This window comes from Musca vetustissima, unplaced genomic scaffold (assembly GCF_032173495.1).
Source record: "Musca vetustissima isolate MV318-11 ecotype Yass unplaced genomic scaffold, APGP_CSIRO_Mvet_v1 utg19330, whole genome shotgun sequence".
Classification (NCBI taxonomy): domain Eukaryota; kingdom Metazoa; phylum Arthropoda; class Insecta; order Diptera; family Muscidae; genus Musca; species Musca vetustissima.
Genome location: NW_026882625.1, coordinates 125,762 through 186,709, shown reverse-complemented (window position 1 = coordinate 186,709; position 60,948 = coordinate 125,762). Strand labels below are relative to the sequence as shown.

Sequence of the window (60,948 nt, the reverse complement as noted above, 5' to 3'; positions counted from 1 at the left end):
GTCCATATTTCTGTAATTCAGCCAGGCTGAATTGAAAATTTCCTATAGAAATTCTCATTCGGCCAGGCTGAATTGAAAATTTCCTATGGAAATCCTCATTCAGCCAGGCTGAATTGAAAATTTCTATTAGAAATCCTCATTCAGCCAGGCTGAATTGAAAATTTCCTATAGAAATTCCCATTCAGTCAGGCTGAATTGAAAATTTCCTATAGAAATTCCCATTCAGCCAGGCTGAATTGAAAATTTCCTATAGAAATTCGCATTCAGCCAGGCTGAATTGAAAATTTCCTATAGAAATTCTCATTCAGCCAGGCTGAATTGAAAATTTCCTATAGAAATTCTCATTCAGCCAGGCTGAATTGAAAATTTCCTATAGAAATTCTCATTCAGCCAGGCTGAATTGAAAATTTCCTATAGAAATCCCCTATTCAGCCAGGCTGAATTGAATAATTCCTAAAGGAAACCATATTCAGCCAGGCTGAATTGAAAATTTCCTATAGAAATTCCCATTCAGCCAGGCTGAATTGAAAATTTCCTATAGAAATTCCCATTCAGCCAGGCTGAATTGAAAATTTCCTATAGAAATTCCCATTCAGCCAGGCTGAATTGAAAATTTCCTTATAGAAATTCTCATTCAGCCAGGCTGAATTGAAAATTTCCTATATAGAAATTCTCATTCAGCCAGGCTGAATTGAAAATTTCCTATATAGAAATTCTCATTCAGCCAGGCTGAATTGAAAATTTCCTATATAGAAATTCTCATTCAGCCAGGCTGAATTGAAAATTTCCTATGGAAATCCTCATTCAGCTAGGCTGAATTGAAAATTTCCTATAGAAATCCTCATTCAGCTAGGCTGAATTGAAAATTTCCTATAGAAATTCTCATTCAGCTAGGCTGAATTGAAAATTTCCTATAGAAATTCTCATTCAGCCAGGCTGAATTGAAAATTTCATATGAAATTCGAAATCATTTCTCCATCAGAAATCTCAATTCAGCTGGCCGTCATTAAAGTTTTGTTGTCTGAAAATTATAAATTCCTTTGTGCACCTCCATAAATATAGTTAATCGTGTGAAGGTAATTCATTTAGAGATTCATTTACCTATGGAGGTTGAGGTGTTGGTTACAATGTCAGAACTATTTTTGATTAGATATCAGGAAATAGTTTTGAATTGTTTTTGGGAAAGAAGATAAGAATTAATCTTTCCGAACTCATACACACATTTTTTTTAATTTTCTCATCACCTTCTTTGTTGACTGATAAAGAAACCCACTTTCATTTATTTATTTTTTCTCTCTGCCTCCCTTTTACAGATTTTCCTGCAACAACATTCCATTTACAACAACAACCATAAGCGCCGGCTATAATAATATTCCGGAGGGTAATGATGACCAACACCCTCAAGAAATGCCAAAGAAGAGGGCCTTGAATAATTTCTCAAGAAAATTCAGTTGAGATTTTCCATGGAAAATTTTCGTTATAAAGAAAATCTTAAGAACCTCATCCAAATGCCGATCATCTTTTTAGCAAAAAAATAAATTCCAAATTTAGAAAATAATTTCAAAACCATTTTTAAACACATTTTTTGTGTGTGTAATTTTTTTCCACGAAGTTGGCAACAACAACAAAATTTTGTAATATGTCATTGCCTCCGACGCCTAGCTTTACATGTCAGCCCCGACGTCATCGTAGTCGCTGTAAACTATTCGCTGGTGTAACGTCTATGCCAATAGCTTTAACATGTAGCCTACTATTACTAATAATAACTGGCGTATTTATGCGGAACGCCCAAGCGGGTGTTATCAAAAAAAGAGAAATTCCCTCAATACGCAATGTGGACGACATGTCAGCGACAACTACGCCAACAACAACAACAAATGTCTTGGCGTCATCGATAAGGGCTCTCTCAAATGACCCTGACATTGAGGTAAGGGAATTGAACCAACCACCACAGTCAATGGCTGCGACAGAGCTACCACGAACCAAATTAGTTATGCAGGGTATGGGGAGCCTTGATGGCTCCCATGAGGAATCAATGCACAATGATTTATCACTGGACCCAAGCGTTGCTAAAAAGGCCAATCCGGAAATAATTGAACAAGAAAATGCCAACGGAACCCCACGTTGGGCGCCATTATCAACCGAGAATCCCATTCTCAAATTAGCCAATAATTTAAGTGGTAATTTTCAACAAAATCTAGAGAGCTTTAGCTCTAAGGTTAGTCAAGTCCTAAATGATATTCATTCCAAGGAGGTAACACAAGAGAAATCGCAAGAGATCGCTTCAGGATCCTCAGAATCTACTGGAAGCTCGAATTCGGATGCTGGAAATATTATGGTCTTAACAGCTCCATCAAAGGAGAAAACCAGTGATATTTTACCTACTGAGGAGAAGAAAGAACATCGGGAACCCAATCAGGTTGGGGAAAATGTAAACATGGAAGCCGGAACTGGAAATCCCACAAATTTTTCAACTTCTTCGCAAGATGTAGAAGTTATGAATAATGGAGCAGATGGCCGCCCCGTATTAAGTGTTAGCTCTACGCATGAAAATCTGGCCAAACCTCAAGAAGATCACCAAAAAGGTTCCCAAGAAGTTGCCGAAAATTCCGCGGATTCTTCACGAAAGGTATTCACAACTGAAATTGAAAAGGAAACTCTTTTAAATCCCCTTAAAGGCAATGAAAATTCCCACGAATCTCAGAATGCCTTGCAGAACTCCCAAGAGAGTGAAAACGGAGTTCGTTCTACAGAAAATCCCCAAAAATCCCAGACCCCGAAAATAAACAATGGAGATCCCTCAAAAGGCAATGCGATTTCCCAGGAAGGCCAGAGCACTGCATTTCACGAATCCCAAAGTAGAGGACATTCCCTGAATGGCAATAAAAATTCCCATGAATCCCACAATGACATTTCACAAGAATCCCAGAGTGCGGGGAAAATAAATATCCAAGAAAATCCGCAAATTAAAACTGGAAATTTTCAAGAGGAAGCCCAAAATGAAAGTCTACAAGGTTCTCAGGGTGCTGCCAACTTAAATAAACAAAATTTCCAAGAATCCCAGAGCCCTACAATGACAGAAAAGGAAAACCCACAAGATTCCCAAAAATCCCAGAATATCGAGGAAGATTCTCATGAATCCGGAAGTCATAATGAAAATAATCTAAAACCCCTAGAAGCTTCAATGGCCGAAAATACCTTAGCAAAAATTGAAAATACCCAAGAATTCCAAAAAAGCAACGATAATACCCAACAAAACCAACTCCAAAGTATTGCCGAAAATTCCCAAGAATCTCAAAGCTCTTCCCCAACTGGAAATGTTCAGGAATCCCAACGGCAACAACTACCCACCATTCAGGGCAACTCCCACGTATCCCAAAATACCATAAAATCCCCAAGTGGTAGCGAAAATCTCCAAGAATCCCAGAACACCGAAGAAATACAAAAAGAAAATACCCAAAAATCCACTAATGACCAGGAAAATTCGCAGGAATCCCAAAATACTTTAAATTCTGAAAATCCGCAAGAATCCCAGATTTCTTTAAAATCCCCCAAGGCTTTGGACAATTCCCAAGAAGTCCAAAGCACCAGCGAAATCGTGAAAGATGATTCCCAAAGCATCAATAATGTCCAGGAAAGCAACCCAGAATCTCAGTCCATTATTAAATCCCTCAATTTGAACGATAATCCACAAGAATCAAAGAAATCCCCAAATGCCGCAGAAAATTCTCAAGAATCCCAAAATACCTTCAAATCGGCAAATGATTCAGAAAGTCCTCAAGAAACTTTCCAAAAATCTCAGATTTTCTTAACATCCCCAAATGCCTCAGAAAATCCCCAGGAATCTGAAAACCCCCGTGAAATGGATTTGAAACTGGCTTCCAATGAAGCCATAAATGATCTGAGCTCATCGAAGGAAAACGGCGCAAACATGGAAAAATCCGCACAGGAAAAGTCTTTGCAAGAAATTGCTGAAAACAACGGGAAATCTGGGGACATTCAGGATTCAACTAAAATGGAGGTTGCTATAAAATCATCTAGAAAACTTGAGGAGGATGTAAATTCCAGCAATAATGGTTTAAATGAGATTTCTTCCAAGGAGTCTTTGGCGAAACCTGAGAGAGTCACGGAAAAGGAAATGCAGACAAATGGGGAAAAATTATCCGAAAATTCTCCCAAGAATGTAGAGTTACAAAATATGGACTCAAAACCTTCTTCCAATGAAAATAATGTACAAATTCAGCAAAATATTGATGATTTAAAGCAAACCGCTGATTTCAATACGCAGTCAGCTGATTCCACTAAGCAATCAGCTGATTTAGCCAGGACCCCAACCACCGCCACCAACCTTAAAGATAATAGCCTGGAAACAAATCACATAAATGAAAAACCAACTGTGTTCTCTAAGCCTATAGGAGATTTGGGAAATAAATTTGTGAACTCCTCTGGCATTCAAGATGCCTTGGATGGTGATTCCTGGAAGGAGGTTACCAATGATTTACCCGATAAGACCACAGAAAAAATACCCGAGGAGGAGGTTGTGGGGACTCAAAAGCCTTTGGATAAAGTGGAATATGGTCGTGCCATGTTCCAGGGCAAGGAAGGTGAAGGTGAGGAGGCCACCACATTACCCGGCCACATTGCCAATAATATTGATTTTGGTGAAGTTCTGCAACAGAATTCCACCTCGAACTCTCTGCGCCCCAAGCAACCGAAATTTATTAATGATAATTCCTCGAATGCCCAACAAATGAATTTACCAAATAATCCGGAGGTTTGGTCGCTGGCTGGTATGAAAAATCCTAACGCTAACAATGTGGGGGATGGGGATAAAAAACCAAATCGGGAGCAGGTTACCACCATGAAATCTGAGAGAATGGAAATGCGGGATAATTTGGATTCCCAATTAAATGGCCTCAGTGAAAAGTCCCTGTTAGATTGGTCTCACATTATGACCGATAAGGAATTAATACAGGCCACCACTGAGGAGTATGGTGAAGAAGTGGCCGCCACAAATTCGGATCTTCTGCTTGGTAATACCCAAACAAACGCAATCAGTGCAAATTCAACAATCTTATCAATGGGCAATGATGATGATAAGGCCGCCACAAAAAGAGAGGAGGAAAAGATAAAAGAAACTGGCGAAGAAGAAGGCATAACAGAGCAGAGAGAAAATAATTTGGAAGCAGTTGGGGGAGTAACAGAGAAATCAGTTACCGAGACATTTGTTGCAAGCCACAAAAGTGAGGATGGCATGACACATGGAGAACAACCCTCGGCAGCACCTGCTGACACAACAAACTTGACTTCAATTGAAAATCCCCAAACAAAAACAACTACACGAACAGCTGTTGCGACTGATGAGACTATTTTAACATTAGAGAGACCCGACCGTGAGCAGAGCTTTATCAATAACATAACGGAGAGCGGCCAAACGTCGGCAGTAACTACGGAAACAGCTGTTGGCATAACGGAGAGCCCGACGCAGCAAAAAACAACTGTAGAACCGAATGTTAACAGTTTTGTTGAAACCAGTGCGGAGAACACAACAACGAAGACGACGGCAACGGGAACTTCGGATGTTTTTGAATTAAATACGGAAAAATCAAATTACGACGAAGTGAAAGAAAATCGTGCGGATTTTACGGAGGTTGAGGTTACAACATATAAACCGAAATTTGTAATTGCAACAACAACAACAAGTACGTCGATTGTCACCCTGCCTTCTCAGGCGATTGAGGGCAGTAATGAAACCGTTGAAACTACAACAACAAATAAAATTCCTCCTCTAGCGGAAGTTATTGACCAAAATGGCAACAACTTGGAATCGATAGATATTGAAACTACAACAACACCACCGAGCAGTACACAAACAACTACATTAGCAGCCGCTACTCAAGAGCCAACCGTCGAAGAGAAGCCGCAGGAGGAGGGGCAGTTCTCCTCAAGTACAATTAAAACGCATTTGAATGAACAGCTAGCAAATAATTCTACAACAACAACAAATAATTTTACAACAACAGCCACAGATATTCCATTTGAGTTAACGACTATAGCAGCTAAAGAAAATACAACTACGTCATCCTCTGGAGCGGAGGAGGGGGTGAAAGAGGAGATAATCGGAACGCTTGGCGAAACAACAACCCCTAAAACTCAACAAGCAGCCAAAGAAGAGGAAGAAGAAGATACTCAAGAGGGGAAACAACAAACAACCTCAGAACAAGGGGACATTATAATTGGGTTAGCAACAACAACAACAACGACAGCAAAACCTGAAACAAAGGCCACAGAGGCCACCGAAGAAGAAGAACTTGAACAGGCAACAGAAATAACAACTACAACAGCAACCCCTGCCTCGGAAACACCTGTTGCCAACACAAGTGAAATATTTAATGGCAACTTAGGTTCAGTTACCACCACCACCACGACCTCTAGACCTGAACTAAATAGCGACACAAATAAAGACACCACAAAGGCAGAAGCTGAGGGTGAGGGTGCGGATGACGAAAAAGTCGCCGAGGTGACCACCACTGAAAAGGGTGTAGAAACCTATTTCAAGTTCCCCATAAGAGGGGGAAGTCAAACAGCAACACCTACAATCACAACAACACCAACAATAAACAAAGAAGAACGAGAACCAGAAATCGAGGGATCCGGTGACGAGGAAGGTTATGAGCAAGAAGGCATAAAAGTTACAGACATGAGTTTACCGGAGACCAGTACAAGCGAAAGAACTACGGCAGTGACGGAAGAGACATTTATAAGTTTATTGGATGATTCAACAACAACAACCAGTACCTCCACCACCACAACAACCGAATTACCTCCCATAATAATAACAACAACAACTACGGAGAGGGTAAAAGAAACCACCATCAAGGGTCTAGAAGATATATATAAAATAATTAACAACAGTACAACAACAACAGAAGCTACCACAACAACAACAAGTGAAAATATTCCACAAACGACCTTTAGTACTTATATAGAAAATACCACATCCATTCCGACCACCAGCAGCACCACCATGATACCCCTCAACACAACCACCCCCATAACCATACACACAGCCGATATCGGAGGCGGTGCTACAGGTAAATCTCTACCCCCCTTGGATACCATTATGATCGGTGGAGGTGGCGGCGACAATAATATGTTCACGAAAAATACCGACCCAACTGGTGCTGGAGAGACAGATGTCAATGTCATTATAGCCATTACTGTCTCCGTGATTGGTGTCATTGCCCTAATCCTCCTGGTAGCCTTCCTCTATTTAATGCGTAAACGACAGAAACAAACTTCCTATAGTCAGAGATGCCGTCCTGTCAGTCTCGATGAATATGCCATTGATAATGGTTCGATAGGTGGCGGTAGTATACGTAAAGGTAGTGCATTCCGCTCCTCGAAACGTACATATGGTAATTTGGCATTCGATGATCCATCGATACGTCATAATGCTCTGGGTGTTCATGATTTGGCAAAATTCGCAACGGAAAAGTTGAGGATTTTCGAAGAGTTTCGTGATGTACCACAGATAACGGCAAGGGATGATGAAGTACCGCCAGGCTGTGAAGATAAAAATAGGTGAGTTATTACGATTCCCTTTTTTCAAATTAGTCATTATATTATCTTAAGTAGAAGGTGAGACAGAAGGACTAACAATTCCGCAGATATTATATATATAAATGAGGGAAATTAAAACTATGAATATTTCAGAAAATGTCTAAGAAAATCCCAAGATTCTCAAAATATAAGAATAGAAAAAACAGAAGATTGCTTTAAAATCTCTAAATTCAAAAATTCGAAATTCTTGCAAATCCCCACAATAATATTGACAAATCCCAAGAATCCCTGAAATTCACAAAAAAAAAAAAAACACCCAATGACATAAATTACTTAAAATCCGCAAACAATTCCCCATGTTCTCAAGATAATTCCCAAAAATGGCAGATTGCATTAAAATCTCTAAATACCTAAATTTTAATAGGAGCCCCTTTCAAATTCCCACAATAATATTGACAAATCCCAAGAATTCTATAAATTCCCCGAAAATACCCAAGATTTCTAAAATGGCTTAAAATCCGCAAATAATTCTAAAATTCTTATAGGAACCCCTGTCTACTTTCAAATTCTCACAATTATATTCACAAATCCCAGAAATTCCCAAATGTGTCCGAAAATTCCTACTTAGCTGGCTCGAGACAAAGCATTTACTCCAGCCGAACTTAAAAAAGGCCCTTCTTTCATTTTGAAAGGCCACGCTTTGATATATCACCCTTCATTTGATCTTTCCATCGAATTCGTGGTCTTCTCCTTTTCAGGCAATCATCAGTAGACTTGCTTTTATATGCCTATTAAATTGGGGCATCCTCATCCATTGTCACAACAATGCTTAGCCACCATAGTCGCTGCGGCTCGATACGTCTGGTGGTTTAATCGACGCCGATGTTTACCGTCGACGCACATCGGCTCTTTGATCTTACGGAGGATTTTTCTCTCAAACACTCTAATTCCCAAAATGACTTAAAATCCGCAAATAATTCTGCAGGTTCTCATTCAAGGACTTTTTAATATCTCTAAATCTCGAAAATGGCAAACAATGTCCAGGAATCATGTCTACTTTCAAATCCCAATTATATAAATCATAATTCCCGAAAAATACAACAAATTCTGATATGTCCCCAAAAATGCCAAAATGTAACAATAACCGCATATAATTCTACGTAGTCCAAAAGAAATTCCCAATAAATTTCAGATCACTTAAAAACCCCAAAGTCCAAAATTTCTAATAATATCTATTTCAAAATCCCCGTACTGTCAAATGCCGTCAATACTATTGCTAGTTTCCAAGAACTCCAGATGTCCCTGAAAAAAACACAAGAACACCATATTGATTCTGAATCTCTAAATATCCCATAGGAAAACCCCTATGTATCCCAGAATACTTTGAAAGTCACAATTATTTTTGAAGATCTCAAGCAATTGATTCCGAAAAATCAAATTTTATACAATCAATTTTATTCTATATCGCTTTTAATATTCATTTCCAATAAATCCTGAAAAAATTCCAAGAATTGCAAAATTATGTACGATTTGCAAAATATTTCGAATGTTTTCAAGAAAATTCCTCAAAAAATCCCAATTGTTTTAAAATCCCTAAATAAACATCCATGAAACGTCCCAAGAATCCCAAAGTACCTTAAAAGCCACCTTGATTTTGAAAATCTCCAACAAAATTCCTCTAAGTCATCTGGAAAACTTAAAGAGTGGGCAGTTATGAATCCTTGAAATCCTGATCAAATTAAATTTCTTCTAAGGAAGTTGTGGCCGAATCTGTGAGAGTCAGGGAAAATCAGTCAAATGGGGGAAAAATATCCGAAGTTGTCAAATAGAAAACTCGAAAAGGAAACAAATATGAATCGCTGAAATCTTGACCTAAATTCAATTTCTCCCAATGAAGTTGTGGCCAAATCTGAGAGAAAATAAATTTGGTGAACGCCTCCACAGTTATACTGGATATCATGGATGGTGATTTATGTTTAAATTTTGCAAATCACTAAATGTGTCAGCAAACAGCTGATTCCACAAAGCAATCAGCTGATCTAGCGAAGACAGCAACCAATCTCCTTAAAATTAATAGCCTGTAAACAATTCATATTAATAGAAAACAATTCGGGTTCTTTAATTCCTTAACGGATTTTGGAAGTACATTTTGTAAACTCCACAGTCATAAGGATGACATAGACTGCATCCAGAATTATTAAGACTGCAAATAATGTCCGGAAAACCCCGATTATAACGTCTATCTACTGTAAGTAAAACCCATCGGAATTCTTTCTACTCCAACAATATTATTATTAATTCCCTAGAATCCTAGAAATTCCCAAAAATCAATGACTTAAAATCCGCAAATTCTGAATAGTCTCAAAGAAAATTCCCATCCTTTTAGGATTTGCAGAATACCCTGAAAGCCACAATTGGTTCCGAAAACATTCCAAAGAATTTGTCTATATAATAGACAATGGTTTCAAAATACCGAAAGGTCTCGAAAAATCGCAAAAAAATCTAGAATCACCAGCAATCTCTGATAGATCCCATAATAATCAAAATTTCCAGTGACCGTATAATAGATAAGATATTCTAGGGATCTTGTAAGTCTTCTGAAAGAACTCTAGACTCTTTACAAATGTCTGTTAAAAATAGATTTAAAATCCCGAAAAACCTCCCGCAGAATAAAAAAAAACCGTTGACAATATAACAGATAAAGGGTAGAAGGCCATATCCATCCAGAGGTATCTTGCCTGTAGAATGGATCCCCGAAAGACTTTAACGTCATCTATAAAAGTTATCTATGAAGGTCGTCTATTTACGAAAAAACTATAGAAATGGCTATCCAAGAGGTATTCTGCAGATTTAATACCATTTCAGAGGACTTCGGTGGATCGAACGCCCTTTAAAAGTTCTTCTGTGTATAGGAAGCCATTTAAGAGACATTCTATAGATATCTGTATGGGACCTCAATAGATAAAACACTTTGAAGAGGTATTTGATAATTACATGTTTTCTATAAATAAATTCTACAGACAATTCAAGAAGTCCTCTAAATGGGAAATAAAAGAACCTCCTACAGATCTTCTATAAATAAGGGACCCATCCAGATATCATTCATATTCAGAGGACTCCACAAGAAGTATTTTATAAACAAACGACTGTTCAAAAGATATTATTCAGTAGAGTAACCCACGAGAGGTCCTCGATATGTCGAATTCCCGCCGAAAAAAATTCTGTAAATATATGATTATGCGAGTGATCTTCTATGGATATAAAATCGGCACGTCTTTTATAAATTGTGGACTTTGAAGATGTCTTCTGTAAGGTGTTGAACCTTTGAGAGGCCTTCAAGAGAATGAAGGACTTATATAGATAGATAACTTTATAAATTAAATACTCTTCGATAGATTGAAAGTCCATTTAGGGCTTTCTAGACCCCTATATATGTATATTTCATAAAAAATATAATTCTTCCAAAGTCTTAGCAGACAATACAAGAGGACTTCTTTTTACAGAAGGTACTTCAAAAGACCACTTGAAGGGTCTTCCATTTATAGATGATCTTATACTAAGAGATGGTCTTTAAAGTGTTATTTTGGAAAAAGGAGCACTTTAATAAATTGAAAACACCTGGATATGTCTTACATAGATAGAAGACCCTTCAAAATTCTACAATGGGGCTTTAATTTCGGAAATAGCCTATGAATGTTTCAATCTATGGGCCTCTCTAACACCTTCTTGAAGTTTTTTATTTGTTGAGGGTATACCTATAACTGTAGGTTACACTTCTATGTGTCTTCTAACTAAAAATGTCTCTTCCAAAGTTTTTTTTCTATGAGAGGCCCTAGTCAACTACCAATAGAAACTCTTTTTCGTATGTTTTTCTGGGTTTCTAGATATGTTATCCCTCTAAATGTATTTTTATCTCTAAATGTTTTTTTATTTATCAATCCCAGGATTTTCTATTTTTCTAAGACCTCTCTGATAGATTTTTATCATTTAAATATCTCTCTGAAGATCATCCATTTTCCGAACTCTTCAAGATACTGTAGATCTAACAATTATCTAACAAATATCATTCTAATGATGTTTCACCATATGACCCCTGTGGAGCACCTTTCCGAAGTCTTATATCTATTGAAGGTACATCCATAAATGTTGGTCCTCATTACCTCCATGGAGTCACTCTTTTATAAATATCTTCCACTGGTTTTCTACATATAATGCATAAATATAAGACCCAACTTTTTCTATATAGAAATTCCTTACAGAGGTTATTAATTTATGGACATGTACTTCTAGACCCTTTGTTCAATAGTGCTTTTGAAACCCCACATTACTATCTTCTATGTTTCGAAGACGCTCTGCTTGAATTTTTAAAATACTCCTCTAGATGTTCTCTATCATTCAAAGGTCCTTTTGGAGTTATTCTAGCTTTCAATGATGCCTCTGGGAACCTTCGTTATTTAAAAGATCCCTCTGGGGGTGTTATAATTTTCGAAAACCTATAATATATAGAACCATAATACACACTTCGAAATATTCACGAAGAATCCAGAAGGTATAAATTTTCTTGTTTATTGAAACCACAATTAAATTATGAATATTAGTCCACTTTTTAGAGTAGCCCCCAAATATTCTGTATTTTGGGCATGTTTTTCAACTGGATTACTTGTAATTTGGTATCTTAGGTTCTGTCGGATAACATTTTTTTTTTCAAAATTTGTGCTTTTTTTAGGAACCCCATCCCTGATATGTAAGAATTCTTCCCAAATTTCGGTATTGTGAGTAAATTTTTCAACCAACTAGCCTCTAATTTGGTATATTAGATCCTTACTCGGTACAAAAAAAAAACTGTTAATATTGATTATGCTGTTTATGTTAGCCCCCATATTACGCTACCCACAAATATTCGGTATATTAGTCTATAGTTTAGTGTATACCTTCAGATTTTCGGTATTTTAGCCAAATTTTCCAACCTAAGTTGGTATTCCAATTGTTGTTAGGTATTTCGATTTCTCCTATCAGCAGTTTATCATGCCATAGTCCCCATTTAAAAGGCCCAATAGAGTTTACGTATTTTAAATATCCACCCCATTGTGTAGGGTAAATTTATCTGAATTCTGCTTAATGTAACTGAATTATAATTTTTGAAAAAATCTAAAAAAAAAAATAGATTTTATTCAGAAAAGTCGGAATTAATTCGTAACAGAATATTTATATTTTTCATAATCAATTTCGTCTGATAATCGTTAATCTTTTGACGAACTCTTTTCCCCAATCTTTTCATATTTCTTTTTTATTAATTGTAACAGATTTTTTATTTTTAATTTAAAAACTAACATATTTATTTCCTCATTTCAGATATGCCAATGTCCTACCACTTCCTGAAACGCGTGTCATCTTGCAGCGTCTGAACGATGATGAAAAAACGGAATATATCAATGCAAATTATGTCAGCGTAAGTATTTCTAATCTTATATTTGTCTTCCGATCCTATCAACAATTATACGAATTATACAGTTCAAACATACAAACCAACAGAGAAACAAACAAAAAACAGAGAAAGAAAATACGAAACTATTTACACAAATTTTATTATGTATTATGTACATAAGGCCAAATCGCGGATGCATGACCTCTTCAAAATATTATTACACTTCCCGAACCCGCCTTCTGTGTCATTAACTTCTTCCTCATCTACATCCCCATATCCATTATCATCAGCAGCAGCAACAGCAACAGCTCGGCTGTGATTGAAATCTAAACCACCTACGCAACACAGTGGCATCATGCACACCAGTGTCTGTGGCAGCGGCTCAGTTATGCTCACTGAATCTCTTCAAGTAATTCCCCCGTAATAATCACACAACTGGCATCATGTAATCAGCAAGCCAGCCAGCCAGCGGGTCCGTCATTCAGCCCCACCACACGCATACCATTATATCTACACTTGGCAGTTAAGTGTACTTAGATGCGACGCCAGTAAATTTAAAAACACCCCAATCGTCATCGTCGTCATCATCATCATCAGCAGCGGCAGCAGTGCCATGATGCGAATTCAAATTTTTTGTTTTGTATGTCTGTTGTTGCTGTGTACATTTGTTTCACTTTAAATTTACAGTAAATGGTAGATAAATGCAATCAACAATTTTGAATTTAAAAGAAATGAAAAATAATTTTAGATCCACCGGGTCGGAATTTTAATACTTTTCACCATCAGGTGGAGATTATAAAAATCCCTAAAATCGTTTGGGACTTTTTATACGTGAACTTAAATATAATGCTAAAATACAGCCGAGAGAAATCGAAATAGCAAATTACATACTTTCAGTTTGGAAAATTTAGGCTAGGACCTTGAACATACCGAAAATTTCCCGTATGTTGAGGCCATATTTAAAATTGTAAAAATGGACATATTTGTATTAAAAATATTCTGTGAATAATTTATTAACTCACCTAAATCCCAGAATCCTAATTACAACCACTTCATTATGCCAAAATGTAGTCACTACGGAAAGAAACTTAGCACATAGCCATAAAAATAATTAGTTTGAAAAATGTGTCTGAAATCCTCAAAATACCAGATAACATCGGATATATCCCGAAATTTACACCAATATTGATACATTTTTATAGGAAGTTTTTCTAACCAATAAGAATTTAAAATACTTATAAAACTACAGACAACTCAGATGAAAAACGAGCCTAAGCTCACTCCTCAAAATAATGAAAATCGGAACCGATATTGAAAATTTTTGCTGGGATTTTCGACTTAATGAGAACGCATTATATACATTACAGCTAATTGGGTTGGAAAACAGGCAAAAATACCAAAACAGGAATTTGAATGGAAATGGAGATATCGGAGAGGCATTTTTTGTTTCGTATAGAAAAAAATTTGAACGCATTGTTGAGGCATTTTTTGTAAAAAATCGGATGACTCCATGAAGCATATAGAAAACAAGTTCGGAGGTCCTGCAGAGGTATTTTTCGTATAGAAAAATATTCGGAGGCCTCGGAAAAACATTTTTTATATAAAAAAATTCGCAAGCCTTAGAGAGTCATTTTTTCGTATAGAAAAATATTCAGAGGTCTCAGCAAGGCATTCTTTCTTATAGAAAAAAATTCGGAGGCTTAGTAACAAAATCGGAGGAACCGGTGAAGCAGTGTTCGCGTATAGAACAAAAATCGGTTGTTTCGCAAAGATATTTTTTCGTATAGAAAAAACATTTGAAGGCCTCGGAGAGACATTTTTTCATATAGAACAAAATCGGGGTCCTCAGAGAGGTAAAAGCATTTTTTTCGTATAGAAATAAATTCGGAGGCCTCAGTTAGGCATTTTTCGTATAGAAACAATTATGGGGACCTCAGAGAGGCCTCAGCGAGGCATTTTTTTGTATAGAAAAAAATCGAAGGCTTCGAAGTTACATTGTTTCGTAAAATTCGGCATTTCTTCGTATAGAAAAAACATTTTGAGATCTCAGAGAAGCCTCAGTGAGGCAGTTTTTATAGAAAAAAAAAACCCGGAGTCTTCGAAGAGACATTTTTTCGAACAGAAATTAATTTGGAGGCCTCGGATAAAAGAATCGGTGGACTCAGTGAGGCATTTTTTTCGTAAAGAAAAAAATGGGAGACCTCGTAGTGTCATTTTTTCGTATAGAAAATAGTTTAGAGACCTCGTAGAGGCGTCATTGAGGCATTTTTTCGTATAAAAAAAAAATCCGGAGGCTTCGGAGAGACATTTTTTGGTATAGAAAAAAAATAGGAGGCATCAGATAGGTATTTTTGTATAGAAAAAAATTCGTTGGACTCAGTGAGGCATTTTTTGTAAAGAAAAAATTCGGAAGCCTAATAGAGGCATTTTTTGTATAGAGAACAGTTTACAGACCTCAGAGAGGCCTGTAAACTGAGAAATTTTTTTTGTACAGAAAAAAATTTGGAGGCCTATCCGTTAAAAAATAAATCTGTGCACTCTGTGAGGCATTTTTTGTAAGGAAAAAATCGTAGACCTAGAGAAGCCATTTTTTCGTAAGAAACAGTTTGGAAACCTCGGAGAGGCCTCAGGCTTCGGAGAGATTTTTTTTGTACAGAAAAAAATTTGGAGGCCTATCCGTATAAAAAATAAATCTGTGGACTCTGTGAGGCATTTTTGTAAAGAATAAAATCGGAGGCCTAGAGGAGGCATTTCTTTCGTATAGAAAAAATCCGGAGACCTCGTGAGGCATTTTTTCGTATAAAAAAATCGAAGGCTTCGGAGAGACACTTTTTTTGTACAGAAACAAATGGGAGGCCTCGGATATTTTTGTATAGAAAAACAGAAAATATAAAATTCGAAGGTCTCCGTGAAGAATGCCTCGTAGAGCCAATTTGTTCTAACAAAACAATTTAGGCTTATTGGATGAATGGTCCTTAAAAAATCATTTAAAAAATCCACGCTTATTGGACGGATGGTCCTTAAAAATTATTTCAAAAATCCTTAAAAATATTATTTAAAAAAACACGCCTATTGGATGGGTGGTCAATGAAGAATTGGTCCTATAAAAATACTTAAAAAAATACACACTTATTGATCGGATGGTCATTGAAAAATATTATTTAAAATATCCACATTTACAGTCCAGTCCAGTGGTCTTTAAAAATATATGCATTAAAAATCCATGCTTTCTGTTAGTTGGTCTTTGAAAATATAATTTAAAAAAATCCACACTTAAAGTTCGGATGGCACTTAAAAAATATAAAATAAAAAAATCTACGCTTAATGGTCGGAGGGTCCTAGAAAAAAAATAATTTAAAAAATCCACGCTTGTAGGTCGAATGGTCGATGAGAAATAAAATTTAAAAATTTCACTTTTATTCATCGGGAGATAAATGGTATTTAAAAAAATCCGCGATTATAGTTCCGCTGCTCATTAAATAATATTATCAAGAAATCTACGCTTAATGGTCGGATAATCCTTGAAAATTGAATTTAAAAAATCCATTCTTATTGGTCGGTTGATCCATGGAAAATATAATTTAAAATATACTTACATTTTTCTTAAATATTCAAGCTCCTAATTACGATATCCCTTGATTTTTTTTTTCTTAAAAATAGTCATTCAGTAATACAAGTCGCATAAAGCATCCCCTTACTGTACTTCATTTGCTTCGTTTTGTTTTTTATTTCAACCTGGCTTCAGCATTTTGTAATGAAAGAAAAACAGCAACAACAACAACTAAAAGATAAAGACCCAAAACAATAGACTAGACTAAAGTAGACTGACTGATGAGTCGATTTGTAGCCGTGCAAACATCAAGGGCAAAGGGAGTCTTGAATGTGGCGAAAGCTTCAATGATTTCGAATGCGTTACTATAGCAATGATGTTGCTGATGGTGATGCCAAGACCTCTGTAATGATAACTCAGAGTGGAGGAGGGAAGTTACGGTAATTGTCTCTGTTCAAAGAGAGGGAGGAGAGGAAGCGTGATCACAGTGCATTTTTAGTTTAACAAAAAATGTTACAACCTTTAGACCAGTGCGAATGTTGGGTCGGACGATCACTACTTGACTCTCCTTAGTTTTCCACATGAAAGACAAAAAACAACAAAAACAAACGCAAAACGAATTGTAATCGTTTTTGTTTGTTGTTGGTTTTCTTGTGTGCGTATGAGTGATGATGATGAGTACGTGAGCTTTTGTTTATTTAGAAAACAATAACAACAACAAGTAAAAAATCCCATTACACCCCTACTTTCAATAACTAAAACAAAACATTATTGAGACCCGTATCACTTTGATGGAGGTCGGGGGTGCGTGGCTTCACTGTGCATTTTACAAACAAATGAAAATAGCAAAACAAGAACAACAATAAAAAAAAATAAAAACAAAAGCACAACAATGTCACGACTAATTGAAGTGGAGTGGAGTGTAGACTAGATTCTCTGAGAGAGGACATAAAGTAGATAAGAATGTTGTTGTTTAGCTAATCTCTAATACCCTCACTTGATCGAAAAAAGACAATGACATAAGAGAGGCAGAGACGGAAAATAACTTTACGCCGTTTATTATGAATAATTAAAAAAAATATTTAAATGATTCATAAGAAAAGTAAGTGAAGTAATAATAAGGCAATATACAAAATATACTGCACAGTGGGATGAAATCGAAAAAAAAATAATAAAATAAATAAATAAAAAAATAATAGAAAAAAAATTAATTAGAAATATTTAAAACCCGGTAATTTCAGTAACTTGTTGGTTGGGTGGTCCTAGGAAAATAAAATTAAACAAAAAAAAATCCGGAGACCTCGTATAGGCATATTTTCGTAAAGAAAAAAATCTAAGGCTTCAGAGATACATTTTTTTGTACAGAAAAAAATTTGGAGACCTCGGAGAGACATTCGAGGGCTCAGTGACAATTTTTTTTCTTATTGAAAAAAAAATCGGGTTCTCAGAGAGTTATTTTTTCGTATAGAAATGAAGTCGAAGGCCACAATGAAGCATTTTTTCGTGTAGAAAAAAATCCGGAGGTCTCTGAAAGCACTTTTTTCGGAGGCCTCAGTGAGGTATTTTTTCATATAGAAAAAAATCGGAAGTCTCTCGAAGAAATAAAATTAATCAAAAATCCACATTTATTGGTCTGATGGTACTTGAAAAATATAGGTTAACAAATCTTTGAAAAATTATAAATCAAAAAAACCCGCTCTTAAAAAAAAATGAAAAATGCATTGGTTAAATGGTCCTAAAAATTTCAACTATAGACACTTATGGATTTCTTAAACTTTCGAAAATTCGAATTTAGACAATAAACACTTACTGATTATTTAAAATATTCACTCCTTAAGGTATGCTGGTTCGTGATAAATACTCGGTTGGCCCTTGAAAAATATAATTTCTAAAATCCACGCTTATAGCTCTACTGGGCCTTGAAAAACACAATTTAAAAATCGTTTCTAAATCGTCTAAACCGATTTTCAGGAAACATAACACACATCATTCTATACCTAATTCATTACGCTGTGCCAAATTTCGTGCAAATCGAAAGAGATATTGGGATATATATAGGGACTTTGGTGCACCATTTACATTAAATCGGACGAAAATATATATGGAAGCTATATATAAATCTGAACCGATTTTCAAGAAACTTTAGACACATCATTCTAGACCTAATTCATTACACTGTGCCAAATTTCGTGCAAATCGAGATATATATAGGGTCTTTAGTGTACCATTTACATTAAATCGGACGAAGATATATATGGGACCTATATATAAATCTGAACCGATTTTTGAGGAAACTTTACACACATCATTCTATACCTAATTTATTACGGTGTGCCAAATTTCGTGCAAATCGAGATATACGCAGGGACTTTGGTGGACCATTTACAATTAATCGGACGAAAATATATATGGGAGCTATATCTAAATCTGAACCGATTTTTAGGAAACTTAACACACATCATTCTAGACCTAATTCATTACACTGTGCCAAATTTCGTGCAAATCGAAAGATATATATATAGGGACTTTGGTGCACCATTTACATTAAATCGGACGAAAATATATATGGAAGCTATATATAAATCTGAACTGATTTTTCCCACTTTCAATAGGGTTCGTCCTTGGACCAAATAAGTGACATGGGCAAAATTTCATCCAATTCGGATCATAAATGCGACCTGTACTTTGTTCACAAAAATACATGGACGGAAAGACGTACGGACGGTCAGACGGACATGCGTAAATCGACTCAGAAAGTGATTCTATGCATATTCTCAAAAGGAACTATGTGTATATCACGTTTCCGTATTGGTCGGTTGGTCCTTGAAAAATATTATCAAAAAATCAAGCTTATCCTTTAAAATATTATTTTAAAAATTCAAGATCGACTCAAGATCGAACATTAAAAATTAAGTTTTCGGTCCACTTTAACCCAATATTATTATCTGATCATCACCGAAAATTATAGGCGTTGTCCTTGACCAAAGCGATCTGCGCTATATTTCCGCCCTCTAGTGTGGTAATGGGTTACTAAATAATATCTGAATACGTAAGAACCTGTAAATATTTAAGTGTAACTCCAACATCTGAGTACATACGACAATATAATTGGTATCAATTTAAAGGTCAACCACTCCTCTTGGATATATTATAAACTTCTTGGCTCTATGTCCTTCAGGGGTAAATCTATATACGCTATAGAATACCAATTTTGTCATTTTTCACACAAAAGCCATTTGACCCGCTAAATATGGACCGATCTTCATCAAAACAGGCATGCTTATACTTTAGCCCTATCACCTTCTCCATGTAAAAATTCGCGATGTTTGGGTCATAATTGCGGCCTCTGGAGCGACCATAAAATCAGACAAAAGTAATGTTTTTGGTCCATTTCATCCCCTATATATTAACCGATCTTTACCAAAAAGGGGTCTTCATTGGCCAGAACCCATCCTACAAGCAAAATTTCGTGAAGATTGGTTGAAAACTGTGGCCTGTATTGTGTTTACAAATTATAATGGACGGACGGACACACATGTCTAGATCGACTCAGCTTGTCGATATTGGTATACTAAAAGGTGGGTCTAGTGCCAATATTTCGCGACATTACAAACTCCTGGGACTGGACAAAGCTATAATACCCTGACAACATATTTGTGTAGGGCGTAAATATATAAAATATAATACTGCACAGTGGGATGGAATCGAAAAATAATTTATATATATATATATATATATATATGGGATGGAATCGAAAAATAATTTATATATATATATATATATATTATAATTATTTTTCAATTCCCAGCCACTGTTCTGCCTACCTCTCACCATCATTCATTATTCAAGAACGTGTTCTAAAATAATTATTAATCAAGTGAAACCTCTTTCATGAGAATTTTTTTACAATTAAAACAACAACGACAACAGCGATAATTCTGAAATAAACAAAATACAAAAAAACAAAGCGTTTTCATGTCTGAGGATGTGTGGGCTTTTGCATATTTGTTGTTGTTGTTGTTGCTGTTGTCGTCACTCAAGATTCATTGTCTCCGTTTATCACATTTCGAAGATGAGCAACAACATCGTCGGACGTATCGAAGAACAAAAGAGATATCGACATATATGGAAAAACAAAAAAAATGTTCATTTTGTTGTTTGTGTTTTAAACTGGGTGCAGTGACATTTTTGTTGTAGAAAATTTAATTATTTTTCCATTGTAATTTTTTGTTTTTAGAATTGAATTAAATAAATTACAAAATGATGTAAATGCTAAAGGCGCCACATCAATTGGGATTTTTGCTCATTTGTGTTATTTATTACAAGGTTAGAATAAGAAAACCATTCCCCAAAGCGTTTATGTTTTTTTTTAATAATTATACTCTTCACACACTGTGGCACAGGGTATTATGTATTTGTGCATATGTTTGTAACAGGCAAAAATAATCGAGATAGACCCATGGTTCCTTTTGAGAATATGCATAGAATCCCTTTTTGAGTCAATTTATGCATGTCCGTCCGACTGTCCATGTTAAATTGTAAAGTACAGGTAGCATTTATAATCCGAATTTGATGAAATTTGGCACAGCTCATTAGTTTGGCCCAAGGACGAACCGTATTAATTTTTTTTTTTTTTTTTTTGAAAATCGGTTCAGATTTCGATATAGCTCCCATATATATCTTCGTCCGATTTAAGGTAAATGGTGTACCAAAGTCCCTATATATATCGATTTGCACGAAATTTGGCATAGCGTAATAAATTAGGTCTAGAATGATATGTGTTAAGTTTCGTGAAAATCGGTTCAGATTTAGATATAGCTCCCATATATATCTTCGTCCGATTTAAGGTAAATGGTGTACGAAAGTCCCTACATATTTTTTTGATTTGCACGAAATTTGGCATAGCGTACTGAATTAAGTCTAAAATGATGTGTGCAAAGTTTCGTGAAAATCGGTTCAGATTTAGATATAGCTCCCATATATATTTTCATCCGATTTAAGGTAATTGTTGCATCAAAGACCCTAAATATCTTTCGATTTCCACGAAAATTAGGCATAGCGTAATGAATTAGGTCTAGAATGATGTGTGTTAAGTTTAGTGAAAATCGGTCCAGATATAGATATAGCTCCCATATATATTTTCATCCGATTTAAGATAATTGTTGCATCAAAGACCCTATATATGTTTCGATTTGCACGAAATTTGGCATAGCGTAATGAATTAGGTCTAGAATGATATGTGTTAAGTTTAGTGAAAATCGGTTCAGATTTAGATATAGCTCCTATATATATCATCGTCCGATTTAAGGTTAATGGTGTACCAAAGTCCCTATATATCTTTCGATTTCAACGAAATTTGGCATAGCGTAATGAATTAGGTCTAGAATGATATGTGTTAAGTTTAGTCAAAATCGGTTTATATTTAGATATAGCTCCCATATATATTTTCATCCGATTTATGGTAATTGTTGCATCAAAGACCCTATATATGTTTCGATTTGCACGAAATTTGGCATAGCGTACTGAAATATGTCTAGAATGACGTGTGCTATGTTTCGTGAAAATCGGTTCAAATTTAGATATAGCTCCCATATATATTTTCGTCCGATTTTATGTAATTGATACACCACAGTCCCTATATATATTTCGATTTGCACGAAATTTGGCATAGCGTACTGAATTAAGTCTAGATTGATGTGTGCAACGTTTCGTGAAAATCGGTCCTGATTTAGATATAGCTCCCATATATATCTTCGTCCGATTTATGGTAAATGGTGTACCAAAGTCCCTATATATTTTTTGATTTGCACGAAATTTGGCATAGCGTACTGAATTAATTCTAGAATGATGTGTGCAAAGTTTCCTGAAAATCGGTACAGATATAAATATAGCTCCCATATATATTTTCGTCCGATTTAATGTAAATAGTGTACCAAAGTCTCTATATATCTTTCGATTTGCACGAAATTTGGCATAGCGTACTGATTTAAATCTAGAATGATGTGTGCAAAGTTTAGTGAAAATCGGTTCATATTTAGATATAGCTCCCATATATAGTGTACCAAAGTCTCTATATATCTTTCGATTTGCACGAAATTTGGCATGTGTTTGAAAAATCTACGCCTGTTGTAGTCCTGTTGATAGTTGTTGATAAAATATTTAAAAAGAATCTTCACCTTTGATAGTCCTTAGAAAATTACTTTAAAAAAATCTATCCTTGAAAATTTTTTTTCATAATAATATTTTTCTTTGAATATTTATTCAAAACACTAATACCTATTCAAATATGCCACAGTGTGTAATATAATAATGAGAGCCAACACATTATTCCCAAAAAAGATTAAATTTATAACAGCCAGGTATCACATGGGCTTAGTCATCCAGTCGTTAGTCAGAAAAAAAAAACAACAGCGACAATCACATAACAACAATAAATAATTATTAATTAATTAAATTAGTTTTTTTCGCCATTGATAAACCTGAAATATTTGAAAAATAATAACCTGTCTCTTTTTCTCTCTTTTTACAGGGTCCCAAAGATTCTCCCAATTATTATATCGCCTGCCAGGCACCATTGGAGACCACCGTGGAAGATTTCTGGCGCATGATATGGGAACAACAATCCCGCGTAATCATTCAAGCAACCGATCTCATTGAAAATGGTGTCGAAAAGTGTGCCGAATATTTACCACCCTCGGTGACACTGGACAATCATGCCAGTTTTGGTGATTTCCAGGTGACACTACAAAATCGTGAAGTCAAAGATAAATATGCCATTTCAACAATCGTACTGAAAAATACAGCTGAAAATAATGCAAGCCGGGAGTTGACACATTATTGGTATAAATGGCCTGAAACGGGAGTTCCCGCAGAAGAGGCACCCATTATAGCTATGCTATTGGAGGCTCGATCTTCTCTCATTAGTTATGCCAACGAACAGGCTAATGAAGAAAAAGAAAAGAGTTCTACCTTGAACAATAGTGCGTCTACGAATACCTTGAGATCTGCGGAAGAGGGTACGGCCGGTAAGAATGGAACAAATTCGAATGGTAGCAGTAATGCTGAAATAAATGGTAACATTTCAATGGTGCCAATTAAAAAGACTGCCAGAAATCAGGGGTAAGTGAGAAAAGTTTTTGTTTTCCTTTTTTTTTTTTTTTTTTTTGTTCGGAGACAGATTGTTATTCATCAAAAGAGAGGGAGCGGTTTTTTAAACCTCCTGATTTCATTTCATGAATTATACCATTGTGATAAGGTGAAAGTGAAAAAGGCCATTTGGAGGTAGATATCCTTTGGCCTTGATGTTTCTACCATTTGATAATTTTTGATTGTTTAAAAAGTAAGCATACTTTCAGGCGCCATACATTGAATATTAAAATGGGGGCCATAATTTAGAAATGCATTTTCTTGTCTCATTTATAGACTAAATAAATGATTAAAAATGAAAGCATACTTTTAGGAGTTAAAGAAAAACAGTCCCATATTCATTAATGACTTGATAAATGTTCTTGTCACTATAAAAACTCTAGAAAAATGTCTATATTCCTTCTATCCATATATGGATATTTAAAAACCCTCTTTAACCCTAAGGATTTTTTTCAAATATTTTTTAATCCTTCAAAATATAGAAAATATGACTTGATTTATTTTAAGACCATTAACAGGCGCAGATGGTTTAACGACGAAGGCGAAGATTTTTTAAAAATATTTTTTCAAGGAGTAAATTTTTTAAAAATATTTTTCCCATGCGAAGATTTTTTAAAAATATTTTTTCAAGGCGTAGTTTTTCTACAAATATTTTTTTAAGGCGTAGATTTTTTAAAAATATTTTTTCAAGGCTTAGATTTTTAAAAATATTTTTTTGAAGGCGTAGTGTTTTTCAAGACGTAGATTTTTTAAAAATATTTTTTGAGTGCGTAGTGTTTTTTAAGACGTAGATTTTTTAAAAATACTTTTTGAATGCCTAGTGGTTTTCAAGACGTAGATTTTTTAAAAATATTTTTTGAATGCGTAGTGTTTTTCAAGACGTAGATTTTTAAAAAAATATTTTTTGAATGCGTAGTGTTTTTCAAGCCGTAGATTTTTTAAAAATATTTTTTAAGACGTACATTTTTTTTAAAAATATTTGTTCAAGGTGAAGATTTTTGAAAAATATTTGTTCAAGGTGAAGATTTTTATAAAAAATATTTTTTCAAGGCGTAGATTTTTATAAAAAATATTTTTTCACGGCGTAGATTTTTTAAAAATATTTTTCAAGGCGTAGATTTTTTAAAAATATTTTTTCAAGGCGTAGATTTTTTAAAAATATTTTTCAAATGCGTAGATTTTTTTAAAAATATTTTTTCAAGGCGTAGATTTTTTAAAAATATTTTTTCAAGGCGTAGATTTTTTAAAAATATTTTTTCAAGGCGTAGATTTTTTAAAAATATTTTTTCAAGGCGTAGATTTTTTAAAAATATTTTTTCAAGGCGTAGATTTTTTAAAAATATTTTTTCAAGGACTGCGTAGATTTTTTAAAAATATTTTTTCAAGGCGTAGATTTTTTAAAAATATTTTTTCAAGGCGAAGATTTTTTAAGAATATTTTTTCAGGCCTATTCAAGGCTTAGATTTTTTTAAGAATATTTTCAAGGCTTAGATTTTTTAAGAGTATTTTTTTTTAGAAATAGTCAAGGCGTAGATTTTTTAAAGAATATTTTTTTCAAGGCGTAGATTTTTTAAAATTCTTTTGCGCAGATTGTTTAGACTTATTTTTTCAAGGCGTAGATTTTTAAAAAATATTTTTTCAAGACATAAATTTTTAAAAATATTTTTTCAAGGCGTAGATTTTTTAAAAATATTTTTTCAAGGCGTAGATTTTTTACAAATATTTTTTCAAGGCGTAGATTTTTTACAAATATTTTTTCAAAGCGTAGATTTTTTACAAATATTTTTTCAAGGCGTAGATTTTATTTACAAATATTTTTTCAAGGCGTAAATTTTTTAAAAAATATTTTTTCAAGGCGTAGATTATTTAAAAATATTTTTTAAGGCGTAGATTTTTTAAAATTTTTTTTTTTCAAGGCGTAGATTTTTGAAATTTTTTTTCAAGGCGCAGATTTTTTACAAATATTTTTTCAAGGCTCAGATTTTTTAAAAATATTTTTTCAAGGCGTAGAATTTTAAAAATATTTTTTCAAGGCGTAGATTTTTTAAAAATATATTTTTAAGGCGAAAATTTTTTAAAAATATTTTTTCAAGGACTGCGTAGATTTTTTAAAAATATTTTTTCAAGGACTGCGTAGATTTTTTAAAAATATTTTTTCAAGGACTACGTAGATTTTTTAAAAATATTTTTTAAAGGAGTAGATTTTTTAAAAATGTTCTCAGAAGGCGTAGATTTTTTTAAAAATATTCTCAGAACGCGTAGATTTTTTTTTAATACTTTTTCAAGCCGTAGATTTTTTTAAAAATACTTTTTCAAGGCTTAGATTTTTTAAAAAGATTTTTTCAAGGCTTAGATTTTTTAAAAATATTTTTTTCAAAGCGTAGATTTTTTAAGAATATTTTTTTAAGGCGTAGATGTTTTAAAAATATTGTTTTAAGGCGTAGATTTTTTAAAAATATTTTTTCAAGGACTGCGTAGATTTTTTAAAAATATTTTTTGAAGGCGAAGATTTTTTAAGAATATTTTTTCAAGACGTAGATATTTTTAAAAATATTTTTTCAAGGCGTAGATTTTTTTAAAATGTTTTGTTACAAGGCGTAGATTTTTTTAAATGTTTTGTTACAAGGCGTAGATTTTTATACTCTACACAACTATGTTGTCAGGGTATTATAGCTTTGTGCAGCCCCAAGTGTTTGTAACGCCGCGAAATATTGGTCCTAGACCCACCATCAAGTATACCCATCGTCATACCTCAACTAGCTGAGTCTATCTAGACATGTGTGTCCGCTCGTCCGCCGTCCGTCTGTCCATTATAATTTGTAAACACTATACAGGCCACAGATCTTTATATGTAGGCTGCTGGTCAATGAAGACGCCTATTGTTTTTGGTAAAGATCGGTTAATATTTAGGGGATGAAATGGACCAAATACTAAATTTTTGTCGGTTTTTCTGGTCGCTCCAGAGGCCGCAATTATGGCCCGAACATCATGAAATTTTACATGGAGTAGGGGATCGGGCCATAGACTGAGCATGCCCGTTTTGATAAAGATCGGTCAATATTTAGCGGGTCAAATGAATTTGTATTCTATGGCGTATATATTAACTCCCGAACGACATAGACCCTAGAAGTTGATAGTATATCCAAGAGGAGTGGTTGTGGTATGTTCTCATATGTGGGAGTTACACTTAAATATTTAGAGGGCCATACGTATTCAGATGTTTTTTAGTAACCCATTATCACACTAGTGGTTGGTAATATAGCGCTGATCGCTTTTAAATTTTCCATGAGGTTCCAGCTATGGCAAAGGAAAACGCCTATAATTTTCGGTAATTATGATCAGATAATAATTTTGGGATGAAGTGGAACGAAAATTTAAATTGTTTGAATTTTTGTGTTTGTATCCTCAGCTTATAGTCCTCCAAAAAAATTAAAACAAAAATCAAAGCATACTTTTAGGAGCTGAACATTTCAAAATCTCTTCCACCTTATCACAATCTCACATATTTTATTTTGTATTTATTTGTATACAAATTTGTGTATGTCCCGTTGTTGTTCTTGTTGTTTTGCATGATATTTATGTGTTTTTTCTTGTATTTCTTCTTCTTTCATTTTTTTAGTCCCCTAACTGTCCACTGCTCTCCAGGTACTGGTCGAACGGGTACAATTATTGCCTGTGATATTGCCATACGTAGTCTGGAGACACCAAAACGTACCGTCGATATACCGCACATTGTCTACTATGTTAGGCGAGGTCGGGCCAGTGCTGTGCTAACCAAGGAACAATACGAATTTATCTATAAAGTGGCCAATATGTATGCGGCGAAAATCACCAATCCCAGTAATTATAATTGAAGGCCCACAAAAGAAACATTTTTTGTAAAATAAAATGACATACCAAAAGTGCCTTTAATAATTCCAAATGGGAAAGACGGAAAGAACACCCCCACCCCTTTTTAATAGGTAATGAAATCTGTTCCAGGCAATAGATGTTCCAGAGAGGAAAACAACAAAACAAATCAAACGAAATCGAAAGAAAATCACTCACATGTTTTAGTCATTACAAGTATATTTTTATTTTTATGGTTTTTTATTATTATTATATTAGAAAAATGATATATAAATTGTATATACAAAATTATATGTATATTTAGTTTGTCTCTAAGGCATACATATTATGTTTGCAAGACAAATTTCAGCTTTATTATAAAACAAATTTGGCGACAAATATAATTTGCTTTATAAAAATTAAAATAAAAAATTAAAATTTAATTATAAAAAAACTATGTAACTCTCTTTAATATATATCTTATATTTATTTAATGAAAAGTGTATTCTTCTCTCATTTTTCTATAATAATGGCTTTGCTATAAAATCAAATCAAAACAAAAAACAAAACTGTTATGTATTAATTCCTTCTATTTGTGATATTATTAGTTATTGATTTTAGTTGAACTAAAAAAGCTAAAAACAACAAAAAATGCATATAACAAAAATTCTGTAATTTATATAAAACAAATTTGTATATTTACTATATTATTATTTTTTGTTGCTTGTATTATATCTATAAACATTTTTATTTCTATTATTTGGAAAAATAATGCTATAAATACTATTTGTATATGTTTTAGTTTCCTTTAATTACTTATTTCTTTCGCTGTAAGCATTAAATGTTTATTTGTAAATATATACATATATTTTAATTTAATTATAAACAAAAAGAAAAATTAGTAAATATTTATGTACACATACCAACAAGCGAACATAGATACAATAAAAATTATAATGGTGTATTATAAAGAAAAATATAGAAAAAAACAACAAATAATATTTAATACAAATGAATGTGTTTTATTTTTTGAATTCAAGTTTTTTTGGTTAAAAAAACCTATTTGTATTCTGGTTACTACTCGTAGAAGAATATGTCATGGACTCCTAAAATAATCATCGAAATATTGGTATTAGACCCCATGATTCATTGGGCCAAATCCGTTTCAGACAATTTGGAGTCGATTTATAAATGACACTCCTCTCATCACTAACCTAATATTTTAACCATGCCTATATATTGCGATTATGCGGTTTTTTTTTTGCTCATACATCTTCCAACTGATACAAAATACAATGTAGCAGCGATCCATCCGAAGCCTGGGGGGTTACTCTGTATTGCGTTGCGAAAGCAAGTGCGATGCGAAAGCTAAATGCATTAAGGGGACCCCATTCTCGGGGTAAAATTTTTTTGATTAAATTCGATTCTACACTAATTCAAGAATGTCTCTACAAAATTTCAAGTGAAAATCTCAAGAACTCTTGAAGATATAGCCAAATTATTGTGTCAGCATCAAGTGACGGCTAAAGGGTTTCTCAAACTTTTTGGTCAAAATTCGGGATTTTTCAAAAATATTTTTTCAAAGGTCCGCCATTTTGTTAATTTTAGAGCAAAGTCAATAATCCTAGTTGATACGAGAGCCAGACATGTACTCTTTCTTACACCGTTGGAATTTTCGGATTCCGATGATCCAGTGAGGAGTTATCATGCCCGCCATAAAAAATAACGACTTTTCTTTAATTACAAAAAAACAACAACAAAGCAACAACAAAAATTTTTTGTAAATTATTTTTCTTCTTTTTTAAATCTTCAAATATATATGTGCAAAGTTACAAACCTTAACAAGCATTGGTATTGATTTGCCAGCCCATTGAAAATCTTGAAAAATTAAAATCGAGAATGCGTGGGGTTCCCTTAAGATTACAATTTGGTACTCTGTAACGCTCAAGCAAACGCATTCACAAACTAAATCGAAAATAGGGCAACACTGTCGCCGCAAAGTAAACAATAACGAAGAATGACAAAAGGAAACGTCAAAAAATTGTAAAAGAAAACATATTTTTGTGTGCTACGTGTTTTTTTTTATTTAAACAAAAATGACGAACGAATTAAAAAAAAAAAAATAATTTTATGAGATCGATCAAATATACTCTCCCTAAGTGACCACGGGTATGAAAATAGAAGTACGAATTATGTGACAAACGTTTTCAAATATTTAATTTTTATAGATTTATACAAAATGTTCGTCTCAATAAAGATTCGTTTAAGTGGCCCACACACGTCAAACATGTGCGTTCGATCGGTGTGAATCGAAGCAATCACCCCTATTCCCTATGTCGTTGTCGACATTTATCGATAACTATTGAAACATTTTTGGTATTCCGTAACAATGTGTGACGACGACGATGTCGAAGATTTCTTCGTCATAGCTTTTGTTGACGACTGAAGCGTTTGAACATTTTTTTTTAGAAATTAAAAAAAAACATGACTGGACAAGAACATGATACATCATTCTAGAATCTATTCAATACTTAATGCAAAATAAAGTGTAAATAAAGAAAAATATATGGGATCTATATATAAATCTGTACCGATTTTGACCAATATCAACAGGAATCGTCTATGCGCCAAATAAAATTTCATCCCATTCGGATCATAATGGTGGCATGTAACTTGTTTAAAATAATACATGGATGGAGGGACATGCATAAATCGACTGAAAAATAATTCTATGTACATATATAATAAAAAGAAACTATGGGTCTATCTCGTTTCTTTTTGGTCATTGCAGACACATTTACCCTGTGCCACAGTGAGGTGACGGATACAAACTCATTTTTGCCCAAAAATATGCAACAATTTTTTTGTTTTTATTGATATTATCGATAAATAGTCGACATCGTCGCATGAGTGTTACAGAATACCAAATCAGTGTCGAAGTGATGTCGATGTCGATGCGAAGTGATGTCGAAAGAGAAACGTCGTCGACAACGACGACGACATACGGAATAGGGGTGAATGTTTGACGTGTGTGGTATGGTGTTCACACCGATTTGCCGGTGCGCACACCGATCGAAAGAAATTAAAAATTTTTAATTTTTCGTTGTGCGACGCGCACATGTTTGACGTCTGTGGTCTGGTGTGTGGATATTTTCTCATTTGTTATGAAATTTCGTGGAGTACGGATCAGCGGACAATGTCACAAATGTGCAAAAAAATGTTTTGAAATAATTTTTTGATGTTTTTTTACACATATTGTACATTTTGGGAAGTAAATATATGTTCCCGGAATGAAATAAAATTATTTAATAAATTTATATTAAATAAAAATATTTGGTCTTTTTTCCGTCATCACTATCGTTGACCATCTTCACGCTTCAAAAAATAAATACGAAATAAAGTTTTGTGGATCCGTTTGACGTGTGTGGGCTAGCAGCTTCACACCGATCGAACGCACATGTTTGACGTGTGTGGCCCACTTTATGTATTTATTAAACGCTCGTTGTTCCAAATACAGTATTTTTCGGTTAATTGACCCTACGGTTAATTGGTTTCCACGCTTAATTGAACCACATGATGGGTCAAAAATATTTCATTTCATAGTAAGTGGGTTCGGATAATTGGTTCCTCGGTTAATTGAACAAAAATTTGTGCAAATTTTGATGTGCAATTAACCGAAAAATACTGTAAATCCACAACAATTCCAACTCCAATAAAAGAGGCCGCTGCTTTAAAATTGCTTGGACAAGGTGGCTTTCAACACCAACCTGTATATATGCACACATAGTTTCACATTATATATAAAAAATATAATACATAACTTTTTCCATCCACCGACACCTTTTGCAAGAGGTCAATTTGAATTGAGGTCATCTGACAGTTTTGTCCACAAATTGTTGGCGCGTTGTTTCGCATTTGAACTCTGCAACTGTCCCTTTGCCAAATCACGGTGTTGCCCTATAAAATCTACTGAAGTTAGGAACTGACGTTGCTGAGTCTGCAACTGTGACTTTTTTGCCTTTTACAAAATTTACAATTTATATATAAATAAAACCTTTATGTGAGCTTACTTATATGTTTCGCTTCCTCTGGGTTTGCTATTTTGTTAACGCAAAATATTTGCGCTTAACGAACGAGTTTGACATGCGTTTTCGTATTACAGAGTGCGGTGATGCCACATTTGCGTAAAGTAGATGCGAAAGGAGATACGAAAACGAACTAGAGAGTACCAATTACGCGATGCGTTACAAATTTTTTCTCACGCATCGCAATACAGAGTAACCCCCCTGGATACAATTTTAACTTACAATTACATAGCGATGGCCTAGGCCGTCATATGGGTCCAAAATCGACCGACAATGTAAGCAAATGTAAGATGCATGCGAATCCACCAACATTGTAAGCGAAGGTCGGATGGGTCCGACTCTACCAAGATTGTAAGCGAAGATCGGATGGATATTAATATTATCCTATTAGGATTTATAATGGGATGATTGGAACTAAAATTTCAGCACTTTTATTCTCAAAACATGATTATGATAAAAAAATAATGCATACATTAAGTAAATCATAAAATTCATTAAAACAATAAACCGAAATTTACATTAGAACTGTAAACGTCAATAAATTAAAAAAATTATTGTGGGATATTGTTCGGAAGTGTCTAGCCTTGTGAACTTTTAAACAATTCCTAATTGTTTTGGCGTAATGCCTTCCATTTTATCCATCAGATCGTGTGCAACACAAAGCCATCCAATTCAGACGCGTAATTTTGATTTACATAATTTTGTCCCTTTGTAAGAAGCAACCCCATATCTAACCAAATGAAAAATTTAGTATAGGTTGCAGAATGACATGGTTATCGATTCATTTTCGTGTTAATGGTCCTTCAACGTCTGTTAGGATTCATCTGTTGAATATATGACTTTACTACTTCCGACTTTACTACTTTCCTTACTGGTTCCTATTGACATACTAGTATACATTCGGATGGATACTAGGTTGTAATGGCCTGCGGGCTGCTGGGTTGATGAAAGATGGAATTTATCGGCGCATTCCTTATCCAAACTTTGCCACTGGTAATATATAGAAGGTGTGGTATTGTTTGTAAATGCCTTGTTAACCTCGAAGTGAGGCTCCAGCGAAATTCTCATGCAGTTTATGTCGTTGGTCAGCTAAGTACTTCGCTTTGTTACAAGAGACACTTGGGTATGAAAGGTTTTTTGTATAGAAGCAATAGCTTCTGGGGAGAATATCCCAACAAAAAACTAAGGGAACTGATGAGGATCAGTGGCGTGATCCGAAACTATAGTCTTCCCTGCCTTACCCCTCGGCAAACAATGCCATACATTCCCCACTAATAAATAGTTGTTTTTTTTTATAAAAACAACAAACTGGGATTCAGCCTGACTATTTTGCAAAAAGAAAATAGTAATAGCTAAAATTCTTACCATTTATAAAATATGTATCATATTTTATTACTATACTCCCAGTATTTCAAAAGTTATTAAAAATTAATAAGGTAATCCAGTTAGACCAGCTAGATATCAGCTGCCTCTTAAGTTTGAAAAAAAATTTTTGTCAATAGACTTGAGAAAAAACTGCTGACTTTCGGCAGCTGGGTGACCTTATTAACCAGAGAAATTACGTCTAAAGTCAGCGACGGTCGTTTACCGTGTGTTTCTTATTGGCAACGGGAAATCCCGACGGTTGACGTTCGCGTCTAGCGGCTTGACTGTAGAATAGATTTTATTCATTTTTGCTCAGCGTCATACTCAAATTTTCTCTCTTGCTCTCAATTGAGTTGCCATATTTGAAATAAAAATCAGCAGTGTTCCTTGACATTATTGTTTATTAAGGGGACCCCCCCCCCATTCTCGGGGTCATTTTTTTAATTTAATTCGAATCTACACTAATTCAAGAATGTTCCTACAAAATTTCAAGTGAAAATCTCAAGAACTCTTGAAGATATAGCCGATTTATTGTGTCAGCATCAAGTGATGTCTAAAGGGCTTCTCAAACTTTAAACGCGTTTTTCTCTTTTGCGAATGGCGGGCACGATCTCCGGGAGTGTATAGCTCTCGTATGAACTAGGATAAAGCCAATCGGTGGAGAACTTCCTTATTTTTTAACTCAGTTTGTGGTAAAAATAGGCGATTTTCCAAAAAAACTTTCAAAGTTCCGCCATTTTGTTAATTGTTGTGCGAAGTCAATAATCCTAGCTCATACGAGAGCCAGTCATGTACTCTTTCTAACACCGTTGGAATTTTCGGATTCCGATGTTCCCTTAAATAATAAATTGAATATGGTTTGCACAACGTGTCTATCAAAAAATTAAAACAAATAATTCACATTCTGTGCCGCTAGCCGCTAACTCTTTCGTTTGGTTTTCACGCTGGCGAAAAAGTATGCCGCTTACTCCTGACTCTCTGTTTGTGTTTAGACTCTAGCCGCTAACTTTTTCGTTTGGTTTTCACGCTGGCGAAAACGTATGCCGCTGACTCCTGACTCGCTGGTTGTGTTTAGACTCTAATAGACATTGATCCATGGCACAATGAATAGGTAGTCCATTTAGCGCAGCTGATGTCTTGATTAAATGTCAAAGTGGGTAATTTCTACTTGAATTCGATGTACAGTGTTGCCAACCATTTGAAATGTTATATGGAAAAATTTGATTATATGGAAAAATTTGACAGGCAAAAACAAAGGTTTTTGTTGGTATACATCACCTTATTATTGCATCATGTCTTGATCCAATGTAGATATACAAGGCAGCCACATCGGCGAATTTCTACAACAAATATCGGTTGTTATATTTTGATATATCAAAAATATTTTGCCAAAACAAACAGATTGACAAGATTTTTTACACAAATTCTTGTGGAAATATTAATAAAAGTATTGCCAAAGAAGCTCTTCGAAATTCGGAGATTTTCATTTATAATTTTCTTTTCTTAATTTTTTGGTTCAACATTTTTGACATTTATTTGCACCAACAGCTGGGCCGATGCGGCTACCTTGTCTTGATCTGTGTTTTCTTCGACCATATGCCAAATTTTATTTAGTAATATTTCTCACGGTTGACAACATTGGACGTAGAATTCATGTAGAAACTGTGACAGTTAATCGGATAGTCAGCTGCGTGTGCCATGGTATGAACCATGATGCAATAATAAGGTGATGTATCAAAACAAAACTCTTCTTTCTGTCTCGACCATCTGTCAAATTTGTTCTTATAATATTTCATATGGTTGGCAACATTGCACATCGAATTCAAGTAGAAATTACGCACTTTGACAGTTAATCGAATCATCTGCTGCGATAAATGGGCCATGGTATAGCCTGTACTACAACATTATTTTTTATGTTCTTGACGATTAAATCGTGGAAACTGAAAATCTGCGATACAGGGCATTCTTAACAAAGGGAAAATACTTTCAAAATTAGTTCTACAGACTATTGATATTTCAAAATATATTACAAACAAATTAACACATTTTTCTCGTTTTTAATTTTTTTTTTTAAATATATTTTTGTTTGTTAACATTTTGTGTGTTAAACATTTTCTTCGTCTCATTGGAGACCTTGTGCATTTGGAAGATTAGGCCACCTGTCTTAACATTTTGTTGGTTATTAATCAATGAACAGCACCGAACCGAATACATGAATGAAGATAAGAAACCGTTTTGGGAAACATGAGTGAACGAAACTCTTTTTATTTCACATATACTATATAATCGGTATAATGCTACAATGTACGAGTACTATATATATAAGAAAATTTGTCATCAAGAATGCCAGGCATATATCATATCGTATACACTTACACATACAAACCACAAATAAATAATACCTCAGAGAAAGAAGAAAAAAAACGTAAAAAATTGACGCATTCGATAACGATTAGATTTATTATATATGCTCAAGGTGTTTTTGTTATTTATCAGCGGGTTAAATGTGTGTGACTTGAGGTACGTTTCAATTGTATTGGAATTGAATAAAAGATAAGATATCGTTCTTATAGTCACATACGTACATATATATCATCTACTTACATATCTTACTTACAAAAATAGGCTGATATTCAAGTGACAGGTTTCGTAAAGACATTTTTCAATTTTTTTTTTTTTGGTATTTGAAAAGTTTATATACATATGTTTTGAGAAAATCATTTTTTGGAACGTACCCATAAATGATTCCATGGCTAATGTACTTTCCCTTTTCAATGGAATTTCGATAAGATTAACCTTTTTATTTATATTTTATCAAAATAATTTTGAATGTGTTTATTTCCTTAAGTTCTAAGTTCAAAACTATTTTAATATGATTTTAAGGTTCGAAATGATTTTGTGACCTTATTTAACTAAATCAGCGATGGTAAGGAGTTGTATTTGTAGAAACCCAAAAGAGGGCCTCCTCCAGTAGCAAAGATGTTTGATTCGATCCATGAGAACATCAGATACATGCATATCAGCTGGCAAAAGGTTATCTCCACCTATATAATGTTAAACATATGTTCATATCTAAATAAAAATTTGTAAAACATAATATATATCTGGCAACAGGTAAATATCGCTGGCACAACATGTAATTTTGTGGCAAAAAGTCCATATTTTACAGCGACATTTGGACTTAACGCCTTTACACATCACTACAAAACAACAACAACAACTGAGATAATTATTTTTTTAATTCAATGTATTTTTACTAATTGAACATGTCTGTATCAAAAACTCAATTTCTAGAAAACGTGGACTTATTGCCTTTTTACGTTAAAGCCGCATTTACATTAGAACTTACCCCCCTCCTCTATGGGGATTAATTTGGCATATATTCAGTAGAATTGACAATTTAGACCTACTGGTTTTAGTAAATCTGGTTCAATGTAAACGCACTGTCAGCCAGTGATATATTACATACAGAAAATTTATTTTTATTAAAGTACATTTATAAATTAGCTTTTAAATAGACTCGATTAACTAAATCCAGAAATGCAACATATGTTTATACATGCCTTTAATCATGATCTAAATGTCGATCAGCTGATGTTGGATGGCCTTCTTAATAGGCCTTGGTTCCTGCCATGATGCAATAATATTATGTATTTGCGCATATGTTTGTAATAGGCAAAAGGAAACGAGATTGACCCATGGTTCCTTTTGAGAATATGCATAGAATTACTTTCTGAGTCGATTTATGCATGTCCGTTTATCCACGTTAAATTGTAAACAAAGTACAGGTCGCATTAATGATCCGAATTGAATGAAATTTGTCTCATTTATTTGGCCTATGGACGAATCCTATTGGAATTGGGAAAAATCGATTGATATATAGATATAGCTCCCATATATTGTTTCGTCCGATTTTCAGTAAAAGGTGCCCTCAAAGTATGACCGATTAGAACAACATTTTACACAACATCCTGAAGATAGTATATCCTACTGTGCAGAAAGCTTTGTAGAAATCGGTTCAGACTTAGATATAACTCCTACATATAGATTCATTTGATTTTTAGTAACTGCTGAACAAAAGACCTAAATTGTGGCCGATTGACAAAACATACTGATATTAGTATTGCGTAACGTATTTCAAGTTTTGTGGAAATCGGTTCTGATTTTGATATAGCTCCCATATATATTTACGTCATATTTTATGTAAATGGTGCACCAAAACCCCAAACTTTGGTCGATTGACACCAAATTAAATATAGCCCCCAATTTTCTGTTTCAAAAATAATTCAAGAATGTCCCTACGGCAGAAGAGCTTCTCAATTCAACTTACAAATGGCGGTCACGATAACTCAAAAACTAACAATCCAATTGTTTCCAAATTTTAACACGTTATTCAGTACGTATATGAACGAGAACAAATGCAGTCGGATACATAATTTCTAACTAGGTTTGTGTTCGCTTGACATATAGATAAAGATTACATAATTAAGCTAGTCCAATTTCATGTCAAAGTTCTTGCGACAAAATGCGACATCTGTAGGATACATCTGTTGACTATACCCAAAGTGGTGAAGGGTCTCATATAATCGGCTCCGTCCGACTTTACTTCTTTCCTTACTGGTTTTCATTTTATCATCTGTCAAATTACATAGCACATAGCAAGATCTATTAATAAGGTCACCAAGATAGCAATCGAAATCGGAAAACAGCTGTTTTTTCTCAAGTCTAATGTCAAAAATTTCGACTTTGTTTACGTTTTCATAATGGAAGTCAATTCACAATAATGCATTTTGACAGCTAACTTGAGAGGTATCGATAATCAGCTGGTCTCCCTTGGTGACCTTATTTATAGGCCATGGTACATAGCAAAGTACATAGCAGTCAGCTGATGATTGTTAACATTCACAAACACTTGCGACTATTGGTATTTGCTCGAAAGAGATGTATTTTGTTTCGTACTAATTTTCATTAGTACTGTAATTTCGATCATGATTTAATTCCTGGCTTTCCTTTTCATTGCAAAACCTAGAACGTTAAACTCGACTTGAAAAAATGTAAATAATCACTTAATATTTCATTTAAATGATCACTGCCCTTACAAGACAAAATTCAAATAACAAAAATTAATTCAGCTGAGCACGGCTAGGGTTCGAACTTAAGTCCTCAGGGCAACACAAATGTTGCCAGACCAACTTAACGTTCTGAGCCATCAACACACTTCCTAAAAGATTGCGTAAAAACATGTGTACACCATGGAAGCAATTGTAGGTGTGAGGATTAATTATCCATCGCTATAACAAAAATCTGCTTTGAAAAGGACTGTTTCTAGTATGAAGACAAATGTCGAACCTTTACAAATGTGTATTTAATACGCATATGCATGTTCACATCAGGGCGAAATAAATACAAGTTATCAACATACAACCTTTGTAAAGCCACATAGCCCAATATGTCTGATGAGCAGCTTAACCAATGGCGAAAGTCGCCACATAATGGTGGGTACGTAGGTTCGTCTCATGACTTTCCTTTTAATTGCAAGACCAAGATCATTAAGCTCGACTCGAGATATATAGTGGGATTAGACTATAGTTTTTAACGTTACCACAGCAACGGATATAAGAGCATTTTATATACGAAAAACCCGAACTTAAGAACGTTTTTCATCCATAAGAGAAAACAATTTATCATATATAAAATACATTAATATAAGAATGTTCTTATATCCATGGCCTACTGTATTTCTATTTAGCAATCGAGCTGAGCTTATCTCGATTTATCATACAAAACGGCAACACTTTCTTATTAGAATTATGAAAAACCGGCCAGCTACGTGAACTGGGAAATGCATATTTATGCGGAAACAAATATCAGCTGACTGACTTTGTATCATTTGAATAATAAACTAATCAGCAATCAATGGATAATTTATATCAATTCATAATTTATTAATTTAGAAGGCATAGTGCAAAATGCGCCTTTAGCTCTATCAATTATGTCCTATTTAAAAGAAGAAATGAGAGTACAGCTCTTCCATAATATTCTCCCTGACTCACGTTAATTGGTCTAAATTTTTAAACATGTTTTTTTCGTTTTGTTGTTGCTGCTGCAAACACTTGACATACTTTTGCATTGTCGTAAATTTATTATCGTATATTTAAAAATCAGTGATAAGACCATCAGCCGCCAATGGCGACTTGGCAACCCGGTAACACATTTAAAATATTTGCTATAGTTGTTATTGTATTTATCAAAAATATATTGGTAATAACTTAGCTGTTATCAGAAACGGGGGTATTGGAAAAATATTGAGTAGATTATAAATACGTCTTTTACAATAAGAAATACGTTGTGAATCTAGAATCTATGGAAATTTTGTTGCCAGGGATTTTAAAATAGTTTTTTAATAGAAAACTATTTTGTACTATTTGTAGATAACAAAATAGGTGGTGATTAATATTGGGAAATTGTGATATGTATATGGTATGGTATGACAGAAGTTCTTAAAACCCCTATCTATAGACATAAAAGTATTCATGTTCTTTAAAGGTTCGAAATGTGATATTTGGAAGACTGCTTCTAAATTGTGTATTCTAATCTATTTTGAGTTGACTCCATTAAAGATATCCTGTGATATACCCTTGCCGTTTAGACACACCTTGAAATGATGTAAAGTCCAGTCAGCTGATCATTGTTTACATATACATACAAATTTGCATATGCCAATGTTCATTTTTAAACAGGAGCAGGCAAATATGCGTTTTCACACACAAATTCCTCTCCAAAAAAGCACCGCACACACATTTTTCGCTCACATCAGAGTTGCATTACATTAGTACTTTGTTTTAGATCATGATTTAGCAAAAAAAAATGAAATAATGTATTCTTGTATAGTAAGTGCTTATCAGTCCATCATGATTTAGCAAATAAATCGATATAAATAAGGCGTATTATCACGTTACAAGCCATAGTGTAAAATCAATTTTATGCTCAGAAATTAGGCTTTTTTAAATCGATTCTTTCACAGGTTGAACTCTAAATTCAAAATCTCAGGACATATTCTAAAATCTACCACACCTCCTGGAGGGACATCTAAAAATTTCTGAACGTACCGCTTCAACGTCGCCTCTTTACATGAATTTTATAACTACACTTAGAGAAATCATAGTGTACTGGAACGAGTTGTCGCCAAAACATCTAGTCTAAAATTCCAGAAGGACACCTAAAGCATCGTGACAGATAGTTTTCACAACATACCTTCTCTACCCCTTTCCCTAGTAATTAATCAGATGCATACAACGGATCGACGGAAGGTGGTATTTAAACGGATCGACGGAGTAGATTATTTAAACGACCTCCAATTATAAATCATTCCTTCCAACAGTCTTTTGTAATAGGAAGGCCTGCCAGAGGATATATTATAACCTTCATGAGAGCTTCTTATAAAATATAGACAAACTATAATTTGTATATAAAACTTTTTAGATATCTCTCCTTAAATCGGGCGCAATCCACATAGTCTCCTACCAACAGAATACAAATTAGTTAGAAGGCCATAGTCCATAGTAGTTTATGAGCAAGTCAAAATGATTAAAATCTAAAAATGTCAAAATGTTATTCTGCAGATCAACACAAAAATATCCCGTATATATCGGAAACCTATCAAATTATAATTAAATAACAAAAGAGATTTAAACAGATGATCTAGAAACCGAAAAACAGCTGTTCTTTGGACGTTATTTACGTTTCCATAATGTGAATTCACTTCACAATAATGCATTTTAACAGCAAAGTTGAGAAACAGGTGATCTTTATGGATGACTTTGTTAATAGGCCTTGGGCATTCTAATATGCATGATGCAATAATAAGGTGATGTATCAAAACAAAAACCTTTGTTTTTGTCTCGACCATCTGTCAAATTTTCCTTATAATATTTCACATGGTTGGCAACATCAAATTCAAATAAAAATTACGCATTTTGACAGTTAATTGAGTCATCAGCTGTGCCAAATGGACTACCTATTTATTGTGCCATGATCTAGATCAAGCCTTATAATAAGAACCGGGTAAAGTACCGACCGTTTCATTTGCGAAATAGTTCCTTTAAACTAGTTCGTCTCGGAACGACCTAAGACATGTATAGACGATGTTTTCTAAATCTACTCGATTTCCTAGCTGTTGTTTCATTTCATAGGTTAACGCTTCAAAAGTTAAACAATGTGAAACTCCTTTTGGCTGTATTCAAAAACGCACACTGATTCCCGTCAATGTTAACAAAATTGTACTTTCCGGCGTCATTGCGCGCGTTTTATTTTTGACATTTGTATGTTGACATTTCGGTATACAAATATGACTGCAATTGCACTGTGCAACTATTCGGACAATATTTAAAAAAAAAAACTCAAGATAAAACACAAATAAAAATAAACGATTAATAAATTGCGTAGAGCAACGCTCTTGCCTTTACGCTAAAAGAATTAATTCTTACCACAAGAAAATAAAGCGTAGAGGTATCAATATATCTTCTGTAGAAATTTTCTCAAACAGCCAAAAAGATAATCGGTACACAATATCCCTTGAAAATATATTTTACATAGCAAAACACATTAAAATTATATTTAAATTAAGTGATCGATAGGTTTTCTCTATTAACCCAGTAGCCGGAAAGTCCGTTTCTTTGTGGATGAACTTTTAATTAGGTCTTTGGTATTCTATTATTTATTCAAGAATTCCAATCCCTAGTAATAAGGTCATCCAGGGAGACTAGCTGGATATCAGCTGCCTCCATTATTGTGAATTGACTTCCATAGAAGCCAAAGAATTGAATTGAGTTTGAATTAAAGTCGTATGAGATCGTATATCCGATTGTTGATACCTATCCAATGTTATCCTATAAAATCACTTTTTGACAGAATTATTTTTCACTTCCTTTTTTTGAGAGAGAGAGAGAGAGAGAGAGAGGAAGTATTTACACTTTTCACACAATAGTTTTCACTTCACAATAAATTTTCACTTCGTTGACAGGAACATGTAACGATGATTGTTGATGCGTATTGAAAGTAGAATAGAAGAATCTCACAAATATCAAATGTGAAAGGCATGTGAGGAGCCCCCTAATCTACTCACCCTGCGTATGAAGATGATGGATTTGGACTCAATACAAAAATGAATTTATTGTTTTTATTTTTGTCACACTACCACTTTCAAACTTGCACTTAAACACTTGCATGAATAATTTATTTAACATAGGCTGGACGATGAATGTTGTCACAAAAAAATCCGTGATACTTTTATATATTGTCTGAGAAAATCACATTGGTTTTTAGATTTCACCTGATTGCAATTTTTGTTCTCAGAGAGAAAATTGAGGACTTTTTCTCTCTTTATTTAATACAACTTTTTACACATTTTTTTAGTTTTCACTTTGTTGTCAGGAACCGGCCACGGTGTCTAATGATGCGTATTGAAAGTAGAATAGAAGAATCTCACAAATATCAAAAGGGAAAAAGCATGTGAGGAGCCCCCTACTCTACTTACCCTGTAGCACCAACGTAATTTTGAATGAATAGATTACACTTTTACACACACACACACACATATTTATATATTATTTTATAATTAATTATTTTAAATGGAATTAATCCTTTTTTTTCTTAGAACAAAAAACTAAAAAATAAAGTTTTGAAATATTCTATATTTTTTCTAAAGAAATTAACAAAAATCACATAAAATGTTGGAATGTTGTTCACACTTTGAAGTTCGATTACCTAATGATGACAAATCATTTTACTGATATTGCTTTTATATGTTAACCGTTATCTACGACGTTTATTGTATTCCTCCACCCTGACTGATATCGGCTGGCTGGCCTGGCCTGGCAATGTGTATTTTCCTTTAGGTTTTCCTTCTCCGGTTATCGGTTTTAGGCATGTTTGCTGAATTTACTCAGCATATGGACAAACGTTAGCTCACTGGCTGACTGGATGGCTGGACAGACACACACGGTGTGTTTGTACGAACGAACGTTTGTGTCAATAAAAACATTAGATAGAGAGAGGTAGAAGAAGAAACGGTTAAATGTTTGATTTACTTTTTTTGTCCATATCTTCAAAATTTAAAAAATATAATATTTTCAATATGGATTTCATGCCACCATTCATTGAAACTGGGTTGCACTAAATTTTATATATGTTCTTATTTGTATTTATTTAGAATTATCGCATTTCATATCTAACTATCGGCCAGCCGAAGTTTAAGACACATACCTATATAGAGGAAGATAGCTATCATCTACATTGGTTCTTTGCGCCTAGGTTTACTTGTTTTTCTTTTCTAAGTCAGCCCAAAGCAAATTACAAAGTTGACCAAGAGATAAGAAACCTTCTAATGACAAACAAATGGGTTAAGTTCCCATAAACTGAGGTCGTAGAAATTTCTCACCTCATTGTTTGAGGTGTCACAGAATGGAATACCTTGTAATATTATAAGGGGAAAGTCTAGAAATCCCTTAGATATGTATATTATTAAAAAAAATCCCGGAATTCAGATCTAATAGTACTAAAAATATTATTTAAAAAATCTAAGTTTTAGGTCTCTAAAAATATTATGTTAAATATCCTCGTTCGAAGATCTAATGGTCTTCTAAAAATATCATTTAAAAAATCAATGCTTAAAGGTCGGAAATTTTAAAATTTTAAATTTTTAAATATACATATTAATATGGGCAATATTGCCAATTTTTTAACATAGCTGAAGTGGAGGTTCACCCCTTTATAACTCGGGAATTACTTAAGTATATGGAAAAAGGTGAATAGTTTTGGGTTAATTGATCTGTCGTTGCAAACTTTTTATGATATTGACCTCCAAACTTTATTTGCGTGGAATCTGTGTCTACTTTAATGTAAAAAAATGTGTAAAAACATGTTGAGGCGAACCAGTTTTTTATGTTCTCCATCGATTTGTGACTAAGTCACTCATTTTACGGTCTTCGTGTCAAAGTAAAACTAGAAGCCTACAAAATGGGGACCACGTCTCTTATGTATCATTTTTCAAAATTTTAACTGCATCTACCTTTAAATGATACTGACATTTTGATGCTCGATTTTGAGTGTTTTTTGAATTTTACTAGTAGCTTTAATACACAAACAGGAATTTATAAAAATCGATTATAAGATTATTGTAGTCGCGAATCTGAGTAATTTGATATATATTTTGTGTATGTAGTATGCACAGCTTCAGAGTATTACTCATCCGAAGGTGAACATTTTGTGCGATCAAATTTCTAAAAAAAAAAAACTATTTTTCGGGCCATATTGCCATAGATCTGTCAACTGAATGATATGGGTACCCGCGATCAGTAAGGTTCTTCACGTTTCGGATGAAATAAAATCTTATTCGTGAAAATCAATGAACTAGAACGGCGGGAACTGACCTTCCAAATACCCGAAATTTGGCAACATTTTTTTGAAAATAAATGACCTCCCATTAGCACGTCAAGAGTGCTAATGTTTGCTGATAACTTTTCGCAAATCTAAATTCTCCGAACCAATATATTTATTTGCAAAATGATCTGCACTCCCTTGCAAATTGGTGTAGCTTCAATGGCATGTCTCTCAATTTCAAGAAATGCAAAAAACTATTTTTCTTTAGAACACGACATGTGTCCTGTAATTACTCAATAGGATCGTACACATTAGAAAATGTAGACTCCTTTGTCGATCTTGGTGTTATTCCAGATAAAAGACTACGTTTCCACTTACATATTGAGGCTTGTGTTAATAAAGCGAAGTCATTTTTAGGCTTTATAAAACATTGGTCTAAAGAATTCGATAATCCCTATCTCTTTGTAACTCTCTTTGTAACCCTTGTTCGTCCTACCTTGGAATACTGTTGCGTACTTTGGAGTCCTCTCTACAAATGTTATTCTGACAAATTAGAATCCGTTCAAAAACAATTTCTTCTTTTTGCTCTTAGAGGTTTACCATGGAATACAGATTTAGCTCTCCCGCCTTATGAAAATACATTGAAACTTATAGATCTCCCAACTTTTGAGAGAAGACGTGAGGTTTATAATAAGCTTTATAATTGTATACCATTTTACGACTCTGTAGATGCCCCCTCGGTCGGCAAGGGCGGGAATGAGTGGCGTGGGAACGATCGAAAAAAATCGCGAATTTAATTGAATTTTCTGTGGATCATTTCCGTTTCAATAAATTACCATATACGGATTTTGTACTTTTTCGAAAACAGAACTATAAAAACTTCAGCCGAAAGAGAGATGTACCCAATTTATCTCAAAAATAAAATGAGCTGGGTCATCCATGGTTCTTAATGGACCACATTCATATATATATATATATAGATCGATGTATTTTTTTAGGGTGCACACCGAAATCGGATGCGCCTTAATGGCATATGGAGTTTTCGGAAATTATTCGCGTTTTACAAATTTTTGGTTACTTCAATGCAACGTGTAGTACATCTTAGCCGTCAAATGAAATTTTCCATGAAAACCGCATGCGCATCAAATAATTTTTAGGATTACGCGATTTACACGTAATTTAAAATGTATATTTCATAATTATACCCTACACAACTATGTTGTCAGGGTATTATTGTCTTGTGCAGCCCCAAAAGTTTGTAACGCAGCGAAAGACAACGCCTATTGTTTTCGGTGATGATCAGATTATAATTTAGGGATGAAGTTGTCTATGGGCCACAATAATAAGCCGAACATCACAACAGAACCCAAGTAAAGGGAATCTTGACAATTTATTAGAAGGGTTATACTGAACATCAGTAATATTTGGAAAATATGTCAGTGTAAAGAAGAGGTGCTGTTGACCTCTAATCGGACACGAAATATTGCCCAGGCTCGGAATAAACATCCGCAGAAAGTTAGAGTTCCATGGTAGTTATGTGCGCCGCTCACTGGTTTAGTTTTGTTTTAATAACACCAAGAAGAATACCAAGATTTATATGAAGGGTATTCATTTTTAGGTGTTTGTATGTCATGAATATAATGAAAATAATGACATAATCCCCTATATTTATATATTTTTTCTCATTATTATTATAACATCTGCATGTTCATATCATACGAAGGAAGTCATTGATGTATTACGAAAACAAAAAAGCCGATTTTTTGAAATTGGAATATTAAAAAATTGGCAATATTGCCCATATATAATAATATATACTATATTTAAATAAAAACCAGTAAGGAAAGTAGTAAAGTCGGACGGGGCCGACTATATGATACCCTTCACCACTATGGGTATATTGAACAGGACTATTAACATGAAATTGGATGAAATAAAATATGTGATATTTATCTAAATGTGAATCTACCTAGATCTATCAATAAAGTATGTAAATCAACTTCAAACAAATACTGGGCTATGTCTGTACTTCTAGAAAACGCAACTACGTAATTCTATGCTCAATTTTGTAAGTTGTGGAAAATTTGATGTCAATCTGACTACATGAGGAGTTTGATGCCCAATTTACTTAACATCGGGCGAAAATATATATGGAAGCTCTACCCAAATATTAAGCGATTTAAAACAAACATGTCACAGGTTAGGTTATAGTAATTTCAGAACGTTTTGTTCCTATCAGCCTATTGGTTCCTTGGTGTGTCACTTAAAATCCTTGGTGCGTTACTTAAAATCAATCTATAATAAAAGGGAGCTATATCTAAATCTGGACCGATTTTCACGAAAAAAAGCAGACATCTCTCTAGGCTCATTTCAGTACGTTATGCCAAATTTCGTGCAAATCGAAGGATATATAGCGACTTTGGTGCACCATTTACATGAAATCGGACGAAACTATATACGGGAACTATATAGAAATCTGGACCGATTTTCTCGAAACTTGGCAGACATCTCTCTAGGCTCATTTCAGTACGTTATGCCAAATTTCGTGCAAATCGAAGGATATATAGGGACTTTGGTGCACCATTTACATGAAATCTGACGAAACTATATACGGGAGCTATATAGAAATCTGGACCGATTTTCTCGAAACTTGGCAGACATCTCTCTAGGCTCATTTCAGTACGTTATGCCAAATTTCGTGTAAATCGAAGGATATATAGGGACTTGGTGCACCATTTATATATGAAATCGGACGAAACTATATATGGGAGCTATATCTAAATCTGGACCGATTTTCTCGAAACTTGGCAGACATCATTCTAGGCTCAATTCAGTACGTTATGCCAAATTTCGTGCAAATCGAAAGATATATAGCGACTTTGGTGCACCATTTACCTAAAATCGGGCGAAACTATATATGGGAGCTATATCTAAATCTGAACCGATTTTCATGAAATTTTACACACATCATTCTAGACTCATTCCAGTACGCAATGCCAAATTTCGTGCAAATCGAAGGACATATAGGGACTTTGGTACACCATTTACATTAATTTGGGCGAAACTATAGATGGGAGCTATATCTAAATATGAACCGATTTTCTCCAATTTCAATAGGGTTCGTCCTTGGGCCAAATAAGTGAACTGTGCCAAATTTCATCCAAATCGGATCATAAATGCGACCTGTACTTTGTTAACAAAAATACATGGACGGACAGACGGACATGCGTAAATCGACTCAGAAAGTGATTCTATGCATATTCTCGAAAGGAACCATGGGTCTATCTCGATTCCTTTTGCCTGTTACAAACATATGCACAAAGACATAATACCCTGTACCACAGTGTGGTGAAGGGTATAAAAATCCACGTTAAAGGTATAATTGTCTTCTAGAAATATTATTTAAAAAATCCACGCTTAAAGGTCTTATTGTCCTCTAATGGTCTTCTAAAAATATTATTTAAAAAATCCACGGTTAAAAATCTTATTGTCCTCTAAAAATATTATTAAAAAATCCACTTTAAAGGTATAATTGTCCTCTAAAAATATTATTTAAAAAATCCACGCTTAAAGGTCTTATTGTCCTCTAAAAATATTATTTAAAAAAAATCCACGACTAAAAGTCTTATTGTCCTCTAAAAATATTATTTAAAAAATCCACGTTTAAAGGTCGAAGAGTCCCCTAAAAATATTATTTATAAAATCCACGCTTAAATGAAGAGTCCCCAAAAAATATTATTTATAAAATCCACGCTTAAATGAAGAGTCCCCAAAAAATATTATTTATAAAATCCACGCTTAAAGATCTTATTGTCCTCTAAAAATATTATTTTAAAAATCCACGCTTAAAGGCCTGTTAAAATATTATTTAAAAAAATCCACGCTTAAAGGTCTTATTGTCCTCGAAAAATATTATTTAAAAAATCCACAATCAAAGGTCTTATTGTCCTCTAAAACTATCATTTAAAAAATCCATGTTTAAAGGTCAAAAAGTCCCCTAAAATATTATTTAAAAAATCCGTGCTTAAAGGTCGAAGAGTCCCCTAAAAATATTATTTAAAAAAATCCACGCGTAAAGGTATAATAGTCCTCTAAAAATATTATTTAAAAAATCCACCCTTTAAGATATAATAGTCCTCAAAAACAATTATTTATAAAATATATATACCTTAAAGGGTATATTAGTCCTCTAAAAATATTATTTAAAAAATTAACTCTTATAGGTCTAATAATCCTCTAAAAATATTATTTATAAAATTCACACTAAAAGGCCTGATAGTCCTCTAAAAATATTATTTAAAAAGGTCTTATTATCCTCTAAAAATATTATTAAAAAAATCCACGTTTAAAGGTCTAATAGTCCTCTAAAAATATTATTTAAAAAATCCACGCTTAGAGGTCTTACTGTCCTCCTGACATATACATCCATATATGTCACATATTAAATTCCACAATTAATTAAAATAATTTCATAATAAATTCCCATATTTAATTCATCCACATTTTAGAATATTGTTAAACAGCTGAACTATTGGCAAATACTGGGTTCCATGTGAATTGAAAACAGATTTTATCAGCTCGTGTATTTACACGAGATAATGAAACGAACGAATAGAGCAAACGAACGAATGAATTATTGACAAAAAAACGTCTGCATGGTCGAACGACTTTGTCGTTGACAGGTAGTTCTGTTGACCACCGAACCCCGATAGATATTAACCAATCGATGATTAGAGAGTCCGATGATATTGTTTTTGTAGTTTGTTGATTTTATTTATATACTATATTTGTGCTGCTTTCCAATACTACATATATATTTCCCTTTTTCTAAGATAAGATTGTCTTTAGAATATTCTATGCCATTAAGAAAGGTGTGGGGTATGGGGAGCCAAAGGGAAATTTGAAAATAACAAACATTCGGTATAAAGTAGTTCAAAATCCATGTACTAGTAGTGTGTATTTCTTAATGTTTTCGGTTGTCAGACATTTGTATAGTTATAACTGAATATAGTTCTTATCAATGTATATATAGAAAAAAATACGTGGATGTCAACATGGTTTCGTAGTTAGGTACTAGGTATAAACCTATCGATAATAGTTCAGTGGATGGAGGGGGAAAAATCATGACGATCATAATTTTAGATTTTTTTTTTTATTTTTGATTCTTTTTGTACTGTCAAAATGTGTCATCGATTTTTAATGGAAATGGACGTGGGAACTGTACAATAAAGCGTTTGATATTCGGAAATACAACGATATATTAATAATGTAGCCTGGTTCTAAAACAAATTATTTAAAAAATCAACACTTATAGATCTGTTATTGATCGAAAAATATTTTTTTTTAAATGTCCTAGTAGTCCTCGAAAAATAATATTAAACCAGTGAGCGGAGCAGTATAGTCGGGCGGGGCCGACCATACGATACCCTACACAACTTCCATGAAAATCTAACTTTTTGTGGTTCTATATTCTGAGATTTGGCAATATTTCGCGATCTTTGCACACTTTTGACTGGCTAGAGGTCAGCAAATGTTACTAATAATCAGTACAGCCCCTCTAATTACTTGTCCAGATTCCCTTCGCCGTGGGTTGTGTTGTGATGTTCGGCTTTCGACTCGAAAAGTACAAATAATTAAATTTTCGGTCCACTTCATCCGAAAAGTTATTATCTGATCATCACCTAACATTTTAGGCGTTGTCCTTGACCATAACTGGAACCTCATGGAACATTTCAAAGCGATCAGCGCTATATTTCCGCCCTCCAGTGTGGTAATAGGTTACTAAATAATATATGAATACGTAAGTACCTGTAAATATTTAAGTGTAACTCCCGCATCCGTGTACCTACGACAACATAATTGGTATCAATTTAAAGGTCAACCACTCCTCTTGGATATACTATCAACTTCTCGGATCTATGTCCTTCAGTCGTAAATATATACGCTATATAACACAAATTTTGTAATTTTTCACACAAAAGTTAGGGTCCATTTGACCCGCTAAATATTGACCGATCTTTATCAAAACAGGCATGCTTATTCTTTGACCCGATCCCCTTCTCCATGCAAAAATTCGCGGTGTTTGGGCCATAATTGTGGCGTCTGGAGCGACCAGAAAATCAGACAAAAATTTAGTTTTTGGTCCATTTCATCCCCTAAATATTAACCGATCTTTTCCAAAAACAATAGGGGTCTTCATTGGCCAGAACCCATCCTACATGCATGAAGATTGGTCCATAACTGTGGCCTGTATCGTGTTTACAAATTATAATGGACAGACGGACGGACGGACGCACATGTCTAGATCAACTCAGCTAGTCGAGATATGACGATCGGTATACTTAAAGGTGGGTCTAGGACCAATATTTCGCGGCGTTACAAACTTTTGGGGCTGCACAAAGCTATAATACCCTGACAACATAGTTGTGTAGGGTATAAAAACCTGGTTCTAACAGCCTGTTTTTGTAAAATTCTAAACGAACGAATTCGAGTGACTTACGACCAAACCTTTGTTTATGTAAACAAATATTTTTTTATTCAAAACAAAAATAAATGACATATTTTTCAAAACCAAGGAGTTTGGTCGTAAGTCACTCGAATTCGTTCGTTTAGAATTTTACAAAAACAGGCTGTAAAACAAATTTTTTAAAAAAATCAACACTTATAATCTATTAGTGATCGAAAAATATATATTTTTTTTAAATCCATTGACCTAGTAGTCCTAAAAAAATAATATTAAAAAACCTTCGTTTATTGTCCTAGTGTTCCTTTTAAAATATTTTTTTTTTTTAATTCACGTTTATTGCTCTAATGTTCCTCTAAAAATATTATTTGAAAACTCCACGCTTATAGGTCTATTGGTGGTCTAACGTTTAAAGACCGAATAGTACCCCAAAAAATTAATTTTAAAAGTCCACGGTTATAGGGAGTTAATAACCCAGTACCGGCGGCAATCGTTGGTGAGGTCACAAGCCACGTATCGTCGAGATCAAGCGATTGTGATCCGGCTGTTCTAGGTGTGGATGCCTTGGCACCTACAGCCGTACCTGCTACAAGTGCATCAATTCCAAACCAAAACGTTAACGAACCCGCTATTCCTTTGGCAAACGAAAACGTCAAGACTGATGAAAATCAGTCCTTGTCTGACAGGACTGTAGTTCTGGGAGGGGACGACCTACATGGCACTCTACGCGCTATCCGCGATAGTCTAGAAGAACAAAGCAAGGAACTCTTAGACCAGTTAGACAGACTGGTACCGGAAGAGCAATGCGGGGACACGCTTCCTGAGGAACTGCTATTAAATCTTACCCTAACTGATGATGAGCTGGACACCACGGTGATCCCAGCCATGTCTACACAGGGGGATTGCCATAGCAGTAACGAAGAAAGTGTGGACCCTATTGTCCGACCGACTTCCAGTCTGTCTTCAACAGGTCCTGTGTCGGCACCAGCCGACAAACTTCAGAGGCAATCTGCAACAGAGGTGATGTCGGACGATGGGGAATCTGTTGATCCCCCGGAAACGGACAGTGGCTCGAAGGTTGGGAAGGCCCGAGAAGTGACCGATGTGAGGCATTACAAACGTGCTGTTTCGTATCTTTGCAAATTCGTGGGGCGAGACGCGAGAGACGCGAGACGAAGGTTCACCTCATCAAGGGTAAGATGAGATATGTGAGTAAATTCGAGAGAAGTTATCCTCACGCTCTCCATCGCGAACTCGAGATGGACAAGATCTCCCTCCTGAATCTCACTGTTCGCACAAAAGTAGTAGAATCGGCGAAGCCCACTGTCTCTGACAAAGGTGCTAAGCCGACTTCTGACCTGAAGCCCAGTTCTAATCCAAACCCGTGTAAGAATGCACAGGAAAAGGCAACTGAGAGTATCCCAAAGCAGAATGTCACCCATAAGGGTGATCAACGTGCAGAGGGCTCTGTCTCAAAGCCCGATTCTGCGCCTAACGACAAGGGTGAAGCAAAAACTCTGGGTGGATCCAAAAGTGGTGGAAGCAGGAGGAAGTCAGTAAAGGAACCATCGTCTCCTGGGGGAGCAGATGTCGCCCCACAGAATAAATCTGTGAAGCGTATCCGCTCTTCAGAAGGTCCGTAAACCTCACCCAAGAAGACGATGACACATGTGACTGCACATCCCCAAACCTAACCTAACCTATGGGTCTATCTCGATTCCTTTTGCCGGTATAAAAATCCCCGCTTACAAGTTTGTTAGTGGTCTAAAAATATTATTAAAATCACGCTTAATGGCCTAGTAGTCCTGTAAACATATTGTTTATAAAATCTACGCATGCAGCCCTGTTGTTGCTCGAAAATCCCACCTGGATCTCTTCAAATAATTTATCACATTCAAATGAGAATTTAATTAGGATATTTCCAACCACGAGATATTAGCAGGATAATTTACCACTTTCTTAAATACATACATGCACACATACACAATCTTTCCATATGTTCCCATACATATTTCTTATCACCTGAAAACTGAATTTACAAGACTGTGCATTGAAATCTGTAACTACAGAATGTGAACGTGATGGGAAAAATGTCAACATGTTACAAGAACAATATTTCCACACATAGGACACAAAACCTGTAAATCTTTTTTGTTTTTCGTAAACTAATAACAACAACAGTGAAGAACTCTAACCTCAATTAAGGAATCGTTTAAGAAATACAACTAATCTACAGTTAATCTGTAAATATGTATGAGTATGGGTGTTTTTGTGTGAATGCATGTGCTGATATTTAAACTTCATATGTGTAAATATAATAAATAAATTGTTTTTATTTATTTATTTTCGAAATTATTATCTCTGTGTCACAAAAACATAGTTCATTAATAGTCGTCTTTTCAAAATCATAAGCAGCAACCCTTTATTGATTTAGGTCTTCGATGAGAATTTCTTTTTTAATTTATACCAGAAAAAATGGAATCGAACGAAAAACTAACATGATAAGATCTAATAAAATTCTTTTATATAGATTAGATTAAGTAGAGTAGTTTTTTTAATAAGAACAAAATTTCAAATCGATTTTATGCAGGTGCTTTGTGTTCATGTGTTGGGAGGGTGATGTTTCAGTTTTTAGTATTCTCATGGTACAATTATAAAAGGTAACAGCAAATCCCAGCTGATTTGATTCCAACGTTATACTAGTGTCAATATGAATTTGACAAATTATGTTTTTAAAAATCACCCAACAGGAAAATTGGGAACGCATACAATTCAAAATTGTTCTTTATTAAATGTGCTCCTGTATTCAATTTACTCAATCTGCCTGCTGGGAAAGTTTGAGGAAGCAAATCTTTCTTCAAGGAATAACTCGCTATTCCCAGCATTTTCATATGTGTTACACATATATATGGCAATGGCTCAATTATAGGAAAGATGTGGAATAGATAGAAATATAAATTTTATAGATTTTCATTCATGTTTTTCAATTTTTATTTTGAGGATTCGAAATTATTTCCTTTTCAAAATAAAAATAATTTGATGATAATTTGTTTGTTTATTTACATTTTTCTGTCAAATTAGTTGACACTAGTAGAACTTACAAAAAAAATTTCCATGTGGTTGTTGTATCGTTTTTTGTACAACAACACTTGCTGTTACCTTCTATTATTATACCATGTAGTATTCTTAATAAAAAAATAATAATGAAAATTCGAATTCAAATATTTTAAAATTAATTTTCAGCAAAATGTTGACCATTTTGTGTGGGAGGTACCAGAAGGTGTGGACCGGTTTTCCAATCTTTGAACTTGATTTTAAATTTTGAAAGAAATATTACGATGTGCGTATTTTGTTTCTAATCGGACATTCTGTAGGATTATTATAGCAGTAACAAATTTTTAAAATGTTACCCCTTCAAATCTTCGAACTTTACTTAGTGTTGCCCAAAGTGTCTTAAACGGATTTGATTCAAAGAAACATGGCCTCGTAACAAAGTGTACATACCCTCATTAGCCATAAGACTGAGGATATTAACATTGACCTACCCTGAACAAGCAAGTACTTTTCTCTTACCAGGAATACGTAATAGGAAATTAAAGACAATCGCAGATAAATCGGTCAGAAAATGGGGCTAAGACCCTCAAAGTACCAAACACGAGGCCGTACCTTTATATGGGTGCTAAAATACAACCCGAAAAATATTGTTCAGCCTACGAGAACCTAGTAAATTACAGCCCTTTGGTAGGAAAATGCAGCAATAACATGCACAATACAGAAAATTGGGAGGAACATTTATATGGATGCGATGTCCAAACATGGACCTATATTGAATATATTCAATATGGGTTAATATGTTTTTTCACTCTCCAAGTGTTCGAAATAGCTACTTTGGTGGAAAATGGGACTAAACTCTTCAAAATATAAAAATGGGGCGAGATCTTAATGAGGGGGCTAAGTCAAAACTTCGACCTACATATCAATTTTGTCTTCGAAAATTCAACCCATACAACATATCATTCTGTAATATAGGTTCAGAATAAGATATAGCTGTCGAAATAGCTACTTTGGTGGAAAATGGGACTAAACTCTTCAAAATATAGAAAATGAATATTCAACCCATACAACATATCATTCTGTAATATAGGTTCAGAATAAGATATAACTGTCAAAAAATATTTTCATCGATTTACTGTAAATACTCTACCTACGTGTGTTCGATATATACCAAATGGCGTGTGTCAAATTTGCTTTATATGGCTTCAGATTTACATATAGCTCTCATACCAAACTTTGTCCGATTAAAAATTAATTATACAGCAAAAGACATATTGTTGCTGGAATTTTTACATAGTTTGCTTTGTTTTTGTATATGTGTGGATTGATTGAAATCGGTTCATTTATAGTTATAGATCACATATGTAATTTCGTCATACATAAGTCTGTAAATGTTTTTCCAACGATGTCTGTCCGATTGACTGGATATTGTACACATACAATTAAATACATTACAGAGAAGCATTTCTTAGGCTTGGTTTCAATTGGTATAAATATAAATTTAGGTAACTATAAGCATCGTTGAAACATATCTTGTATATACCCAAAGTGGTGTAGGGTATTATATACTCGACCAAGTCCAACATTTCTCCTTTGCTTATGGGATTTTCTTCCGAATTGCCTTTCACTGGCAGTAAATTTTTAACAACTGGTTAAAATGACTATTTACAAACGAATCCTTCGAAATAGTTTTTCGTATAAAAAGTTAATATTTATGAAAATATGAATGGATTTCGAAATAGCTAGACTTCTTGACTTTCATATGACACACATTTCATTACAATACCACCAGTAGATCGAATATTATGCGACAAATACCAGAACATTGAATTTTTCACCTTCGCCATTTCAATCAACTACATCTGTAGATGACGTTGCTGTCGTCAAATTGTCAGTTCGCAAAGGAAAAAATAAGATAAAATGTAAATACAAAGGTCATGCATCTTTTTTGGTATGTTCAAGGTTTTAGCCGAATTCGGAAACCAAATTTCATGGACTATACCAAAACGTACCATAGTAAACTTAGTAAATCCCAGCATGCCTACATCAAAGGCAGATCAGTGGATACAGCACTGCATGAGGTGGTTGGATGCATCGAGAAGAATATGGAGTCCTCTGTCTACACGTTGGCAGCATTCCTCGAATAAAAGGAGTTCCGGGGACAATGCGCTCTCGATACGGTAGTCTCGGTAGGCGGTAGTCTATGCCGATGATGTAGTCTTGCTAGTTGGGGGTAAGTTTATGACGACAATATCAGACATCCTGGAGGGTGCCCTTGGGCTTGCACCAAAGGTCTTGGTGTAAACCCCACTAAAACCGAACTGGTGCTCTTCACTAGGAAGCACAAAAATCCTAGTTTCCGCCTGCCATCACTTGGAGGAGTGACTTTAACCCTTTCTGATGAAGCTAAATATCTTGGCACTATCCTAGACCGCAAGTTACTGTGGAATAGGAATGTTGAGGAACGCTCCAAGAAGGGATTGCTGGCACTCTATTCATGCAAGAATTCCATTGGCAAGAGTTGGGGATTGAGACCCGGAATTATACACTGGCTGAATACGACGATCGTCTTACCCATACTTACGTATGGTTGTCTTGTCTGGTGGCAAGGGGTGAACAAAAAGAAACTGCTGAAAAAACTGAGCTTAGTACAGCGATCGGCTTCAATTCTAATCACCGGAGCATTAAGAAATACACCACAGGCAGCCTTGAATGCAATCTTGAATCCCCAACCATTGGATATTCTGATCAAATTCCAGGCAGCCAGGTGTGCCCTGAGACTCCGGGAAACAGATGCCTTGAAATCGCTGAGCTATGGTCATGCCAGCATCCTAAACATAACGCCAGGTTATGACCTCTTTAGGGGGGATAATCATATCAGTGATTATATCCCCCCCCCCCCCTAGGGACTTTAATGACATCAAAGTTGAATTTCCTAGTAGGGAATCCTGGACTAGTGGCTCCCTACCTCTGCCAGGTCTGTCAATCTTCACAGACGGGTCCAAGATGGAGGAAGGCACTGGCGCAGACGTTTACTGTAGGGAATTAGGTATACAGAACTCATATAAACTCAACAATGACTGTAGCGTTTTTCAAGCAGTGGCGTTTTTCAAAAGCACTTAATGCCGACATTACAGGACCGGTGACTATTTATGTAGATAGTCAGGCGGCCCTGAAAGCGGTGAAGTCGCATACTATAAACTCGAACGCAGTTCATGATTGTAAGACCGCTCTGAATGATATACGACAGATAGTTGGGCTATGCTGGGTTCCAGGACATAACGACATTGAAGGGAATGAGATAGCCGACGAGCTTGCTCGAGGGGGGTCATAGTCGTCCAGTCTTCTGATTGAGAGATCTGTGAAACCCCCCATTAGCTATTTCATTGGCAGGATCCGTGCGTTCCATTGCGAGGTAGTCGGAAACAGTTGGCTAAGGGAACCTGCTTGCAGAATCTCTAAATCTATCTGGCCTGAATTCTCTCGTAAAAGAACGTCTTCGCTGCTGGAACACAGCAAGAGGGAGATCAAAATCGTTGTGGGGATTATAACTGGTCACTGCAAAGTTAGATCTCTCACTTCTAAGTGGAACTCCAGTGGAGAGGATTACTGTCGTCTCTGTGAGGACGAAGAAGAACTGGATACAATTGAGCACATCCTCTGCAAATGTCCATCGCTGATCAGCAGAAGACATAAACAGTTTGGATGTTATGAAATTAATAATCTAGTCTTCTTCTCCAAAATAGACCCTAACCAAATTCTAGGCTTTGTCAAAAAATTGACTTGGCTAAAATAATATCTCTTCCGCCCTCCTTTTTCTCACTATTTTTCTTTCTACTCTTCCACTATATTTTTTCTTTTCTTTATAGGTATACTTATACATAAAGGATGATCACAATGGACAATAGTCTCCGAGTGGAGGGTTGTTACTAACAACCGTACATGCCTAACCTAATCTAACAAAACGTAGACCTTTTCAATAATATGTGCAAAATTTCCAAGCTCTATTTAAAATATTGTGAGCTCTATCGTGTTTCCGTCAGGCATTTTATTCTAATCAAGAATATTTTATTGGAAAATCGGTGAATATTTCGAGATGTTGCAAACGAAATTACCAATTGAATATGTACTCCACCTTATGATGGATGGGAAAATTACAGCAAGTAGGCTGATAAGCACAATAATTGTGACGCCTAAAACTATGCATTGAAATGTAGTAAATATAGTATATATTTGGTCGTAACATCAAATTGGTTATAAACACCTAATAAATAGCTACAACGGAATAATTAAGTTCCGAAAAAAGTTCTGCCCTTTTATTTGATATCTCTTATAACGAATATAATTTATTGTCGACCAATTTCTAAGATATATTGTTTCAACTATAAAATTTGTTTTCATTAACTATGGTCATGAATGGTAAACATCCCCATCCCCAGCTAGACCGTCCAGAGGTAACCCATGTAGATCGTAGCGATGATTAAGTTAAGTTAATATCATATACAATAGACCCACAAAGGAAGTATGAACGTCTTCAATATTACATTTTTTTTAATCAAGCCCACCCGTCTCAATTGATACCCATATTAGAGAATATTAAAAAACGGGGGAAAATATAAACGTCCCAGCGGAATTTTGGGGGCCAAATTTTCTGAAGTACGATTTTTGCGCAAGAAAATCATGATTCTTAGGGTTAATTGTTGTAAAAAGTTCAAAACAATTCGCGACTGGGCCCTAATTCATTGAAAATATTATTTGAAGTGAAGACCCTAATATATCCTGGCAATTTTTTTTTTGCAAACTAGTAAAAAAGCTTACAGCTTGGTTTCACCCTTTAATTCTATACCACATTTTCTGATTATATTTCATAATTCATTAAAGTTACAACAATATTTAAAACTAATATTCATACAAACACAAAAGGTTCCCATTTTTTCATTAATTTGTTTTCTTTTTTATATTTAAAAAAATGACAAGTTCATCTTACTAATTTTCCTTAATAGCTAAATTTATCCTTACAAAAAAACTACATAGCCTAGTTATTGAACAATGTAGGCGACGGCGGCGGCAGTTGTACCACACAAACACATTAGTATTTTTTAATGGTTTTCCGTATCAATGCCAAACGTTGTTTGTGAGCTTCTGTAATAGCGGCACGTTTATAGGGTCGCAGTTCATCTGTACCAAAACCAGGAATCCACATATTCCATTTACGCTCCAAGTGCAATTGAACGTCGCGTACTTCCACTTTGTTAACTTTGCGATGTTTTGCAAAAGCACATGTGGCCTTGACAGCATCTTCAACAAAATCATCGGCAATTTGTAGCAGCAGCTCTTCGACATCTTCATCTAGCTGGGCAGTTGTATCGACTTCCCTGACCAATTCCATTAGACGTGGTTTTGTCAAGATCTAGAATTTAGAAAATGATTGAACCTCTTTACAATATTGTTAACATTTAAATGTATATTACCGGTTGATTTTCTGCTCCCGTAGATGCCTTGGCATTTGATGTTGTGGCATTACCTGCTGACCCCGTTGATGCATTACTGACTGTTTGCCCAATTACTCCGGCCGAATTGGAGTTTGAATTATTTGCCATGGGACTACTTTGAGATGGTGATGCCATAATGATGTCCTGAGAATCGTCACCACCGGCACCGTTACTATCAAAACTATTAAAAATATCCGACATTTTTGTAAAGATTTTTGATTATATTCTTGAAATACCCAAAACCGTTTCTTTCAAGTGATTCTTAAAAATGTGTACAAATATGTATGTGTATATACAGAATATAATATTACAAGAAACCAAATCAAGCAGGTGTAATTTCTATAGGAATTTAGACTAGGGGAAGGTAATAGTGTGACTTTATATTCATTTGCTGCCCGCTTTGTACAGATGGATGGATATATTTTTTTGGTGGTATGTTGTGGATATAGGTGTTTGGTTGGTTGGTGGTGATAGTACAAGTTCAGGTGATCATTAGTTTTTGTAAGGCATACAACATATAATGAACGAACTAAGGAAAAGGTGGGGAACCAGGTGAGAACAGAAGTTTTTGCGTGTTGTTTTTGTATGTAATAAAAAGCTGAAATATTATAGAGGAAAAAATTTTGAAAAAAATAAAAGAAAAATTACAAATTAAAAAAATCATGGCCAATAGGGTTTTCTTAGAACTACATAGCTTTATTTTATTACCACTAACTTTTGTACCAATTCTACGTTGTTTTCGTTTATAAATTCTTACAACTTTTGTTATACCTTTAATGGGAAAGGTTAAGGGATGGTTTTTGTTTACTTTTAATGAGTATTTTCCGTAATAATTAATAATTTCTGCACTGGTAATCAATAATCAATCCTATCCTGCAAATCACAAAAATAATAAACTATGCTTCTTCTTCTAATTGTTGGCAATCATTAGAGATTGATAGCACTGTTACCTACATGAATGACGGAATTAACACGCAAGCATCATTGCATGAAATTTTAGAGCATTCTGCGGTAAAATTTTACATTGTATTGGCTGTGTTGTATTCATCCTTTTTCTACATATTCGCTAGGGGGAAATTTGCAGTAAAAAAGTTCTCACTTCATGGTACAATTATACAAGGTAGGCTATCTAAGTAGGATATTTAAACAAATGGATTTTAAAATATATTTTTCAAAACATTACACACAGAGCAACATATTTTGTATACGACTTTGGCAAAACAAGCCATAATTTAAAAAAAATGTAATTTAAGATTTGCTATGAATTACCTTGAATAAGTGTACCATGTCTCACTTTCTCTCCTTAAAGCAGATTTACATATAAAACGGCATATACATTAGAACTTTTTACCGGGTTAACCTACTTTATGAGGATTTATTTGACATATATGCAAAGGAATTGACAATTGAAACCAACTGGGTTAACTAAATCCGGTTAAATCTAAACGTACTATAACATTTGATCACAATTAAAGGACGAATCAGGGTTTATTTTCTTAATCAGACTAAATTTACCATACAAATTTAAATCATCGTGCGGCAGGGTTTATTTTAAAACATGATTGAAATAATGAGATACAGCGTGGTTTTTGTTCGGA

At 34.4% G+C, this 60,948-nt stretch overlaps 3 protein-coding genes across 3 annotated transcripts; 2 read left to right on the top strand and 1 right to left on the bottom strand.

Moving 5' to 3' along the window:
• Nucleotides 1–1,639: 1,639 nt before the first annotated feature.
• Nucleotides 1,640–6,989, top strand: LOC133329214 (serine-rich adhesin for platelets-like). The gene is made up of 2 exons (XM_061537708.1): nt 1,640–6,859; nt 6,933–6,989. The coding sequence occupies exons 1-2, from the start codon at nt 1,640–1,642 to the stop codon at nt 6,987–6,989; spliced, it is 5,277 nt and encodes a 1,758-aa protein (XP_061393692.1).
• A 203-nt stretch (nt 6,990–7,192) lies between these two features.
• On the top strand, nt 7,193–27,538 carry LOC133329201 (tyrosine-protein phosphatase non-receptor type 7-like). The gene is made up of 4 exons (XM_061537694.1): nt 7,193–7,584; nt 12,916–13,012; nt 23,068–23,657; nt 27,304–27,538. Exons 1-4 carry the CDS (start codon nt 7,277–7,279, stop codon nt 27,536–27,538), a joined length of 1,230 nt encoding a protein of 409 aa, XP_061393678.1. The 5' UTR covers nt 7,193–7,276.
• A 31,409-nt stretch (nt 27,539–58,947) lies between these two features.
• LOC133329202 (transcription initiation factor TFIID subunit 12) lies at nt 58,948–59,613 on the bottom strand. The gene is made up of 2 exons (XM_061537695.1): nt 59,330–59,613; nt 58,948–59,268 (listed from the first exon to the last, which is right to left on the bottom strand). Exons 1-2 carry the CDS (start codon nt 59,549–59,551, stop codon nt 58,948–58,950), a joined length of 543 nt encoding a protein of 180 aa, XP_061393679.1. The 5' UTR covers nt 59,552–59,613.
• Nucleotides 59,614–60,948: the final 1,335 nt, after the last annotated feature.

Excerpts from the sequence above, each read along its gene's own strand:
- LOC133329202 (XM_061537695.1), bottom strand. The coding sequence starts at position 59,551 with ATGTCGGATATTTTTAATAGTTTTGATAGTAACGGTGCCGGTGGTGAC. Across the intron at positions 59,269-59,329 it reads CGGGAGCAGAAAATCAACCG|ATCTTGACAAAACCACGTCT; the intron begins GTAATATACATT and ends TCTAAATTCTAG.
- LOC133329201 (XM_061537694.1), top strand. The coding sequence starts at position 7,277 with ATGCGTAAACGACAGAAACAAACTTCCTATAGTCAGAGATGCCGTCCT. Across the intron at positions 13,013-23,067 it reads TCAATGCAAATTATGTCAGC|GGTCCCAAAGATTCTCCCAA; the intron begins GTAAGTATTTCT and ends CTCTTTTTACAG. Across the intron at positions 23,658-27,303 it reads AAGACTGCCAGAAATCAGGG|TCCCCTAACTGTCCACTGCT; the intron begins GTAAGTGAGAAA and ends TCATTTTTTTAG.
- LOC133329214 (XM_061537708.1), top strand. The coding sequence starts at position 1,640 with ATGTCATTGCCTCCGACGCCTAGCTTTACATGTCAGCCCCGACGTCAT. Across the intron at positions 6,860-6,932 it reads CAACAACAACTACGGAGAGG|CTACCACAACAACAACAAGT; the intron begins GTAAAAGAAACC and ends CAACAACAGAAG.